The sequence below is a fragment of the Crocodylus porosus genome, unplaced genomic scaffold (genome assembly GCF_001723895.1).
Source record: "Crocodylus porosus isolate Cpor-Errol unplaced genomic scaffold, CroPor_comp1, whole genome shotgun sequence".
NCBI lineage: Eukaryota > Metazoa > Chordata > Crocodylia > Crocodylidae > Crocodylus > Crocodylus porosus.
The window spans coordinates 35,580,432-35,644,429 of NW_017728906.1; the positions used below are offsets into that span (position 1 = coordinate 35,580,432).

Sequence of the window (63,998 nt, forward strand, 5' to 3'; positions counted from 1 at the left end):
AGTGTGTGTGTGTGTGTGTAGGCACGGGGCAGTGTGTGTGTGTGTGTGTATCTGCAGGCACAGGGGCAGCATATGTGTCTGCAGGCACAGGGGCAGAGTGTGTGTATGTGTTCATAGGATGAGTCCCACATGCACACCCCTCCATACACATGCACCTATGCCTCCCCATGCACTGCCATACACAAACCCCAGCCACTGTCCCCCCCATGCCCACATATCCACTGCCCCCACAAACCTATATCCACCCCCCAACAATATACAAGAATAAGTCTTCATTATAAGCTATCGTGCAGTCACCACTGTGTACACTACTCAAAGACATGTAAATCAGGACAAAAATATTTTTTGAAATCAAATTAGTGAATGTTGTAGATGATCACTTTATAGAATTTAATTTGGTATTTTTCTGGTTCTTAGATGGCAAAACCCCTTGCTGAAAGGAGTACTGGGGGCAAAGTTCAGAGGTTAGAGGGTGGGATTTCTGGTCACAAGATACCAGCCAGGGGGCAGGGCACCTGTCAAGGGGCAGGGCTACCCATGTGGCCCTTGACAGCTTGCCAAAGCTCAGTAAGTGGTCCTCCACCTAAAATAATTGCCCGCCCTGGTGTAGGCTCACTCTAGAACAGGGGCAGGCAATTATTTTGGGCTGAGGGCCATTTACCCAGATTTGGCAGGCTGTTGAGGGTTGCATGGGTAGCCCCGCCTCTTGACTCCCTGATCAGCATCTTGGGACCAATATCCCAATGTCTCAGGGCCAGCACTGGTGGGGCCCATAGTGGGGCACAGGCTGGCAGGGGTCTGTGGAGCCAGGTTGGACTCCACCAGCAGGGAGAGGGGGGAGCTGGTCTGGCTCCATAGAGCCCCTGCCAGCTGGGACCTGTACTCCTGCTGCTCTGCTCTGGGCCCTGCTGGCGCTGGCCCTGGGACACCAGTGTGGGCCCCGTGCACCCACTCACTCGCAGTGCCCCCCAGCCCCGCAGTACAAGCAGGGGGCAGCTTGCACCTCTGACAACCTGCTCCCTCCCTGGCAGGGAGTGAGCTGGTGCTGAGCATGGGGAAAAAGCAGCCCCTCCCCTCCCTTGGCTGGTGCTCCCTGCTGCAGCTGCTCACAGCCTGTGCAGGGCTGTCCTGAGCAGGTACAAGCAGCCCCAGACAGACTGCGAGTGGCTGCAATGCAGGGCACTGGCCACAGGGCAGGCAAGGGGCTGCTTTTCCCTGCGCTCAGCACCAGCTTGTAACCCACCCCCACAGCCAGCCTGGGCTTTGCACTGGTTTTGGGCTCACTCATCAGGGCTGCACCGTGGCGGCAGCAGCTGCGGCCCCCCCCCACTTCCTGCGGCAGGCAGTGTTTGCCACCACCGCCTCCAGGCTGCCCAGTGCGTGAACTCCAGACGGGCAGCAGCAGCAAACGCTGCTCGGCTTAGGCTGTGAGTGGCTGCAGCAGGGAGCACTGGCCACGGGGTGGGGGAGGGGCCACTTTTCCCTAGGCCCCTTCCCTGCCTGTGGTCCTCCCTAGCCCTTCCCCCACTCCCTTACCTGAGTTTCCAGTGCGGTGCAGCCACATGGTCTGAGGCCAGAAGCCCTGGCAGAGGCTTCCGGCTGGGGAGCGGGGCCAGGCGGGTCCTGCTGTTGTAGGAGCCCGCTGGGCTTCCCGTGGGTCCTACTGGGTCCATTTTTGACTGGAACCAAAGACAGATAAATATTAATTGTCTAAATTTTTTAGGGGCCCCGGGGGCCAGTTAAAATGGCCTCGTGGGCTGTATCTTGCCCACCCATGCTCCAGGAAGTAAGAGCCTTCTGACTTGATTCAAAGAAAAACTTCAAAATTGAGACTTTTTCCATTTGGGAATAAAATACTTTATTTCCTCATGCACCAAAGGTGTTGTAAATATGACAGATGAAGGTTAGGAATATCCTTTACTCAGTAATGAGAATGAAATTTTGAAAGCTGTATATTCAAAACTGAATTATCAAGTATTGAAGAATTTATGTTCTTGTCTCTTGCAGGTATAACACCAGTGTGGATGGTTGTTGCTATTCTTCTGATATCCATGTTGGTTGTTCTAGTATCTGTTCCTGCTTGTTTCTTTTCCTCTTTATGTATATATCGACAGACCAGATACATCTTCTATCCTTCCTATTCTTTCCCGCAACATTTGAAAGAGGTTTGTCCATTGTCATTCTATATAAAATACTAAATATAAAAAATGAGCTTTTCAAGAGTCTTTTGCCTGTCAAAGACCCCAGAAACCTTTGCAGGTTTTCTACTTAACTTAATGAACTTTCTCACTCTTACTCATGTACCTGGACTAAGTGTTAAGCCTAATGAATGATATTGGCATATGTGATCCTGGAAATTATTAGGCACACAAGCTAAAAAAATATAAGTCTATTATATATGTTGCAAAATAATAGGTGACTCTTAGCTGTTGTGTCAGTCAGCTTTAGCTCACTTGTGATAAACTGCTTGTGGGCATGGTTGCCACTCCACAACAGCAAACATTTACAGTAATGATGAGTGTATTCTGCTGCTAAAGACTAAATAGAACAGCAATTTAATTGGTTTGTGTAGTGATTCAGTTGGATGTAAATGGTCAGTTCAGTCTTCTTTATCTAGTATGTCCTGAGCAAACTGCTGTATGAATCATCCAGGTGTTTGGTAGTTTATTAGGCCTTGGGCATGTTACATGTGTAGCACTATGAGTGTTACAAAAAGTGAGTGTCCACACCTGCAAACCACCTGTAGCACCACAGAAATAGTGGATCCACCACAAATTTTCCTCTTTCAAAACAGATCTTCTCTATAGTGCCATGTTTTGTAGCATTACATGGAACATGTGGACAGGTGCATGTAGTGCTATGGTCTCCCAGACCACCTGCACCCAAAGGGGAGGGAAGGAGAATGACTGCCTCCCTGACACTCGCCCAGCCACAGCAAGTTGTCACAGAACCCTGCTGGGACCCTGCTGCCACCACCATAAGAAGAGTGCTTGACCACCAATGCCCTGAGAGTAGGTGGTAGGGCCTGTGCGCCAGGAGAGCAGCTTTTCTCATGACCCCAGAGGTGACTGGTGGCGGGGGGAGATGGTAAGGGAAGTTGTTGTCCTTGCCCTGCTCACTTCCACCTCTGCTCACTTCCACCTCTGCACCATCCAAGCAGGTGGCAGGGCAGGGGGAAGGAGGGCTGTCTTTGGCAGATGCTGTTCTAGGTGGCAGTTACTAACTGATCACTGATAGGCAGCAGGGGAGATGGCAGGATGCCAGTGATCCAGCTCACTGATAGCTGCCCAGGGCCAAGGGGAGAAAAGGAATAACTTCCTCTCCCTTCCCCCATTTTTTCCTGTCTAGAGAGTGTGCCTTTGAGTCCAATATAATGCTCTAACTAGGGGACTGTGCATGTTCACATGCTCCAACTGTGCTTTGTTTTTTCTAGTGTTACAAAGTGTCTCTGTACTTTGTAGCCCTGCAAATGGACGTGTATTCAAAGCCTTTGCACACGCAGCTATGGTTTAACACGTAAAACAAATTTTATCTGTTTGGCTTAGAAAGTGGATGTTTTTGTTTTGTGTTCTGCCCACTGCTAATGAAATTAAAGTGAAGACTGTTAAACAGAGTACAAAATAGAAGCCATGTCTGACATTTAAATTTTATCCTGAATATGTCCTTTAGTGGTTAGTTTGGTATTATAGCCAAGGAAAAATCAAAGTCTCTCCATACTAGAACAGAAAAATATGTACAATTAATACTTAACTAAGACTGGTTTAAAAGAGTTTGTGATCGTATGTTGTCTTTATTTTCTGCTCAGGAAAAACTTATTTACCCCTTTTTGGACCTGTGTTTCAAAAGCAGATTCCCCTGGCATATGTTTTTCAGTGTGAAGGCAGGGTTCCATCCCTTGGCAGATTGAAAATGCTCATGCTCAGTGCAATCACTGTGTATAGAACCTATATAAATACTTAGAAGAAATACCTGAATCCCATTTTAGGTGATCTTTTCTCTCCTCAATACATATACAATGTCCTGTAAAATCAAAGGAAGTTACATAAACATTCTATGGAGAGAAGATGCATTAGATGTTTAATATTCTTTCCTACAGAATTCCAGCATAACAGAAAGCATTCTAAAACTGGGAGAATGCAGGGTGGTATCACACAACCCCATTTTAAAAAAAATTGTTCCCAGTTCGGGGAGCAAATAATGCTGCTACCCCTCCCCTGCCACCAAAGTTCTGGACCTGTAGGGTGTCATGTGGGCTGAATGACATGGCTCTATGGGCCAAACGCAGCCCACAAGTTGGAGGTATGAGTAGTGGTGCTCAAGAAGGTATTTATTCTAAAAAGCTGATCAAGCAACAATTGGAGAGGCCAATAAAGCAAGATAAGTAAAAGTCAGGTGAACTTATGCTTGAAAATCCAGCAACGCTTCTTATAGGGACAAAAAGCTTTTGTTTTCTTAACCTTCAGTGTCATTTTTTAGTTCTCCCAAATGTAAAAAACAGCACAAAGGAAACTCTTTCATAGAATTCCTTACTAATTCTAATACAGTAAAAGCTCTGTTATCTGACATGCCCCAGGAATGGGGGATGCTGGTTAATCAAATATTCCAGTTAATCAAATGTGCACTGTCTGGTGCACTCCCCAACATCAGTGTGCCAGGGGACGGGGAGGGGGGCCCTGCGCAGACTGCTTTTTCCCGCACAGGCTGCTTTGCCCTGGGCTGTGGGCCAAAAACATGGCAAAGAGAAACTCAGCTCGCAGCAGCAAAACAGGAAGTCCCCAGAAGTGGTACTTCCAGTTTCACTTTTGCCGCATCGCTCGGAAGCCAATTAATAGAGTCTTCTGCCTAATGAAGTGCCAGTTAACACAGCTTTTACTGTAATTTAGAATAACTATTTCTTTTACAAATGATTTCCTTTGCAAAAGAATTTAGAACTAGGTCATCTTACAAGCAGTAATAATTATTTTATACTTGTTAATATTGAAATACTATTTTGTAAATGCATTAGACTTTCCATGGTTTCTAGGGTGAGCATTTTTGAGTACAAATCACAAGATTAAAAAAGGTCTGATTAGGCTATGTTGAAGGCCTGATTGTTTGATATGTGTTGAATAACATATTAAAGTAAATGTGTTCAAACTACATCTAAAGTAGTTGCAGGGAGTCACCAACCTGTGATCTTTCAAACCATAGTAGGCACCTGTCTGCCTCACAAGACAATAGATTTATCATAGAGTTCAAGAAAACCAATTGATGCTTGGAACGTGTAGGAGGGATAGGTATAGCTTGGTTCTTATTTCTTGCTTCTTCTTTTTGCTGCAGTTTTTGAGCAAGCCTTCCTACAGTTCACAGTTCTGTGCACCACAACTTCCAGAAGAGGATCACTCTTACGACAAGTTAACTGTCATTTCAGAAGAATCTGAGAACTACAGTGGAGAGACTGAGAATCAGTCTAGCAACACAACAGAGCAGGGTCAGAGCTCCCAGCAAGAGATTTCTGATTCAGAAGTTCCAGCTTTGAAAGAGGATCAAGTACAAACCTCATACCTCATTCAGGCAATTAAATAAATAAACTATTGGTCCCTTCAGACCCTAGAAACTATGAAACTAAATAAGTATGCAGCAATAAGCACTCAGTGAAATTTCATATTTAAAATTTATGAAGAGCCTTTTATCAGAATTGTACTTATTGTTCAATTTTTAGAACCTGGATTATAATAAAGGTGCATAATTTTTAGCCACTAATTTTAATGGCTTATTTTAAAAATGTAGCATTCATTATATAGCACCATAATATGGTATTGCTTACAAAGCAACATTAATCATCTGCTTAATATCAGTTATTTTAATTTTGATGTACTATTTATTTTTAAAGTTAAGCTGGATTGTGAACTGTAAATGATTATTTTTTTAAAAAGTTTCTTTTTTCAAGAATACTTTCATATTTTACTGTTTTTTATATGAGAACTTCTGTATTTTCTTTCAGTGTTTGCTTAAAATCATATTTGTAGCAAATAGATTAATATTGTTATTTTCTTCAATATGACACTAATTTATTAAATTATGTTTGACTGCTTACATACAGCGTTAATAAAACATTAAAAACTTGATCTGTTCTTGTATGGGAGAAGAATGTTATGTTATATACAGCTGTACAGATTTTTTGACTTCCTGATTCAGATCCTTTTCTTTGACTTTTTTTCTTCAATAGGGTGATGGCAATTTACACCCATTGATCTGGGATTAAATATTAGAATCACATCATAAATATGCTGGACCTTATCAATTAATATTCAGTTCAAAACTGATTAGAAGCTAGATGAGATGAACGACCAGAAAAAAAAAGATAGTGGGTTTGCAAAGATTATATGGGGCATATAATGTGATCTTAGTATAGTGTAGCTCAGTGCTGTCTGCCTGGCAGCCCATGGGCTACATGTGGCCCCTGGCCTCCTGATCCAGGCACTATCCCCGCTCCATCCCTCACATTGCTTTCCTACTGCTGCTGCCAGAGCCTTCCTCCTCCAGCTTCTGCTGCCTGCCTCCACCCCTTGGGAGTAAGGAAGCATGGCCTGGGGGACTGAGGGATGCTGTAGCTGAGGAGATCCCCAGCACTGACAGCAGGACAATGCAGCAGGATGATGCCCACATGGGTTGGTCCCTCAAGAGGTCCACAGAGGGTAATCATCTCCTTTAAAGGCATGGAGGGGAAGCCCAGCTTGTTATTAGATGCGAGTCAGGCTCACTGTACTACACTACAATGAGCTGACACCTACAGACAAGTTTGCAGTTGCCTCCACTACTAATGCAATGCTCAACCCTTCATGACCTGAAAAGTTCCCCTACTGCCCCAGCTTCCTGAGAAGAGTACTGCCACATGCTGCCCTTGGCTTTCTGTCGCCAGCCTTTGCTTTGAATAGACTTGAAGGATGTGGGGGTCGGTGTGGTGGTTGTTTTACTTTCAAAGGTTGGGGTGAGGGGACCTGCTGGCCAGGACTGGGATGGAGCTGCAAGTGCAGGAGGGGGGTGGGAGTTGCTTTGATGGGTTGGTACAGTGACTGCCTGCATTATGAGACTCTTAAGTTACCTGTCTCCACCAGATTTTCCCCTGGAATTGGATCGGATGGTGGGGGGGGAAGAGGGGTGGAATGCCCTAGTGCCACCTGCAAGCATCCACAGATGTACAACTCAGAAGTCACCCTGGCAGCACAACCAGATCAGCTGTGATTATACTTCCCACGCGGGACTCCTGCCATCACATCAGTGCCTTTCCTGGGTAGAGAGGGAAGCTGTTTGGCTAAGGGAAATTTGTTTCTCCTGCCGTACTGCAACTCCAGCAGCTGGTATACAAGACAGCTGTGTGTTTTCTCATAGCCCTGACCTCACTGCTCTATCTGCCATCCAGGCCCATGACTCTGCCAAGCAAGGCAAGCTGCAGAGCTCTGACTCTTGTTCCTGTTCTTTACATTTTGCCTGCAGAGCTCAATAAATGCTTTCAGGGTTTTTCCATGACTCCAAGGCAGGGGGGAGTGCTGGTTCCACACCAGTGCTCAAGGTGGCTGAGAGGTGGTCAGCCCCTCCCAATAGCTGAGCATGGCCCAGAGAGATAAGGAGGGTGGTATGAGAGAGTTCCGGCAGTCTGGGAGATGGTCTAAGTGCCCAAGGCCAAGGTGGGGCTTTGTGTCTCAGCTCTGCTCTGGAGGAAGAAGGAAGGGAGGAGAGTGGGGGAATGGTCTTCCCAGTACTGAAAGAAAGAATCCCCTCAAGCAATTAGCAGCCTAGGGCCCCATGTTTTGAGCGGTCAGGGCAGGGATGTTTCACCAGCCCCCCACTCCTCTCTATCCATACACCAAGACCCACTTCTGAGATTCCCTGTCACAACAGCTTGGTAGCAGGTTATATGACCATGGGGATGGCTTGTTGAGACCACTAGTCCCCTGGGGGTGGGGCGTTGTGGGCAAGAAGCTGGTTAGATCTGGGGCCTGCCTTCTGGAAACAGGCTTGCACAGTGGGTGTTGGTCTAGTAGGGTGTCATCATCCTGCTACCTCCCTGCTCTGCTGGCCATGGGCATGGCCCACCCAGTTCCATCAACCCTTCCCCCATAAGGGCTTTGTATTTCCCCCAGCACCTGGGTCCCTGTCACAGCTGCATGCAGCAAGGTAGAGCCATACCTGCCAAGGCAGCAGGCTGGGATCACTTGTTGCCACACAGAATTGATGGGAGGGCTGGGCATGGGTGCTGTGGCAGCTGCCACTATGCTGGAAGTTAGGGGACTGGGGGGGTGCTTTGGACATCTGGGCTGGGAGAACAGAAGAGATGTCAGAGGAGTGGGAGTGGAACACCTGTGGGACCGACATTGGATACAGTGACCCTGGAGCCACGTGTTTAGCCGTGGTCAGTGGAGTTGAGGACTGGTAGGGGGCTGAGCACCCACAAGGTGGAGGGTGTAGGATCAGGGTCCAGGTCCTGGATCATGAAAACTGTGCTATCAGAGCAGTCCCCCAGGTCCATATCCTCAACTGTGACCAAGAAGCAGTCAAAGGAGCTAAAGTCCAGCTCCAGGTGCACTTATAGCCCTAGTTCCTCCAGCATACTAGCAACTTTGACGTACATTAACGGCATGTGGCCCCAGCGGCTGGGGGGGGCACAGCTGCAGGGGGAGTGCAGTGGTGGCAAGCAGGGAACTCCTGCAGGTGCTATCGGCACTGACGGTGGCGGTGGGAGGGAGGGGTGGCAAGTGCTGACCAGGGGTCGGCAACCACCCACAGGTGCTCCCGCCAGTGGTGGTGGTGGCCAGGGGTGCTCATGGACCACCCTCAGGCGCTGCTGACAGTGTTGACAGCACCTTTTTGCAGAAGGTGCACCACTATGCACAGGGGGTGCACGTGCACCCCCTACGCATCACCTCTCCTGATGTAGGGTCCTTAAGGACCACCAACAGCACATCTTGTGCCCCACATCTGCTGGGAACTTGCTCCAAGTTATTTCTTTTCCTGGGCACTTCCTGCAGGGGTGCTCTGCTGCTGACTCCTCCCCCCCACCCAACACCATGGTCCTATAGGTGTAGGGGGTGGTGATGGCCCTGTTGCTGGCGAGGAAGTGAAACAGCTCCTTGTAGAAGGGCTTGCTTCCTTCTCACAGGCTTCTTTTTAGCATCCCAGATGCGTCCGTACTGTACTTTCATCCACTTGGTAGTAGTATATAGGCTCACTGCCCTTCAATGCAAATGTGACAGGTAGGCAGGACCGGAAGCAAGCAGGGGTAGATATGGATTCTTTCACAATGCTGTAGGCCCTCTCATCACAACCCCAAGACAGCCACATAGAAAGCATTACCATAGAAATAGTTTTGAGGAAGAGGAGGTCAGGCCCCTAGCCCAAAGACTCTTTAAGACTCCTGACCCTGAATAAACAGGTGAATGGAGGAGGCCCAGGCCCCCAAAGCAGACACTGAGAATTTGGAAGATGGTATCTTTGTGTCAGAACCTGCATGCGAAGTAGAGTTCACTGCAGAAGAGAGGTCAGTAAGAGACTTGGAGCATAGTTGTGGGGCAGGGTTGGGGGGGCACTTAGATTTTGATGGTAGTGATGTGGGTTCACTTCATAGCGCATGTGTGTTTGGAAGTAGCTAAGGACTGATTAAACAGCAGCTAACTAAGGCATTTATTTGAACTCCTTTGCAGTTAGATGAAGGCTTTTTAATGCCTCCAGAAAGCGTACTCACCAGTATACCTGTACAGATGACACCAGAAGGAAGCGTATGCTTCTGCAGAGAACAGAGACCAGATGAGGCTGAAGAGTTCAGAAGACAATTAGGCATTGAATCATTAGGGTCTGTTTCACACTGCCAGGGGCACAGGATTGGGAAGAGGGAGAGCCTCGTCCAGAGGCAAAACCCCAACCAGGGAAAAGAAAGAAAGTAATAACCTACCTGTTCCAGGAGCCAGGAGGAGCGAGGAAGCTCAGGGCGGGAAACCACCCGAGCGGTTTGTGAGTCACGCCCATATACAGCTGAGGCCGGGTGACATCATGAGGAGACGTCACCTGGCGGAGATTAGAGGGAGCTGTGAAAGCGCAGGAAGTCTGTGGAGGGCTGGGGAATTGGGAGGGATCCACCAGCCAGGAGGGGACCAGCCACAGCAGACAGCTATGGCTACGGCCACCGTGACCACAGCCGCTATGCAAGTGGCAGGGAATCCCCAATCCGGGAGAGACCGGTGGGGGCTAAGGACGCCAGCGGAGAGGCCAGCAGAGGCAGCAGCAGTGGCTACCACAGCAGGAGCAGTGTGAGCGGTGGGAGATCCCCAAGCTGAGGATCAGTGGTGACTAAAAAAGCCGGCAAGGAAGCCAGCAGGAAAACTGGCTGTGGTAGCTGCAATGGCAGTGGCAGCAGGGAACCCCAAGCCGGAGAAGTCTGGCGAAACCAGAGGAGCCGGCAGAGGAGCCCCTGATGACCCTGGGGAGAACTGGCAGACAAGCTTAATTATAGGCAACAGGGGCCATAGTCCCATGTGGGGGTGGGGCCCATAGAAGGAGGGAGGGACCCCAGCTGGGACAAAGGCATGGAGCCCAACCCTTAGGGTGCCCAGTGCTTGGGGCATGGAGGGTGCTAAGGAGCATGGAGCCTGCAGTGAGGCTTGAAGCTAGTTGGAGTTCAGTTGCAGCCTTGGCTTTCCTGGTTTGCTCCCTGCAGGACTGGACCAGCGCAGAATAATCAGTTGAGAAAAATAGGGAGAGCCTCTAGTAATGGTGCTTTAGAAGGCCCCTCAAACGCTTCCCCTCCTCCCAGGCCTGACCCTCCACCAGGACCCACGAAGCCAGAGAGAGGGGGTGGAGAATATGATTCAGGAAGCCCTTTAGAGGGCCCCTCAAACACTCCCCATCCTCCCAGGCCTGACCCACCACCAAGACCTGAAGAGTCAGAGAGTTGGGATAGCAAATCTGGTGTAGAAGGCACTTTAGAGGACCCCTCAAGCGCCCCCCATAATATCTCCCGAGTCAGCAGAGGATGTTTTACCAGACGTACGTACATATGGTGCAGGTGAGAAGGCAAGAGTGGTCTGTAGCCAGGTTTGGGGGCATGAGGTACATATAGGAGTTCCATTTTGTGAATCTGGAGTGTGTGCCATTACACAAGGCATACGAAGCTATAAGCAGAAGGGCAGAAGAAATTGTAGCAGAACCAGAGATTCACAGGCAATGACTATGCCCAGTTACGTTCAGGCTATTCATGCAGATAGCACAGTAAACTCTTTAAACACTTAATCTATTAATTAATCCAAATGACCCCAGAGCTGTTTTTAGAGTGGATAAGTAACCTGTTACAAAGCCAGAGTGAAATAGTTTCATAGTTTCATAGATGTTAGGGTTGGAAGGGACCTGAGCAGATCATCAAATCTGACCCCCTGCCATGGGCAGGAAAGGATGCTGGGGTCAAATGATTGCTTGATTCAACGTTTTGGCTGGTGGTGGTCATTGTGAGAGGCATTATAAGCTCTATCCCCTATTCCCAGATCATTGCTAAAAAGAGGAAGTATTTCAACTTGAATACCTATGATACTAACCTGTGCTTTGCAGGCAGTCTATTGGCTGTTACAAAACAGAGGGGCCAGAGATACCAAACTGCTAGATGGTGCCAAAGAACTGCACAGGAAATTAGGCATGTCTATATATCAAAAGGTTATGCTCCATCAAGTACCTTTGTTTGAAGACCTTGAACAAGTTAACATTCTCACAGTGACGCATAAGGAAGAAAATGGGTGGAGTTTATTTAAAACACAGAACACACCCAGATACTCTGGCACCTGTTTTCTTCTGCTGCATGATGAACATTATTATGGTATTTTGGATGTGAAAAAGGTGTTTGGCATGAGAAGATATTGCAGTATTTGTCAGATGTTGTACAGCCATAGCCACGCATGCAGATTTCAATGTTGTCTTTGCCTGAGCCCCAACTGTGCTGACAACGTGGGCAAGACACAGAGGTGCCCTAATTGTAAGCTGTTCTGTTGTTCCAAAGAGTGCTTAGAAAGGCACATGGCCCTGGACTCTGAAAAACAGATCAAACATCTGACTAAAACTCTGTGTGGTGAGTGTAAATCTTACTTGACGAAAAATCACGAGTGCAAAGGGAAGCAGTGCATACAGTGTTATGGGAAAATCACAGACATAAGTAAGCACTAGTGCTTTATGCACCAGATTAAAGAGCCGGAAGAAGGCGAGGAGTACATTTTTTATGATTTTGAATGTGTACAGGAGATGGGGGATGCATGTGCCCAACTATATTTTTGCAATGGAGCTAAAGACAGGGGGGGGGAAAACCTCCAAAAGCTGCAGGCAAAAATCCCAAAAAGTCTTGTAAACTAAGCCCAAAAAAACAGAAAGCACTCGGGAGTTTAAGGGTGAAGAGTGTCTGTCTGATTTTATTAAGGTCTTTATAGATAAAAAGTTCAAGGACTACACCTTCATAGCTCACAACACCAAAGGCTATGATGGTTACTTCATTGTTAGCCAGTTATTGGAGGAAAAAATGGGCATGAAATTAATCACCTAGGGTGGTAAACTCATGTGCATTGAAGTGACCAGGCTAGGCATCCGTTTCATGGATTCTTTAAATTTTTTGCCACCGAAACTTAGCAGGCTTCCACAGGTGATGGGGTTTGAAGGATGCAAAGGTTATTTTCCTCATTTTTTTAACACGGCAGAAAATCAAAATTATGTGAGGCCTCTCCCACGCTCAGTGTGGGAGGCCTCACACTCTACAGCATTGAAAATATGATGTTCAGTGAGAAAGAACAGTTTTTAAAATGGTATCAGGATAACCATGATAAAACCTTTGACATGCAGAAGGAGCTGACCTATTATCGTCAGCAGCACGTCAAAATTTTGAAAGAGGCCGGCTGCCTCTACAGGGATGAGATTATGAAAATGACATGGCGGGTAGACCAAGTGAAAATAGATGGTGAACTCCAAAACGTAGAATGCTGCATAGATCCTTTCCAATACATCACACTGGCCTCCATCTGCATGGCCACGTACAAGTTTATGTTTTTGGAACTGCAAACCATAGCGCTTCTCCACCCAGACAACTATCACAGACAGAAGAAGAGGTTTTCAACCCCATCTATCCTGTGGCTAATGTACATTTCGCAGAAAGAAAATATTAACATTCCTTACAGGGTGGGGAATTTCAGGTAGGCCCCTACTTTTTAGACGGCTATGCCAACATTGATGGGGAACCTATGGCGTTTGAATTTAACGGATGTTTTTTCCACAGTTGTGTCACTTGCTACAATGAGAAAGACCAGAACCCATTGATGGGGACCACCTACAGTTTTCTGAATTACCAGGCATTGCACAAGACCTATTTATCTCAAGAGAGAGGGGTTTACAGTTAGGACCACTTGAAAGCACAAGTGGAAGGCTCTGTTAGAAATGGATGGGGAGCTGGTAGATTTTTTAAGCAGAACCCCGCTGCCTTCTCCACTGGTGCCTGGAGATGCTCTTTTTGGAGGGAGATCTAATACCATCTGTCTATATTACCAAACTAAACAAATATACTATTACGATTTTACCAGTCTTTAACCCTTCATAAACAAAATGAAGGAATACCCAGTCAGACACCCTGAAATCATTCATGACAATTTCCAACCCCCATTGAGCTATTTTGGAACAGCCAGGGTGAAACTACCCACCGCAAAACCTTGGTACATAAAAATGTACATAAAAATACACCTCCGACAGAAGCAGGAAGCCTCAGGCTACCCCACCTCGTGTACCAACCAAGAAAAACAAGAAAGTTTACGTGGCCAATTTCTTCCAGAAAGAAGGCACGACCTTATGTCCAGAGCATAGCAAACCCAACCCTGCAAAGTGCCAAATACCAAAATTGTTTCTAAGTTCTTTGTGGCGTAAATTTAGTCACAGAAACAACTTGTCCAACACCAGCACCGTGAGAGACCCCGAAGAACTCTTTGGCTACCTCTTTTCTCCTGCTTATGAAATTTCTTCTTGCAACTTTATTGATGATGAGCCTGCATGTCTTGGAAGCACGCCAAAGAGTGTTACATGCTCTCAGGTAACACAAACATCTTTATGGCCTGTTTCACCACTGCTTATGCACACTTAGAGTTGTACAAGCTGTTAGACAGCTTGCAAGACCAGGCTTTGTACCACAACACAGATTCCGTGGTATTTGTGAGCCACGAGGGAGACTGAAACTCCCCGTTAGGTGATTATTTAGGTGAGCTCACCAGTAAAATCCCACCAGATGAACACATAACAGAGTTTGTGTTGGCTGGTCTGAAAACCTACGGGTACAAGTTGTCCAAGGGAAAGGTTTGCTTGAAGGTCAAAGGAATTACCCTGAATGTGGCCAACTGTGAAAACGTCAACTTTGAAACCTTGAGAAATCTTGTTCTAGATTAGGGGACACCCCTAAAACAATCGTGATACAACAGCACTCTATCGTCAGGAACAAAAGCAAGTGGACGATAGAAACCAAAGCCTTGAGAAAAACGCAGAAAGTTGTTGATGACAGAAAACTTTAACAGTCTCCCCTATGGTTTTTAAACATGGATACGTGCTGGAAGCACCCCATTTCTGTGATTTTGGCAGGCCCTGGCAACTGTGGTAAAAGTTACTTTATAAAAAACCTTTGGGATCAGGCTGATAGAATGTTGTCTGTTATGCCTGAGAATATCGTGTGGTGCTATAGTGTTGGCAGCCTTTGTATAAAGAAGTGTTTTGTAAATATCCTTTTATCAAGTTTGTGGAGGGTCTCCCAGACAAGCTCAATGCCAACTGTTTATTTCCTCCTAATAAAATAAATATGGTTGTGGTAGATGATTTGATGGACTCTGCTTATGACAGCAGCAAAATCGAGAAAGCCTTTCCCAAGTATGTGTATCATTGGAATATTAGCATTATGTATATAGTTGAAAATGTTTTCTGGCAAGGGAAAAGGAGCTGCACCATTACCCTTAATACAAAATACATGGTTTTGTTTAAAAACCCCAGGGATAAGCTACAAATAGTGTCCCTGGTGCAGCAAATGTACCCGGGTAAGGCCCAATTCTTTCTAGAAGCTTTTGAAGATGCCTCTAAAACACTTTACGGGTATCTGGTGGTTGATTTAAATGCTTCTACCCCGGACACTTTTAGATTAAGAACAGGGCTTTTTCCACCTGACCAACCTGCTGCTTACACTTTTAAAAAAACAGCGGGTGGGAATAAAAAGAGATGATGTAGCAGCAGCCCCTTTTTAGCTCTCAAGATGGTGGAAGGAGAAGATTCCTAACCATGTAAAAAAAAATTGGCTGTCTTAAAACTGCTGCTTAAATCCTCCCCACAGCAGAGAAAAGCTATACTTGTTCGGCCTCTGACGATTTAGTAGCGGCCATTTCAGAAATTGCTCTGAACACCTTAAAAAGAAACATCCCTCTGACACTGCTTCAAATTCACGTGCTGAAAAAGAGATGTGGGATCATAAAAAACCTAAGTAACAAAAGATTGCCTCTTAAAAAAAAGAAACAGCTGGTGAAAGTCTGGGGGATTTATTGGCCCTCTGTTAAGTTTTGATGTCCCTCTGATTACGGGGCTTTTGACTAGCCAGTGATGGCGCACACAGAAAAAATGTACCTGGTGCCCAAACATGAGCTGGAAAAATTAAGGGCTCCCCCACCACCTCAGGAAAATATTAGAACCAAGGCAACCCACTTCTTGGATGCTGAAATGAAGGATATTCTCCAAAGGCCGGGTTTAGCAGAATATAATAAAGCTAAACTGTATGCCACTGTGCTTCAGAAATACCTGACCTACGTAAAACAGGGTGATCTGGACACAGGGAAATTAACCCTGTTTCTGCCAGAACAGACCCCCCCTAGAAGCCAGAAACCCCCTAGAAACCCCAGTGAACCCTGACCCTGTCGTTCAGGAAGCATTGGATAATGTGCATGCCCAATACAGGAAAAATGCTAAAGTGTTGCTCACTAAGCTGAGCCAGCACAAGGATATTTCTTCTTGGGATGATCAAGGGGGTTTTGTTGACAAAGGAACGCTCGTCAAGGGTTCTAACGTGCTTGACTTGGTCTGGGGAACCCTTCAGACTCACGCTGGGTCTAGTAAATGTCTGCCTAAAGCACGGGCAGGCAATTATTTTGGGCGGAGGGCCGCTTGATGAGTTTTGGCGAGCTGTCAAGGGCCCCACCCCTTCAGTTGCTCCACCTCCTGGTCACCCTCTTGGGACCAGAAGTCCTGCTCCATAACCCCTGACTTTTGCCACTGGACGTCCCTCCCCTTACCCCTGAAAGTACTCCTTTTGGAGAGGTGGCCTTGGAACCTGACCCCTCCCACAAGCAAGGACCCAGCCCACCCCATCAGGCCCCAGGCATCAAAAGCTGGCCAACCCCCCCAACCATCACTGGTGCCAGCATGACCTGGTCTTGACCCAGCCCAGCCTGCCCCCCACCCTTCCCCTGCAGCACAGCAGAAGCCAGCCCAGGCCCAGGTCTCCTTACCAGCACAGAACACTCCAGTGCTGTGGGACCCCTCCCATCCCGAGCTACAGGGGGCTCAGCCACAGCTTTCCCTCCCCGATGGCTTCCCCACATGCTGCTGCACTTTCCCCCTACCTGTATCAGCTGGTCCCAAAAGGGAGGCGGCTCCACCGCCACTTCTGCTGGCCACTGCTGACCCAGACGGGCATTCCCAGCAGCAGTGGAAAGCCAGCTTCGGCCACATGCTGCTTTGGATGGGACAGGCCCAGCTGGGTCAGCACTGGCCAGAAAAATTGGCATGCAGCTGAAGCCAGCTTCCCATGTGCTACTGGGGACAGGAGGAGCCTAGCTGGGTCAGCACCGGCCAGCAGAAGCAGCGGTGGAACTGTGTGCTGCTCAGGACTGAGTGGTGCAAGTAGGGGGAAAATAGAGCTGAACCTCTGCCAGGCTCGTCCCATCCCAAGCGGCACACGGCTCTGTCACTGCTTCTGCTGGCCCATGCCAACGTGGCCAGGCTCCTCTCATCCCCAGCAGCATGTGGGAAACCAGCTTCAGCTGCATGTCATTTTTCCTGGCTGGTGCCAACCCGGCTGGGTTCATCCCATCTGGAGTAGCCTGTGGCTGAAGTCGGCTTCCCACGTGCTGCTGGGGACGCGGTGAGCCTAGCCGGGTCTGCACTGGCCAGCAGAAGCAGCAGCGGAGCTGTGCGCCACTTGGGATGGGACAAGCCCAGCTAGAGCAGCAGGAGATCAGCTGTATTTTCTCCCTACCTGCACCGACCGGCTCTGCCGCCACCTCTTCTTTCTGGTGCTGACTGGGCCAGAGCTGCGGCCCAGCTGCTGCTTCCCCTCCCCAGTGCAGGCCCAGCCTGACCCCACACAGCCCAAGCGGCACGGCATGACATGGGGAAAGCCTGCCCAGCAGCCGCTTTCCTGGGCTTACCTGCAGGCCAGGGCCCTTTCCAGTCCAGCAGAGCAAAGCAGAAACTGGCCCAGACACTCTTTCCCCTCACCAGCGCCACAGGTTCTGGCCCAGCACCCCCCCTGCCCCTCTCAAGCTGCAAACAGCCCTGAGCCAGGGGTTAGGTGAGGCCAGCTGGGTCAGGCTGAGATCAGCGTTGGTTGCCTTACAACCAGAATCCAAGGAAACAGCCTGAGGTGCTACAGCTGGCAGCTGGTGCCACTGGCTGCCGCTGGAGGCTTTTAGAGAGGCAGCCACCATTTACCTGGGTTTTGAAGGGGCTCTGCAGGCTGGAGGGAAGTGCTTGGCAGGCCAGATCTGGCCTGCAGGCTGTATTTTGCCCACCTCTAGCCTAAAGGCTGGGACATCTTTATGAAAGCCATGGCCAAGCCAAATGTACCATCTTTTGTTATGGGCAACACCATGAATAGTGATCATCTGGAATGCCTGAAAGCATCTGCCTCAGACAAGAAACACCAACAGCGCCACCTAGGAAGTGAAAAGCTGTCCCTAAAAGCCATTGGCTCTTCACGCAAAGTTTTATGCTTTGAATTACACTGTTCTATACTGCTATAAAGTTTTTGTCTACAGAGGATTTTTTTAAATGAAAGCGCACACACATTTAAACAGCAATAGCTTTATTTACACAGCATCAGCTGAGTGTTTTATTTAGACAAAGTGTTTGGGAAAAGTCATAGCAAGAAACACATGTCTGGGCATGTTGAAACATGTTTTGAGCAGACTGAGGAGAACATTGAACTCTAATTGCCCACAGCCTGGCCCAATGTTTTAAGCATGGGCCTACTGTATAAAAGAGGGAAAGTAGCACTACCACCAGTCATATTTGCAAATGAGCTACAACCACTATTCTGTGTGAACTATATACTCCACTGGATGCATGCTAGAGAAAACACCTACCAGAAAAATCCCCTGCCAGGAAATAGCCAGGGGAACTCAATTCAGTGATTCTAAATGTGCCAAGCTGATCAACTGTGCCAAGGCATCATCAAAGCTGGCTAGGCACAGCAGCAGAGATTCAGGCACCTCAGGAACTTTACTGATAAAGACTTAGGCACCTAAGGGGCTGGGCAGGGGTTTTGAAGGTGTGCCCTCTTCCATGTGAGCACCTCTATACCACATAGATCTTTAAGACTGGAACAGGTTACTCAGAGAGGTGGTGGAAGCTCCATCCTTGGAGGTTTTCAAAACCTGGCTCGACAAAGCTTTAGCTGGGATGATCTAGTTGGGGATGGCCCTGCTTTGAGCAGGGGATTGGACTAAATGTAACCTCCTGACGTCCCTTCCAACCCTCATTTTCGAGGATTCTATTATTCTAAGACCTTTGTAAATTAGCCTGCCAGGCTCACTCATGTAGGAGGGTGTTTTTCAAAAGAATTCAGCAGCAGCTTCCAGCTGAGGACCATGATTCAGCCAGCTGCTTTTGATATCTCTGGCTGGAAACCCCATGCCAAGCAAAGAGGAATGCCTCCCAGTCATGCTAGCCTGCTCAGGGTAGGCAGCATTCCTTGATGTTTTGTACCATGTGCTCCTAGCAAGTTGAATACCATGACCACTAAGGTGGTTTTCCTAGATGCAGGGGAAAACCACTTTCTTGGCAGGGGCCAGTACTCTGACTGAGGTAATTACAGTTAGCCTCCCTTTCACTTCCAGTGGATAGATCTTGGCTATACCCTGACTCTATGGAATTGGGAGACTTCTCCCTTGCTTGCTCCCATGGCCATGTGGTTAAAAGGAAGCAAAACTTGGGGGCATCCAAACCCCAAGTCTCCCCATTTGGGCCTGCACATAGGATGCCTGCCAAATGATTTGGAAGCATCTGAAGCCCCAGGCCAGGCAGGGCCACATATGGTTCTTGAATGACTCATAGATTTGGAATTGATTTGGCTGATTTGACCTAAAAAAATCCTTTAACCCCCCTCAAAAAAACTTTCAAGTTGAAGCCCAACTCTCCCCTCCCCAGTACTAACAGTCACGAAGGATGTACACAGGCCTAGAAAGAGGCTCAGAAAGGGCATGGGCATGGGGCTGCTAGGGGCTCCAATGCCCAGAGCCTCCAGGGTAACCCAGGCATCCTGGTTCTCTCATTTTTTTAAAAAAATCCCCCATTTTGGGTTTAAAAAAGTACCCCAAATCCACGTTTTTTCCATGATTAAAATGAAACACCACTATATATCTGTGTATTGTGGTGTTTCATTTAAATCACGGGAAAATGCGGATTCAGGGTTACTTTTTTTTTAACCCAAAATTCGGGATCTTTTTAGAGAGAAATCCAGGATTCCTGGCCTCTCCCGGAAAACCACGCAGAAGGCTCCTGAGCCCCACTACCCCAGGCCATGCCTGGCACCCTGGGCTCGCGCTCTGCGCAGCCTCCCCTCACAGAACCGCACAACCCCACCCCCTGCGTCGCGAGTACGGTAGCGGGGAATTACTAACGGTCGCTTCCCCGAAGCAGCGACGGTTAAGCAGGGCCAAGCCGCTCATGAGCAGAGGTATTCCCCCAGTTAGGCCCCGCCCGCTGCGTCACGAGCGCGATAAGTGATGGGGGGAACTAGTGATCGCTTCCCCGAAGCGGCGGAGGTTGGGCGGGGTCGGGCATACGCAGAGCTAGCCCCTAGTTAGGCTCCGCCCCTTGCGCCGCTGATCGTTTCCCCGAAGCTGCGGCGGTTGGGGGGGGGCCGGGTTGGGTTATGCATGCGCAGAGCGTGAGGCCGGCGGGGGCGGGTTGTTCGGTGGGATGGCGGCTGCTGGGTTTCTGCGCGGCGACTGTGCGCTGGCGCTGGTGGCGTTGAGCCTCCTGGCGGCACTGGGCTCCGGTCGCTGCGCAGGTGAGCGGGGCTGGAGCTGAGGGCACGCGTGGGCACTGCAGCCGTGGCCTGAGGGCGGAGGGGGGCTGGGCTTGTATTGCCTGGGGGGGCCACCAGGTCCTTTGGGCGTGCAGTGGGTGAGTGCAGGCTCCCGACTGATTTCCACACCCCACCCCCCCACCTGCCTGGTCCCCGCTACTCGCAGCATAAACGGAGAGCGGCTGCCCCTGCAAAGTGGTTGCCACCAGATCAGGACTAGACAGCTCTCATGAGAGCCATAAAGCTCAGGGCTGGAGGACGTGTGGCTCCGGAAAACATGGGACGGCTGCGGAGCCAATGGATCTGGGTTGGACGGCGTGTCGTGGGGGGCAGCACCACTCCCCGAAGTGAGGATCCGGGCTGGTTGAGACCTGCTGCTCGTCCCGGGTCTCGCTCCCTCTCTGCGGCCACTCTTGGCTACCGTGCGAGGCAGGGCAGTTTGATTCATGTGGGGAACGTGGGGTGAGCCTAGGGAGAAATTCATCCTCTTCACTTGCCTCTTCTTTTAACCCTTGTCTTCCCACTGGAAGTCTGTCTTGATCTCTTTACATCTACTACTTACCTTCCTGTTTTGTTTAGCAGCTGTCTCACAGCAGTGTCGTGTGAGGTTTTCTGTTGAACAGGGTGATATGATTTAAGTCACTGATGTTAAACATTAGTTGGTAAACATTCAAACATGTTTATAAATATAGTCTTTATACTCATTTTGAAACTCCTTGGCGCACAGTCCGGATACCATCTAATCTTTTTATGTTTACATAAACAGTTATGTCCTGTGGCATATATTCAGTTAGGTTCTTCTTTATTACATTTTTTTATTTCATTAAAATGGTGATCTATACCTCTTTTAGTACATGATAAATTAGTTTTGTATGACTTGTGTCAAGTTCTGCTTTAGACGGAAACTTGGAATTCAGTTAAAAAGCTATTCTCATGCATTTTTAAAATATTTTAACTAGTTAAATACAATTATTTTAATGTAATATAAAATGTAATTAAGAAAAAAGTGTAAGTTTTTATCTTAACATACTTTGCATTTAACATTAATGTATTGATCTAGTAACCAAAGACTTATCTGTTGTGAGGCAATAGAACTAAAACTCTCTGGTTACCATATCCTGTAGCATGTTTAGGACCAGCAATTGGGGTAAGAGGTCAGGCAGCAGTTTCTGTAATGTTACATCTTTAAAGCCTGATTTTAAAAGAAAAATAAAAGCTTCCTGTGGTGTAGTACCATATCACATCTGAAAATTATTCTTCCTATTTCTGTTTCATTTTTTTCCTCCCCAAACATAAGGCCTGCAAGCCAGATCCAACCTGCCAGAAATTGAGCAGTGAGGCAAGTTATGGAAGGGTTAATGCCCATGATTACCAGAGCTGCTCCCTAAGTGGGCCAGTGCCCAGAGGGTTAAGCTGCTACCTGCTTACTGCTGGAAGTCAGGCTTCTGACCTGCAAGAAACCGCAGGGTCCAGATCTTGCCCCTGGAGCTAAATGAGTTTGATGCTCTTGCTTTAAATGTTTCGATGTAAGTTCATTTGAAGTAATTTATGTGCTTAAAGCTAAGTCTAAGTGTTTGAATGATTGAGTCCTTGATTGTTCCCTTAGCCAAATTAATCCTTTTTTCTTCTCTCTTTTTAACACTTAAATAAACTGTGATGTGATCTTTCTAAAAAAAAAAAAAAAAAAATCAGTTGTTGTTGACGTGCTCTTTAAAGTAATCATTTAAAAATGCAAGATGACAGTGTTCCATTAAAATCATATGGGTTATTAAACCTAAAACTTAAAGCATTTTTTTTTAAGTTTTCATCCTTCATTTTATCATGAGAAGACAGAAAGTTCTTTAAAATAAGAAAAACCTTCCCAGTAATAGAAAATGAGCACTGATTTTTAAAAAAGTCCAAATTCGGAGGAGTTCCAACCAAATCCGCAGCAGCTCTCATGGTTCTGTTGTCCAGCCCTGAAAATTTTTACTTACTCTGAAAGTATTCTCTTTTTTTTCCACCATTACTTGTCCTTGTAAGTTGGCCTGTAGCTGAACTCTATCTGTCATGTTCGCAGACATTTTATCTAACAAGCTACTTCCTCTTATTTCTTTTCTGGTGATCTAACAGCAGAATTTAAAGTTCTAGTAGAACCCATTCTGTTAACTAAAGAATTTTGCTCAACTTGTGTGGCTTACTACCCTCTCTATCCTGTCTTTTGACAGAGATACTCTTTTCATCACCTGATTAGATAAAGAAATTTCTTAAAATGGGGGCTGACATGAAAAATAAGCACCAAATATTCCTTTTGGTGGAAAAAAACTGCTCGTGATTGTCTGAAGCTGTTTTCCATGATGTTGTAACTATGTTCTCATAACTTACTGGGAAGCTATCAATTTATGATGGATGTGTCCTATTATAGTTGACAAATGTGTTTGCTAACGTAAAACTTTGCTAGGAAGAATACAGTTGTGAAGTGGGAAATAAGGAGCATATAAATAGACTTCCAAGTTAAAAGGGTACAATCTGGATATTTGTGGTTTGCTTTTGTTTATTAAAGTTAAGTTTTTACTAATAACAAATGTAGTTTTAGTTTTAAGAATGACTTTGTATAGAGAAATTCCTAATTTTTACTGTTTCAGCGACTTTCCAGCTCAGATTTGCTCAGTTTTCAGATATTTTACTACTTAAACTTTGGCACCATATGCCTCTTTCCGTTGCATCTATGCAACAGCCTGATGAAATAATGAAGTTGCATCTCTACTACAATAATTTTTCAGTTGGGGTTGAATAACTTAAAGATAAGGTGTTGCAGAGATTGTCAAACATATTCCATTTACATGGCAATCTAAGTGCAATAGTCAAAAAACATTTTTTATTATTTCAGAGCAATTTTAGTTTTGCCTAGCAGGCGTTAGTAAAAAGTAGGAAATTATTCTACTTCATCACAGGATTCTGCATAAACAAAGAAGACATTTGGTGAGCAAAAGGGGAGCCTTTTTATCCCCTTAGTTTTGAAATTATCACCACTTTAAAGGTGAAGTCTCACTTCAATTCAGAGCTTGTCTTTATAGTACAATTTTTAATCTGTCACTTTTGAAATGAAGACAGCTTTACTGGAAAAGGTTTACTTCCTGTGTTTAGTAGTGTAGGGGCAATATACTTACTTGTGCTGTGTTCTACAAAGTACAACTAGAAAGCAGTCTTTCTGTTTGTTTTCTAAAGGACTATCCAGATTCGGACTGTTATTGTTTCTGGAGAATGATAGTGTTTAAGAAAGTTATTGAAGTTCCTTTTTGTCTCCTTTTTTCCCCCCCTGCACTTCTGGCTGCACACCCTCTTGCCTGCCATCACTTTTTTTTGTTCCAAATTAGCAAGTATTTGTTTTAAACCACAGTCTACTTCCTTACTCTTAATCTCCTGAAATAAGATGCAGAGCACTACTAGTCCAGGAAAAACTTGGGGTATTACTGCATAGCAAAGGCAACCTAATGACAGATGATGAGGAAAAGGCTGAAGTACTCGATGCCTTTTTTTACCTCAGTCTTCACAGGCAAGGTCAGCTGCCAGACTACTGCACCTGGCAGCTCAGTTTGGGGAGGAGGTGAGCAAACGACAGTGGTGGATGAACAGGCTAGGCCTATTTAGAAAAGCTGGATGTGTATGAGTCCATGGGGCTGGAAGTGCTGAGGGAGTTAGCTGATGTGATTGCAGAGCCACTGGCCATTCTCTTTGAAAACTAGTGGTGATTGGGAGAGGTCCCGAACCATTAGAGAAGGACAAATATAGTGGCCATCTTTAAGAAAGGCAAGAAGGAGGATCCAGGAAACTACAGATTGGTCAGCCTCACCTTAGTCCCTGAAAAAATCAGAGCAGGATCTCAAGGAATTCATTTCTAAGTACCTGGAGGATAAGAAGGTGGTGAATCCCTGATGGCTGTTCCTAATCAAGGGCAAGTCATGCCTGACTAATCTGATTGCCTTCTGACAAAGTGACGTACTCTACGGATGTGGGGACAGCAGTGGATGTGGTATGCCTCGATGTTAGCAAGGCTTTTGGTGCAGTCTTGCACAATATTCTTGCAGGCAAGCTAAGGGAGTACAGGTTGGATGAATAGACTGTAAGGTAGATAGAAGACTGACTGGATCATCAAGCTCAATGGGTAGTAAACAGTGGCTCAATGTCTAGTGGGCAGCTGGTCTCAAGTGGAGTGCCCCAGGGGTCGGTCCTAGAGCCAGTTTTGTTCAGTATCTTCATCAGCAGTTTGGAAGATGGGGTGGAGTGCACTCTCAGCAAGTTTGCAGCTGACACCAAGCTGGGTGGAGATGAGTAGTGGATATGCTGAAGGGTAGAGCTAGGATTCAGAGAGACCTAGACAAATTGGAGGATTGGAACAAAAGGAATCTCATGAAGTTCAGTAAGGACAAGTGAAAATCCTGCACTTAGGATGGAACAGTCCCATGCACTGACAGACTGGGACTGACTGGCTAAGCCATAGCTCTGCAGAAAAGGACCTGAGGGTTGCAGTGGACAGTAAGCTGAATATGAGCCAGCAGTGTTCCCCTGTTACGAAGAAAGCTAACGACATACTGGGGCTGCATTCATAGAAGCATTACCAGCAGATTGAGGGAAGGGTTTATTCCCTTCTATTCGACACTGGTGAGGCCACAACTGGAATTTTGGGCCCCGCCCTGCAGGAAGGATGTGGACAAATTGGAGAGAGTCCAGCAGAGGGTAACAAAAATGGTTAGGGGGCTGGGGCACATGACTTCTGAGGAGAGGCTGGGGGAGCTGGGCTTATTTAGTCTGCAGAAGACTGAAAGGGGATTTAATAGCAGCCTTCAGTTAGCTGAAGTGGGGTTTGAAAGAAGATGGAGCTGGGCAGTTCTTAGTGGTGGCAGATGCTAGAACAAGGAACTATAGTGGTCTCAAGTTGCAGCAAGGGAAGTTTAGGTTGCATATTAGGAAAAGCTTTCTCAAGAGGAGGGAAGTAAAGCACTGGAACAGGTTACCCACAGAGGTTGTAAAATCTCCATCTGTGGAGGTTTTTAAGACCCGAGTAGACAAATCCTTGCCTGGACTGATCTAGTTGGGGATGGTCCTGCATTGAGCAGGGGGTTGAACTATATAACCTCCAAAGGTACCTTCCACGCTGACTTATCTATGATTCTGAGCCCTTTTGGAGAAGACATACACAGTGTATCCTAGTCTTAGACTGTATTGCGGCCCCATGGAGTGGATGACAGGGAGAAAGTTTACTAGGGGTACCACCATTCCTTTGAAGGGTGCAGCAAGGTATGAAGAGATAGAAACAGGGTCAGACTTGTCTCTGTCTGGCTGATCCCCCACCCAGACTGCCTGGCTCCTCTGCAAGGAGGTAAGCACTGTAAAATATATATATTTGTTTTTGAAATTGGGTACCACTCTCTTCATAAAAGTTATGGAGGGTGCCTTGAGTCCAGTGAAGGGTGCCTTGAGTCCAGAAAAGATTGAAAGCCACTGCCTTATCTTCTTCCCACCTTCCCAATTTTTTTTTTAATTGTAGGCCAGATGAATTTAATGATCCCTCAGAATGTTCAAGTCCATATTATAAACACAAACATCACGCTAAAATGGGACTGGAATAGTTGGAACAACTTCAGTGTGACATTCTCACCTCAATATCAGTGGTAAGTTCACTACTTTACTGTGGACCTAAAATTGTTTGATATCTGTTTCTATAAAGATGGGAGGGGAGTTTTATTTTTGTATTGTCTTAATGCAATTTAAAAAAACAACTTGTTGAAACAAGAACAGGAACACATTGGTAATCCGAGAAAGTGTGGTGCTTTACAAACAGTACGTAGCTATCATTTTATTGCTTTGTGTAGTTTGAACATATTTTCCAAATGAAAATAAAAGCTAATGTACCTAGAATAGTTTGAATTTTTTAAAAAGTTAATTGTCATTGTGGTAGTAACCTTTTATTATTCAAGTCACTTTGGGAATTTTGGGCTTTCTAGCATTGCGCTTTGAGACAAATCCAAAAAGTGAACAGCCAGTTCTAGGAATCTATATGTTCTTCAGGGAAGTGACAATGATTGTCCCTTTAACCTACTAAAAATGTAAATTACTTAACAAGTACAGTAAATTTGTGCTACTAGTTATACTATAGTTCTGGTGATGTAAGTGGATAATTTTGGTGTGGTTTTATTTGTGGAGTAGACAGGACCAAACTCAGATTTTTGTGATGTGGTGGATTTTATACAATCATACCACAAATTATGAAGCCACCAGGAAGCCTTACTGACTCTTTTTGAAATTGAATGAATGGCCTGCATATTTTTTAATATGGGTGAATAGAACTTGGAGTTTGTTTAGCTATAGATGAAAACCAATTTTGTATGTTACTGACAACAAGATTTACTTAGCATCCACTTCTAGAAACAACATGTAGAATATTTTGGGCAAGTGGACATAAGGTATGTATAGATTAGACATATGGATAGCATCATTGCTTTGTGTCCAAAGTGTATTAATGTTGTGCCAGAATAAATGTAGTAAATAAATAAGGCAGTAATGATCTTTATTTAGATTTCTGTCATAATGGAGTTCCTACATGTTGACAGGGTCCCTTTTGGTAAAGTATAAAGGAGCAAACATTTAATTTTCTCAAAGGATGCCTGATCAAAACATGTATTTGTGTGGGTTTAATTATAAAAAAAAAAATATCAAAATATATTCTTTCCCAAATGGGTAAGGGGCAGATTAGGATAACTCAAAAGAAGAACTGCAGGGTTTTTTTTCTGATGATTGGATTTGGTTCATGTAGGATAACTACTTTATGGGAAGTATCAAAACCTAGTTTATGTCACTTGAGCTAGTCACTCTGAAACTGATTTAAATTATAAGCCTTTGCATAGGATATAGCTATACTTCTGTCTTGTAAGAAAACAGCACTGAGAAACTTCTGAATGCAGCAAGAGAAGAAAGCACAGAATTCTCATAATCCTGTGCTGAATTTAGGTCTCTCAAGATGCAATGTATAGCAAAAGCTGTGTTATCTGACACTTTACCAACCGGAAAGCTCCACTAACCAGCATCTGTCAATACAAATCTTCCTTCCGAGGGACGCAGCAAAAGCGAAACCCGAAGTCCCACTTCTGGTTTCGCTGCTGCAAGCTGAGTTCTTCACTTCTTCCTTGTGGACCACAGCGCAGGACAAAGCAGCCTGCTCAGAGCTCCCCTCCCTGTCCCCCAGCACACTGATGCCAAGGAGTGAAAGCCTGGTGCACTGGATGCAGCATATTTGATTAACTGGTATCCCTCATTCCCAAGGGATGCCGGATAACAGAGCGTTTACTGTAATTGTCTAAACTAAGATTATGTATGTATATGTGAAGGGTTCCCTACTCTCCATTTGATCAGGATATTTGTTTCTTTCATATGGTGCCACTTCATGCAGTCAGCTGTAGTTGTCAGGTTGAGAAGGGCTATTTCTAGTAGGATAAAACAACTCAGTTCTTTTTCTGTGTTGTATCATATTGTTTTATCTCTTCCCCCTCCTTTATTTCTGATACCTTGTGCTGTTTCTTCCTTTTCTCTCTTTCCTCACATTTTTTTTCTTCCTCACCTTTTTTGTTTCTTTATTTTTACGCCTCCCTGATCTGCCGCTATTGTTTTCATTACAGTCCCATGCACCAGTACAGGCTGGGGGCTGAGTGGCTGGGCAGCAGCTCTGCAGTAAAGGACCTGGGGGTTACAGTGGACAATAAGAGGAATATGAGCCAGCAGTGTGCCCTTGTTGCCAAGAAGGCTAACGGCATACTGGGCTGCATTAGGAGGAGTGTTGCCAGTAGGTCAAGGGAAGTCATTATTCCTCTCTTCAGCACTGATGAGGCTCCATCTGGTGTATTGTGTTCAGTTTTGGGTCCCCCACTACAGAAAGGATGTGGACAAATCGGAGAGAGTCCAGGGGAGAGCAACAACAGTGGTTCGGGGGCTGGGGCACATGACTTATAAGGAAAGACTGAGGGACCTGGACTTATTTAGTCTAGAGAAGAAAAAGACTAAGGGGGGATTTAATAGCAGCTTTCAACTACCTGAAGTGGCGTTTGAAAGAGGATGGAGCTAGACTTCTCAGTGGTGGCAGATGACAGAAAACGGAGCAATGTTTACCTAAAGAGGTGGTAGAAACTCCATCCTTGGAGGTTTTCAGAACCCAGCTAGATAAAGTTTTGGCTGGGATGTTCTAGTTGGGGATGGTCCTGAGGTCCTTTCCAACCCTAACTTTGTGATTCTATGATTAGTTTTCCTCCTTTCATTATTGCACGTTCTGGCTTTCTTCCCAGATCCTGAAATGTTCCTTCTATTTTTTTCATGCTGTTAGGAGTAGACTAGCAAGGAAATTCCATCCAGAATTTGCTGAATTCTATTTGCATGTCCTTATTTAATATAATTTGATATAATTTAGTTTAAATAGACTATCTCTTGTAATCTAGAATAGTTGATAGAAGGCGTTCAATAAACTAAATGAACTTTGGCATGTTGGTTTTGTCACCAGAAGAAATCTAACTGTACTCTGCCTTTGCAAAAGGTTGGAGGATTATGAGGAAGATGGAACAAATTGGACAGAGTTACCTGGGTGTGAAAATATCACTGTCACCAAATGTGACATTTCCTCAGCAGTGACGGATTATTTGTGCAACTATTCTGTGCGTGTAAGAGCTGAAAGAGGAGAAGAAAAATCTCCATGGTCGGAACCTTTCATATTTGTTCCAAATATAATAGGTATGGATTACATGTACTGTGTTACTTTTTTGCAACTGTATTTCAACTTACATAACAGTACAACATAAAATATATAGTATACATTTATATTCCATAGTGTGTGGTCTTGCATAAATCAGTTGCCAATTGCCTTTTATTAAACTATTTTTGTGCCATTTATTTAGGCTTATGAAATGATTTAGTAAATAGTTGAACAGTAACTTTTCTGAGACCTTGTGCAGCAGGTAAAACAGTCCAATACTACCTTCCTCTCAGTGGCACAGTTATCACAGCATAAATGGCTTATCCCAATATAGAATTGTATGGAAAGTGGAAGAACTTAATAGTGGTGTAAATCACATTTATACTGTTGTGAATACGTAACACATAACAGAGTTATTCTGCTTAAACTATCCCAATGGGAAATGCCCCCCATCAAAATAGCTAACTCACTATGAAAATTATTTAGGCTGGGCTTAATTCTTGCTAATATCTCTTCCCCTGCTTTCAGTGGCATTGAGCTTTTCCTATCTGACTTCCCCTGTTCCCAAAGTATTTTAAACATCTTTGGTTGGGGTGAAAAGAACTTTGATACAATCTGTTGGATTGGGTTTGAATACAAAATAAGAGACTTTTGAAGGCACAAATGGAATATGCAATCTAAATGTCATTTGTGCTTTTGAAAATCTCACCTGTTATGATTTTCCAACCTTATTGCCTTAGCGTGATATATATAATGTAGATTTATAGTATCAAATAATAAACTATTTACATTTAATCTAACTGCTAATAAAGTTTTCTTTTTGAGAAACTTAAATGACTCATAAATTTGAATAGACAAAGATTGGATTAGTACAGCTTTAATGTAGCTATTATATAACCAGACATAGGTAATTGCAGTAGAAAACGTGTGATTGCCTATCACTCACAAATAGTGTGTCCTAACTGGTTGTCCTCACTTTGGAGTGAGATATGGCTCATTGTTCATGTCATGGAGTGCTGTGGTGGCTTTCTCCACCTTGCATCCAGTCTATTGCATTTGCATTTCTCACATTTGAAAACACTGGAGTGGTTGGGGGCCAGAGGGAGGGGGGGGACGCAGCCGGCTGCCTGACAACCATTGCCATCCAGGGAAGTTGGCATGCAGCCCTTTCTCCATTGCTACTAGATGCCAATAGGGACAGGACAGCTGTGGCAGCAACAGAGGCTGACTAGTGGGGTTTCTGCAGCTTGGTAGCAACAGGAACAGGGCTGTTGCAGCAGCAGCAGGGGCCAAGTGGAGGCAAAGCCTTCCAACCGAGCACTGTGTGACCTTGTCACCCCCAGATGTCTTACAAACAGCCCTGGTCTTGGAGTGCCAATGTACCCTTTAAAGTCCTGGGGGCAGATGGAGCCAAGGAGCAGTTCCCCTGTCGCCCCCTGCCTGAATAGCCTGCTTTTGTCATTCTCCAGCCAGGGGGATGCTTTTAACACATAGCTGTCCATCGCTCTTTTTTGCAGTGCTACAAATCTAGGGATAAATCTTGTAGCACTAAAAAAATAATGTCTAGACAGAGCCTGAGTGGCATATCTTGCATATGTCACCATGTTCCTGCCAGTGAAGCAAAATACACGGTCAGGGTTAACAGTAGCTTCACAAAGAGTTTAGAGCATGCATTGTATAGGATGGTTTGGATAGGGATAATTCTACCTCATGCAGGGGGTTGGACTAGATCACTTCACTTCTCAAGGTCCCTTCCAGCCCTTCTTCTCTGTGATTTCTGTCTATAGGCGATTCAAGGTCTTTTGACTTTAATCATGAACTGGAACCTACATACCGGTAGACTCTTCCCTTAATATTGAATTAGCTCTTTTGGACTGAGCTGCTGTCTATATTCATTTCTGGAAGTACATTGCATAAATTACATAACTTTTCAGAGTCTTAGAATCAGTAAAATTCTGTGCTGCTTCTAAAGGATATTATGACAGCTTTTTTCAGTCTTGAATAAACCTTGGAGTTTGCTTATTTAATTTTCACCTAAGAAGAATTTTGACTTGCATACTTTAGGTATCTTCTTTGTAGTTTATTTGTTAAAGCATATTGTTTTGTCTCTTCAAAATTATTATACTCACGGGTTTGTTTGTTTTTTTGTTTTTATTCTACAGCTGAAATTGGTCCTCCAGGAGTGCAGCTGGAATCTGTAAATGGAATGGTGAAAGTCAACATTTCCCCTCCAGAGGCAAATTCCAAGGAAAAAATGTGGACACAGCACAGTTTTAGCTATAATGCTATTATCTGGAAAAAGTCATCAAATGCAGAGGTGTTTGACTTTCAGTCAATAACACAATAACTATTCTTGGAATTTTACTTAAGGCAGTGACTCCCTAAAACTAAATATTGGGGTTTTTAAAATTTTTATTTATGAATTATCTGAATTTCTTACCTGCATCTTGCTATATGAATTTAACAAACATAATTTGAAATGATCACATAAGATTTTTAGTATATGTCAAATATATTGATAGTAAATATAAATGCTACAGTCCCTGGTAATGCAGGAAAAAAAAAAATGTTTATTCCTGACAAGGTTAGCATTGACAAAGTATGAATATTTCCAGTCATGTAAAAGTAGCTCAGGGATCTTCTCCTTATTTCTCAATCTCTGGCATTCTACAAAGCATCACAACTCCTTGTGAGGCATTTAGAATGGAAATTGTAGGCTGGTTTACTAACGTTCACTAGATTGTTTGTGTTTCCTAAACATCCAGTGTAGGAAATACCTGTCTCCCACTTCATACAGTAGTGTTAGTATAAATGCCAAACGAGTGGGGATACACATGGTGAGAAATTCGGTTTTGTAAGCCATTTTTAAAGGAAAAAAATTCTAAGAACCTACCAAGCATATTCTGAATTTATATTAAAAAAATAAAAGTGTGAAAAAACTTGGATTACATTTATTTAGTTTGGCCGTTTTAAATCAACTTTTATAGATTTCAGAAGATATTAATGAGCTTGAGTATACATAAAAACTTGGGTGTGTTGTGGCTTAAACTAGAGGAAAATCAGTCTCTACAAATTAATGTTCAAAATATGTTAAGAATGTCAATCATGCATTATAATGCAGTGCTCCCTGAATGTACCTGAACATGTCTGATGTGCTGGGTCAGGGGTTTTCAGTGTTTTTTAGTCTGTGTACCCCTGGTGGCATGCAGCAGTGGAAAATAAAAGCGCCAGCAGCACACGACATGTGGCGGCACAAGCAGTGCAAAGTGCTGGCGGCCCTGCCCCCTGCTTCTCTGCACTGCTGCCATGTATCCCCTGTGGCTTTCCCAAGTACCCTCAGGGGTACATGTACCCCTGGTTGACAACCCCTGTGCTAGGTGATTCTTTAGAATGGTCACACTTCTTGTTAAAGATTGAATTGATTTAGGAAGGAACAGTTCCTTTAATATGATGTTTTGTAATTGTCTCTTACAGCCAAAAAATAGAGCTATTTATCCTAGAGATATAATTCATGATCTTGAACCAGAGACTACTTACTGTCTGAAAGTTCAAGCACGCCTTAACTCTGAAGCAAAAAGAGGTTATTTCAGCCCAGAACAATGCATAAACACAACTAGAGGTAAGGAGCTAAATCCTTTAAATTTAAGCAATTAGCCTTAGAATTAGCAAACAGGTTTGTAAATACATTACTCCAAAGTACTTGAACTGTACAAAATAATCAAGTTTCCCACAAGTTTCAATGAAAATTGGATTCAGGGTGAATTTTCATGTTCTGTTCCTGAAAGGGTGTGTATGGTGGGAATTAAGGGAAAATATATCCTTCTGGTAAAATCAAGAATCTGTATGGGCTTGAACCAAGTTAGAACAAAACCAAACTATTTCTAAGCCTAACCATGCCTTCTTTTAATCGTCATAAGCTGCTCAGTGTGGTCTTGAGGGTGTTTGCTTGAAGTATGTGAATTACATAGCACATTTTTTTGCAGTCTCATCTTATGTTCCAATATCTTTTCAATAGATGTTGGAAAGACTTTGGACTTTATTCCTAGGTACATGGATATATAGAAATTGTAGTACTGGATCAGATAAGTAGTACAAGTCCTGTGTCTTGTCACTGTGGCTGTCCTTCTGCATGTAAGGCAGTGCTGTTCTGAGACGTGCAGTGCCTATTCAGTCCCGTAGCTTCTGAATTGGAAATAGTATAGCCATATTTGTACAGTGCTGTTTGCATATCAATATGATCTGTGACGCAGTAACACGCTAACATTTTCACATTACTTCTGGTTCAAGATGTAGCAGCACTAGGTGTCTTGGTAATACCCTAATAGCAATCTGATACTTCAGAGCAGCTATAAGAAACCCCTTAGAGTACTTATGAAACTGTGTGAGAAACAGGAAAAAAAAAATCAAAAAGTGCCATGAAGCATCTCAGGAGTTACTAATGTTTTTCTGTAAAACCTATAGTGAGAGAGTTACTTACCCCAAGTTTAAAGTAATGTGCATTTACTCCTAAAACACCAGCTTAAGAAGATTTTAATGTTCTCCTCAAACAGCTCTTTTAAATTTACTGTACCCATTCCTTAATATGAAAAAAATATTGTCCATACTTGTTGATGACTGTTGGTGGGTATTTTTTTTCCTTTTGTATTTAAGCATCGAATGGGCTTCCTTGTCCAACAAATGTCACAGTTCATGCTTTGAACATGAAATTTCTTCTCAGTTGGGATAATCACTACAATAACAGTGTGAGCTTCAACGTACAATATCTCAGGTAAGTTTTAATTACTCTTAAATTCAGTTAATCTTATCCAAATCTGTGCTGCACATACAAGACTTGTATCTTACCATTTAAATTGTCCTGGATTAGACATTGGAAGCTCAGCATTTATAGAAACTCTGAAAAGTGCCTACAGGCCGTTTTTGAGGCAAATAACCCTTCATTTAGTTGCCTGTTTGGTTGTTAAAAGAATTACAAAAATGTCTTGATTCTTAGGAATTCAAAGCACTTAGTTTCTCTATACACTGCTAAGGAATAAGTTCCCAAATATGACTAAAAATGTTAATATATTATGGTATACCTACATTAAGAAAAACTATGAAATATAAGGAAACCAGCTGAGTTGATGTTGAGAGTATAAACTTGAAAGTAAAGGCAAATGTCAAGGGCTTCAGATATTAATATTTCTACATTATACATGTTCTAAGCTTTTCAGCAATTTGATATTAAGACACAGGCTTAGATGCCTAACCATTTATACATGCAGTATGAGCACACAAATTGCTGTCAGTCTCAAATATTTTAATTTCTTAATTGGTATTTAGATTTTCAGTGAAAGGTTACACTATGCACATCCCTCATCTTTTATTAAAAAGAATGACCATACCATAGAAAGATGGCATTTTCCTGAAGTTGTTTGAGCATATCAACAAACAAACAAAAAAAACTGCTGAGAACTGAAGAAAATCCTTATTTGGACTTCCAAGAAGTATTTTGAATAAATGTAACAAATGTACATTTTTTGCCTGAGAAATAATAAAAATATAAAGCAAAATGGGGAATAGATGTAGGCTTTAGTGTTTCAACTGTAAATGGAAGCTGTTGTCATCTTGATTTAACGTAAGAGCTTCATACTCATGTAGAATGTTTCTTCTAGTGGTTTTTATAAGCAATTTAATGAAGATTACTCAAATAAGTGGTATGTTGTACCTGGATGTGAAAACATCTCTCATACACAATGCGACTTCTCTGACATCGGTGCTAGTGGAAATTACTACATCCGTGTAAATGCTACGAATGGATATAATAGATCATGTTCCTCAAAAGAAATAAAAGTGGATCCTTGTGTAGTAAGTAAGTAGATGTATATTTTTTATCTATATTTTTTCACTTGTTTTTACTTTGTTTGTATTCATTTTTCACCTCTCTGTTTCAATCTTTTCATATCGTATCTCTATTCTGATATTTGTCTTGGACAGGGGGCTTTGTTCTGATGTGACTGAGAAACAGGAAAATTGGAAAATCAGTCAATTGTGAAATGCTGTAATTGGGGCAGAACAGACTTCCTACTCTCTCATGTACACATACAACCTAGTTTATACACTGAAGCAGGGGTTTTCAACCTTTTTGGATCAGTGTACTCCTGGCAGCCAGACACAGCAGGTTTGAGAGTGGCATGTGGCTGCATGTGGAGCAGCGGCAGCTGCTGCATGCAAGCTTCCCCGACCCCTCACATCCGGCTGGGACGGCAGCGTCAGCACAGGAGGGTGTATGGCGGTGCTCTGTCCCTGCTCACCTGTGTGTACCCCAGTAAGGCCTTCTCAAGTACCCCTGAGGGTACACATACTTCTGGTTGACAACCCCTGCACTAAAGCATTATTTCTCAATTAGTGGGCTGTAACTCTAAGACAAGGTTCATGTGAGGAACTGAAAGCTTATTACAGATTAGAACAAACCCTTGCTTCTCCTTATTCTTCAAGAAAGTGGTGTCAGTCTCATGAAATACAGATTCTGTAATCTCTTTTTCGTCCATTCCATTTTATTTTACTGTCATAGTAAATGTGTGGAGTTATAAAAGATGAGAGGTCCCAAGCTGTAGAAGTTGAAAAACCATTAAGAATGGTGTACTTTACTGAATCAATACTTACTCCACATTTCAGACTCTTCTTTGTCAGTATGTAAATCTAATAAATGGAGTCCACTGTAGTTCAGTGGTAGTAGAATTATTGTCTGCTACACAGGGGACCCAGGTTTGTTTCCTGGAAGCTTATACAGCTACAGCTGTATACAGCACCAAATGTCTGGACTAGACTCAGTCTGGCCTTTGAATTGTGCCTCAGTGGCTTAAAGGGGGGATGGAAGGTCTGGACAGCCTCCACCCCTCCAGACTCCTCTAGGCATATGCATTGAAGGTCTGGTTGATCTTCGACACATAATCCGAAAGGGTTGATACTTCTCAGGGGAAAAAAATCTAATAAATAATTTCTTTTGGAAATTGGGCATTGCTTTGCTAGAATATACAAACAGTTGTCTAGGCTGGTTGTTATGGATGGAAGCAAAAAATTAATAATGCTTCTGACCATTTAGAAGTATAAATACCATTGTAGCCTTTGTTATTGTACATCTGCTGAACTAATAGCAGATATTGATGGATTTCAGGTTGGCTTCCTATTAGAGAAGAAATGTATTACATGGATGGGTGTTTTGTGGTTTGTTTGGGTTTTTGACTCAGATATGCCGCTTCTTGAACACAGATGGTCACAGATGTAGGTAATCCCTTCTTTCAGCCCAAAAGCCAATTGTTAGGTGGTCTACCAAAGTCAAGGCAGCTACCAGCCAATTTTGCAGGCAAACTACAGGCCAGGCAGCCATTTTTACAGGCAGGGTGCAGTGGGTCTCCCATGCCTCTAATTAGCCCCAGTGGCCCCACCTCTCACTGCTGATTGTCTGCAAGGGCTGTTCATCATATGACCCCCATCACTCACTGCTGATTGGCTGCAAAGATAGTCTGTCATGCAGCCCTGCCCCTCACTGCTCATTTGGTGGTGAGGGGTGGCCCCATATAATGTACAGCCCTCATAGCCAATCAGCAGGGGCGAGGGCAGTCATCTTGCTGTGCTGGCAACCCCCTTTCCTCCCCCTACCGGTGGGCTGCACAGTTGGCCACAGGAACCTGCTGGGAGCTAGCATTTTATTTTTGGTGAGGTGGTTGTTGTTTTTTGTTTTTGTTTTGTTGTTTTTCAGGGAGCACACCAAAAGTGTGGACCCTGTGCTTTTTCGCAGTCTGCCCAAAATTGTGGTTTCTGCAAAAAATGTGAAATAACAATTTTGGTAGGTTCTTACCAATCGTCTGTTCCTATGAAGCAGTTCTACTAAGAATTGACTCTAGTTAGAGAAAGTAAGGCAGACAGCATGCACTTTTGCTGTTGTAGCGGTTCCTGAAAAATGAAATTGCATCCCAGAAGCAACAATATTATTTGGGGTCCCCTTCCCCCATAAGAATAGACCAGGCTTACAGACTTACAAGGCTATATATCTGACAGCACCCTTAGGTGACTCTCTTAGCAACACGTATCTAGCTAGTAAAAATGAAGATGTTCTGTTTCTTGTTTTCATACTAGTTTTCCATATTCAACTAGATTATTGACCAAATACACATTTTTTAAATGTAGTAGCTCTGTTTTATGACTAGAACTCTATCATAACTTTAATATATTACTTAGTGTTACTAACCAATTAAAAATAATGAATCATTACTTTTAAATATTTATAATTTTACTGCTTTTCCATGTTCCCATTTTGTAAAAGTAAAAGTCAGATTTTGGCTATTTCAAATAAAATTTTTGCTGTTACAGGGTCACATAGCCTTTGTCTAACTGTTTTGTTTTAAACTCTTCTCTACAATGCTTTAAGATGAAATTGGCCCTCCCAGCGTAAAAGTGAACTCCGGTCCCAAATTACTCCGTATCCAGATCACTTGTCCAGGAGAGGAAAATAAGTCCATGAGTGAATGTTATGAATTGTCTTACAGAATTCAGTACTGGGAAAATTCATCAAAACCTGAGGTGGGAAAACCTTTTTCAAAATCCTTTTTAAAAGTATGGGCAACCCCTGCTTAACGCTCTTAATTGGTTCTGGGAAAACAAACATTAAGCAGAACCATGCTAAGCAAAACCCATTTCCCCATAGGCATTAATGTAAATAGAAATATTTGGGTACTGCCGCTTCTTGCTGTAGCTTCTCACCATCACTGCTGCCTCTCCCCACCCCTCTGCCGGTCTGCTGGCCACTCCAGCCCCACGTGCTCCTACTGGCTCTGGCACCACGGGGCCCTGCACTCACTGCTTCTCACTGCCACCACTTCTCCCCACTCCCCTGTCTGCTTCAGCACCATGTGCCAGCCTGGGCCTCTGGCTCCTGCTGGCCCTGGCCCAGCAGCACCAGTATCAGTTACTGCCAAGACCTGATAACAAGCTAGCAGGAGGAATAAAATGTGTTGCAGGCCAGATAGGACAAAAATGGTTTGTAGGAATTTGGAGTTGTTTAGTTGGTGTGTCTCTGTACAGGATGAAATGTAATTTTTTTAAATTGTTAAGCAAGACAAAATACAAGAAAGCACACGTTTGTGCAGGGCAGCATATGAGTAGGATTAAAACTGGAGTCCCATGCAAAACTGTAGACTAGATGGATGATTTTGGCGTATATCAGTGGTGTCAAAGATAACACCTGTTGGCCAGATACAGCCTGTGGGGCCCTATCATCCAGCCTGTGGTGCTACCTAGGGGTCTCAGAGTTGCCATATGGCCCCACATGTGGCACCTGCTCCAGTTCGCATCCTGGAGTGGCTATAGCAGCCCCAGACCAGCCCCATAACATCCTGCCAGGCCAGGTCATGTGGCAGCCATGCTGTACTTGGTGCCCAGTCTGGCTTCTCCAGGACATGTGCTAGATCTGGAATGTAAAGCTGGTCCATAGATCTGTCTAGCCCATAAACTAAGTTCTGTGCTGCTCATCTAGCCAGCAAAACTAAATGAGTTTGACATCTGTGACCTTATATGAAGTGTCTTGCACATTTTAGTTGTCATTTTGATTTGACTTTAGTAGTTAAAAATTCTTTTTTTTTTTTTTTTACAAAAATACAATATCTAGGTGATGTGGCTGTCTTTATACAATAACTAAATATGTGAAACGTGCAAAAAAACTCGTTACATGCGCAGCACAGAAAAGGAATATTGCCAACACCTTTTCAAAATGGTAAAAATTGTTTGTGCTTGCCGACTAGCACTTGCTGAAGTAGTTTTGCAAAGTTTTTACTTGAAAATGTGCAAAATGCTGTCAAACTAAATTTCCATAAACAAATGTATAATTTAGCAGTGCCCAAAATTTTAATCCATTTGAATAACTCTTATAATAACCAGCATCTTTTCTTTTTGCAGGTATCAAATGACGTGGCACAAAAGTCATTCCACACAATCTCAAACTTGATGCCCTCAAGAGCATACTGCTTGAAAATACAAGCATTTGCACAAGTATATAATAAGAGTGGTCAATTCAGCAATGTGATATGCACTGAAACACTTAGTGGTATGAAAAGTTTATAATGTCTGGTATATACTATCCCTGTTTCATGCAGCAGTTGTTATAACAACTCTTCAGCATTTTTTGTAACCTACTCTAAAGTACAGTGTTGCCACTGTAAAGACATGCTCCATATGCTATAAATGTGAACTAGTTACTAAACTTGGCAATTTATAGTGATATTTTTAAAAATGAGCAAAATTTTTAATGCACGTTTGTTACATGGGCTATTACATAGATAGAATATACTAAATGTAAGTCGAGATTAAATTTGAGCATGAAATACATGACATGTATTTCCACATTTTCAAGATAGGAAGGTAATGAACAGGGTGGGAGCATCCTTACACTTCCTGTTTAAGTTGTGTCCCAGTACAAAACATAAGACTCATGAAGCCAGAAAGAGAACAAAAAGGAAGGAGCATGACTGCATCCTCCACTCGGTTGTACATTTTACAGTGTTTAGATCTTTTGGGGGGGGTTTTTGGGGGGGGGGGGTAGTTTAAAATAAAAAAACATTTTGAAAATGGTTCAAGCATGTCCTAGGGTTTATTTTTAAAGAGTATATATGTTCTTCTAAATCTAGAAAGTGTAGTTTATCAAACAACTTTTATCTAAACCAATGATCTTTCATTTATTTTTAGATCACATGTCACCTCTAGTAGTTTTGACAACCTTTTTAATTGCTGTGGTAGTTGTCCTTGTTTTGGCAGTGGTCATCATCTTGGCTATATATCTTTCATATAAAAAGATCAAATATGTATTCTTTCCATCATGCAAGCCTCCTTCTAACATAGAGGTAAGGTCATTTTTTTTATCTTTAAAAAATGTAATTGTTCAAAGATAAAAGATGTAACCATTGCTATATGTATATCTTATCCATCCTTATGAAGGACTAGCAAATTGCCCATAAAGAATGACAGGGGGCAGGAGGGGACAAAGCTCCATGCATCGTGTGTGTCCACCTGGCCCATGTCCGCCTCCCTCCCTCCCTGCCTGCTGTTCTGGAGGGCATCAGGGCCAGGCGTCATGGGGGAGCTGCCACCACTGTGATTCCTCACCCCCACCCCCTCTTCACCCTCAGGTAGGGAGGCATGGGAAAGCCACACCGCTTGGCAGCCAGGGCATATTTGCCATCGCCACAAACTTCCCCCAGCAGTGGCTCAAACCTGGGCCCGCACACCATGGGCTGCACAGCTAGTCTCTGCCCACCCTCTTGAGGGCACGCGCGCAATTGCCCAAAAGTGTTATGGACATACAGACAAAGCCTTTTATTATATTATATATATCGGGCTAGCATCTTTTGATACTTACCATTTTTTATAAAATCTGATAAGCAGATAGTCTAATTGGTATGTAGGAAATGGGTGAGAAATGTGAAAACTATTACAAACTTTTACTTTCCTCCTTGTCAAACTCATTTGAAGATGAGTCATAGAAATTAAGGGTTTTAAGGGACCTCGAAAGATCATTGAGTCCAACCCCTCTGCTCCGGACAGGAATACTGCTGAGATCAAATGATCCCAGCAAGGTGTCTGCCTAGTCTCCTCTTGAAGACTTCCAAGGTTGGGGACTGCACCACCTCTTGAGAAGTCTGTTCCAGATTCTAGTCACCCTTACCATAAAGAAGTTCTTCCTTGCATCCAACCTGAAACTGTCCTGAAACACCTTATGGCCATTGCTCTTTGCCCTCCCCTGGAGTGCCCTAGTGAACAGTTTTTCTCCCAATTCCTGATATTCACCCCTTACATACTTATAGACAGCTACCAAGTCCCCCCTCAGTCTTCTCTTCCTCAGGCTGAACAGTCCCAGATCCCTTTAGTCTTTCCTCATAAGGTTTGTCCTTCAGGCCCTTGATCATTCTTGTGGCCTTTCTCTGAACCCTTTCAAAATTCTCCACATCTCTTTTGAAGTGTGGCATCCAGAACTGGACACAGTACTCCAGCTGGGGTCTCACCAGCACCGAGTAGAGAGGAAGTATCACTTCCTTAGCCCTGCTCACAACACATCAGCTAACACATCTCACTATGCCATTAGCTCTATTGACTGCAGCGTAGCACTGGTGGTTCGTGTTCGTCCTGTGGTCAACCATAACCCTGAGGTCCTTTCAGCCATTGTGCTGGCCAGACTATCTCCTAACCTGTACTCATGTCACTGGTTACTTCTCCCCAGATGAAGCACTCTGTGTTTATCCTTACTGAACTGCATCTGGTTCTACTCCACCCACCTTTCCAGCTTATCCAGGTCTCCTTAGATCAGCATCCTCTCACCTAGTGTGACCACTTTTCTCCAGAACTTAGTATTGTCTGCAGACTTGGCCAGCATGCTCTCCACATCCTCATTTAAATTGTTGATAAAGGTGTTGAACAGCACGGGTCCAAGAACCGAACCATGTGGAACACCCTTGGCTGCCACCTGCCAAGACTATACAGGTCCATCCACTAACACTCTGAGTTCGACCTCTTAGCCGGTTCCTAACCCACCTGACCATGGACTCTGCCAGCCAACAATCCCCCAGGTTTTTTAAAAGCTTCGTGGAAGGATATATTGAAGGCCTTTTTAAAATCCAAGTATATGATGGGGGGGAAAAAGCTACTGTCAAATTTTCCTTTCAAATAAAGTGAAATAATTGCTGTATTTACTCAGATACAAGATGAGGTCCCACCCCGCCTGCTCCCTTGATCAGCATGGGTTTGCGGGGGAGGCCTCTTGTTTCTTATTTGCGTACAGGAAAACCTTATTAAATACATTGTCTCTCATTAAACTTCTGCCAGAAACAGCATGTACCCAGTCATGGAAACTAACTATGAAATTGATTGACTGCAGCCCACTCTGAACACGCATGTAAAACTCATGGTCTATATTGGGCAAACATACTGATGGGAACCTACCAAGGCTAGATTAATACAGGCCATCTGAATAAGATACAGTGCCTACTGGATTCAGTCCTCCTCTGCCAGCTTTTTTTGAAGTCATAGTCAGCCAATGCACTGAATACATTTTGTGTTCCTCTTCACTCCTACAGCCGAGCAGCACCTTTTCTTTCCTGTTTCCAATGATTCCCTTTTTTTCACCAGCCTTAAATGTCTGGCAAACCATTATCAAATATCTATGTAGATGAAAGGCTCTATTGCCCCTCTCTCAGCCCATTGCATGTGACCAGTGTTGCCCCCGCTCCATAGGGTGGCACCTGACCAGGCAACCCCGCGCATCATCTCCATACACATTTTGGAGGGTTCCAAGACATGTGAAAAGAACACCCAGTTCCAGTTGCAAGTGGGAGACTAATTACCATGTAGATCCTTTGTGGGGGGGTATCTGAAGTACACGCACATACTGAGCAGTGCTGAGTTCACACTGTTGACTCCGCTGGATCCCAGCCCTATGAGTTATATGGTAAATCATGAGCCTTTTGGCTTTGGACTAATATCATGCATAGTTTGTACTGTGTATAAGTCCATACAAAAAGTGCTTCTCAGAACTGTGTTTATGGAGTAAATTTATGCTGAAACTTGCAAGAAGGTAAAATGTGTCAATTCTGATGAGCTAAATCTGAGTGTACCTATAGTAATTTGCATATATGCAAATTGAAGTGGGCATTTTTTTGGTCTCTTGCATTTCAAATTAACTGTTTTCCTGTACAAAGCAAAAGTGGGGGTAAGAGGCTGCTGTGGCTTTGACTCTGGCCCTGAGTCTGGGTTAGATGCAAAGCAGCCCTTGCCCCTCACTTGCAGCTTCTGCCCCTCCCCGCCACCCCCTTGCTGTCACACACAGCTCACTTCCATGTGCCGTGCTCAGGGAGGAAAGGGAACTCAAGCAATGTCGGAAAGTAAGGTAGGGAGGAAGAGGCAGTGACTGCAGGGACGGAAGGGGCATGGAGCGGGGGATGCTGGTGGCAGGAGGGCAGGAAGACTATGAGGAGAAGAAGTAGAGGAGGAAGAAGACAAGGGGGCTACCTGACACCAACTTCCCCCCCAGCCACTATTTTCTCTGTAGCAGTGGGAGGGGGACAAATTCAAGATAAACCTCCAATAATTAGATTCTATACCTTTATAAATTTGTAATAATGTAAATGTGAAAATTATAGAATTAATTATTGGGTGGGTCATCTTAAATTCAGGGTCATCTTAGATTTGAATAAATATAGTAAAACAGATCTTCATGTTTTCCTTAAACTATTTCTGTAAGACATTAATTAATTGATGCTTTTGGGTAACAAGTTTTAATGGAGTAAATAAGAATCAAGAAAGTTCTTTTAAACTAACTTGCATCTTCTTCCATAGCTTTCAGGATGCATATATTTTTTGATAGAAGATAGAGAAGTGGCTTAGTTTAATAGCTCTGGTAGAGATCTCTATTTTCCATATTCAGCTCTTTATTCAATATAGGTCAGTTCATTAGCTCAACTCTTGTGTTTTCTTCAACTTCTGGTTACTTTTTTTTTTTTTTTTTAAAAAGGTAAAAATTAACTTCTTGAAGGAGTTTGTTTTCCCCTACTTAGCAACAGCTGTTCCATTTAAGATGAGCCTCATTTTATGTTCACCCCCAGTCCAGCAACTTTAAACATTACCTCCAAAAGTAGTGTAAGACTAGCTCTGTCTCTTCACCTTTCACTAAAGGTACCATTTTCCACTTTCTCCCACTTGAACAAAAAACCTGCAGTTATTGAAACTGCGGTAGCTGAAACCAGGGCAGGTCAGGCTTAAGACTGTAAATGCCTAATGGATAGGGATATGAGGGATTAAGATAAATTCCGTCTTAGTCTCTGAGTTGCTCTGACCATTATAAAGTAGGGTCTTGTAAATTATCTTCAGTCTGTACATATTCAGATAATGATTTTTGTGGTAAATACTACTTGAAATTTATTTTGTTTGAGCAACAATACTTGAGTTTAAATTATACCTATTTCTGCTGCTTGTTCTCTTTTCTTCACAGAAGGGCTTTTATTATCTGGTTCCCACAACTCCAGTGTCACAATCAGCAATGGTTAACCAACCGCAGGTTGAAATAATACAGCTTGGGTCTGAGGCAGACTGGTGCTTCCAATTTAGCTTTTGCTGCTACTTTTATGTGCTGTGCAGCTGTCACGTGGGTAAAGCCTCCTGCTGCCAGAATTCTGCTAGAGCACTCAGTATTGTAAACTAGATCCAGCCTGCAGGCTGTAGTGTACAAGGACAGTCTGAGACTGGCACCAATAATAAAGAAGCTGAACAGCTACAGTGGATGTCATAGCTGGTGATATGGCTATGACCCTGTTCTATCAGATCTGAGCCACACTGAGTAAAAAGCAGGATACTAGCTTAAGAGGAACTTGAATCAATATTCACAGTGTTCTCTGAAAACATTATGCTGTAGGCAGCATGTAAATTGATCAGAGTTTAACATAAAAAAAATAGTTTTAGTTGAATCATAATTTTAAAGAGAATACCACAGTTAACATCAAAGTGTCATCAATAATCTAAGTTATAAGGCAAAATTCAGGGTTTTTGGGTTCAGTAGAAGGCTAGCAACACATTTCATGTAATCTTTCATCTTTTTTTTCCAAATGATATTTTTTGGGGGGGTTCTTAAATAAATGATCCCTGCAAAAGATTGGATGTTAAATGTATCCAGAATTCAGTTAAGTACTGGAGCTTCTTAAACCTGGAGAGCTCCCTATACTACCAATCAAATACTTTTACTTCTTATCCCAGTACACTCAGTGCTTCTCTGTGTAGTTTCTTTTTTGTATAATTCTTCAGCACTTCTTTGATCACCTCCGTACAAAGAGTATAAATGGTGCCTGTCGATTAAAAAGTAGGCTTTGATATTTTTACCACCACTTTCCTGCTCTTTGAAAATATTCTGAATTGGAATCTTCCTCCACGCCTTTGTGCTCATGTGATGATGTATCAGCTCTCGGTTCAGTAGGTTAGGTGTCTCTGTACAGTGCTTGGGATGTTGTAAGTTCCTAAATACTAACGCAGTAAGTGGTTAGGGAAACAGGTTAAGACTCATATCTATATTTTGTGTAAATACATATTATTTATATATAGTATACACACACACGTATGCATGTGCGTATATGTCTGTATATAAAAAGTATAGTTCTTTCCCACGGTTGCACACCAGTGTTTATAGCTAATGTATACTTTATAACTTATTCTTTTGAGAAGGTAGTATTTTAGGTGGAGAATATGATTATGATGTGTAGAATACAATGAAAATGTGATTGTAAGCAGCTTTATTAGCTAGCATCATTTAAGAGTTTCTTTGTTCGCTAGTTTTAAGATGAATAATCTTTGCTTTCCTTCCTTATTTTTTCCTATTTACCCCCTTACCTGTAGCCCTTTGGCGGACAACTCTTCAGTAATCTATATATATCGACTTCAGAGGAACCAGCAGAAAAGTGTTGTATAATTGAGAATACCATTCAAGAAGACGCAAACCCAACTAACTTTAAAAACTACAGTAACTCTAAACAAAGCAGTCGAGATTCAGGAAATTACTCCAATGATGATGATACCTCAGGAAGTAAAGTGTCAGAAGAAACCCTGGAACTAAGAAAGCATCTCAAACATGACTGGGAACATAACTAGCACTTTTGGTGTAGAACAAAGACTTCACCTAGTGAAGAAAGGCTGACTTTGGGCGGCTGTTTAAGTTTTTTTTTGTTTTGTATTTTTCCACATAAAAGGAAAAAGAAAATATGGAGAACCAGTATTATAACACTGTTCCTTTGCTAGAAATACCCTAAGGAACTGTTTGGTTTTGGGTACCTTGTACCATGTTGATTAGTACTTTGTTCTCATCTGTTTACAGTAAAAATATTTGTTCATCTGAACACGCACAGGCTGATCAGGACACCATGGAGATCTTGCCAACATCATTTAAAGGTGCACTAATACAGGGGTAGACAACTTCCCGGCACAGGTGCCAGAGCATGGCACATGAAGGCATTTTGCTTGGCATGTGTTCCTCAGGGCAGACAGTGGGGAAGGGACCAAAGCAGCACTGCCACAACAAGGATCAGGCCCCTTGTGGCACCCCCGCCATCCACCCCTGGTATGCCAACATGCATTTCAAGGTTGCAGGTGTTTTAGGCAGTCGGCAACATTTTTGGGCAGACCCACGTACTAATATATTCAAGGAAAGATAATACTGGCTTGTCTGTTGCTTGTGGTAGGTGTTGGTATGTTTACTGTAGTGTGAAGAACTCCATTAAGCATTTCATCTTCCATTGTTTTCCAGAGGCAGAAGAGAACTGATGTTCTGATTAAAAAGTTCAGTCCAAAACATTGGCTGGGATCAACATACAAACAGCCTGAAATGGTAGAATATAGTTTTGTTGATTCACATAGCTGTGGGATGCAAGACAGCAGAACACTCTTTCAGTGATGGTTGAAGTAGATGCCAAAGGGGGAATAAAGCCAAGTGAACGTTACCTGGAGCAGTTAAGGGAAAGTAGCAGAAACTGGTTTTAAAGACAGCTCTGAACACCTTGTCTTCATCACTGTGCCCAACTGAGTACTGTCAGCAGAATAATAATAATAAAAAAAGAACTTCCAAATCAGATGCAAGTAAAAAGCAAAATCCCCATCTTGCACAAGCAGAGTATGTTCTATTCATTTTAATACAAACCCAAATTAGGGACCTTCTACTTCAGGGGCGGGCAGTTATTTCAGGCGGAGGACTGCTTACTGAGTTTTGACAAGCCATTGAGGGCCGCATGACAGGCAGCCAGGGGCAGATAAATACAAACTTTCTAAATTTTTTAGGGGCCCCACAGGCTGGATAGAATGGCCTGGTGGGCTGCATCTGGCCCACAGGCTGCATTTTGCCCACCCCTGTTCTACTTTGATTGCTGTTACCTGGCTATGAAGTAGACTAAAATGCTAACTTGCAATTGTATTGCAGTCAGATACCTGAAATTCCGCCTACCTTTGAAAAGAACAAAAATCAAATTTTATTCCTAAGTATTAGTAGAACTATATCCCAACCGACTAGTCTAATTGAAGGCAGAAGCAAATGTTAAAACACCATAACGATCAACCCTGTAAAATAGGATTGTCTAATTTGTTTCGCTATAGACCAAAAACATTACTACAACTGTGATAACTAAACTTGAATTCTGGTTTCTTATAATATTGTAAGGTATAGCTCTAGATGCTGGTATTATTGTAACATTTTTTTATTTTTTTTTTACTTAAATTGGGGCATCAAAGATGCAGTCTTGGGGCTGGATCTGGCTTTTGGAGCCCCATTATCCATCCCCCAGTGCTGCCCCTGTGTCCAGTGTTGATCCATATGACATGTGCTAGACTGGCCTCTTGCACAGGGCCTGGGCTGTATGCCATACTTGGCCTGTTCTGGTTGGCTCAGGACCCACATTTCAGGTAGTACCTAGCTCAGCCAGTTCAGAGTGTGCTCTTCATGTGGCACCACCTTCCTCTTCCCTCATCAGCTGCTCCAGGGCGAGTACTGCTTGCAGTCTGGGTCCCACAGTGGACCCATATTGCACGCAGGTGTCATTTGTGGCGCACACCCCGGAGTGTGCATTGCAGGCACTGGATTTAGAATGGGAAGGGTTGTGGGGAGCGTCTGTGGACCTCATCTGGCCTACAGGGCTGGCAGTACCATTCATCCAGCCCATGGACTGGTCTTACACTACTCGACTACCCACAGGTCCAAAGGAGTTTGACATCCCTGATTTAAATAATTCCTCCAGTGTGCTATAATTATTTTCCTGAATTACCAGGGTAAGTATTCTGAGACATCCCACTGGGAAGAATTACTAGTTTGATTTTATAATGTCTCTTGATATGATGGCAAGAATATTCATTTAATAGCTTCTCCAGCTCATTTTTTATCTTCTCAATAGATCATCTTCATACAAAATATGAAGCTATGTGCTACACCAATAGGTTTCCAATTTTATTTCTCATGAATAATTTTTCCTCATACTCACCTGTAACTTTAAACATCACTTTCCTTTTTCACAGAAAAACTGTCAGAGAACTCTTTCAGGCTTTTTGTAGGCATTTATTGCTGTCAGAAGGAATTGTTGGTTTCTGTCAGTATTTTAAAAATATTTTAATCTCCAAGACATGGAAAATTTCTCCCAACACTTTATATCCTGACTGCTTATTGAACAGGGTAGTTGGCTTTTTATGCCAGTTCATTCCCTTGCACCCCCCCCCCCACACACACACAGTTTTTCCTAATCTTGCAATAGTGATTTATAGAATTTTTATTCTGTTTGAAAAGTCCAGATACCCAGCAAGTTTTACAATGGCTTAGTTTATTAAGATGATGTTCTTAATGCAGTACTCTGTGGGGTATACTATTGCTTTTTTTTCTACCAGGCAATAAGAGAAGGGAGGCATCTTAGAAAGTAACTGGTTCAGAAAGGTATGAGTTCTGAGAGAATTAATTAACCATTCCTCTTAGTACTTTATACAGTAGTTGTGTGCTTTGAGGGCTGTATTTGATTTCTGAACAGCTGCTTTGAAATTAGCAAGGGTGTTTGAGTTTCATTGTTGCATGCTTTTTCCATGACTGAAAAACTTCCTGTGGAACTTGGTCTATAGTGTCAGGTTATACTTGAAGTCATAGCGTATAGCAGAACTGTCCAAATGGTGGCCCATGAGCAGTTGACATGCAGCCTATGGACCAAGGCAGCCTCTTTTAGAGTCTGGGGTCTGTGCAGTGAGGTTCTGGGTACTTTGTATACACAGTCCACACAGTGAGGGGCTGGATCAGGCCTGTACACTGATAATGCTGCAACCTGCACAGCAAGGGGAGCTATATACAGGCTACAAGTACCACATACAATCCTGAGCTGTGCTAAAGTTGGGTATCCCTGACCTAAAGTATAGAGTACCAAGCTGGGGCTAAGGAGACCTGGGTCTAATCCAAGTTCTGCCACTGGCCTTCTAGGTGAGCTTTGGTAAGATTATTTCCCTTTTTCGTGTCAGTTTCCCCACGTGCAAAATGGGAATAACGATATTTTGTAAACTGTTTTGAGATCTACTGAGGAAAACTGCTATATAAGAGTACAACAAGACCAATGTCTAGTAGCACTGTAGCGCCCACTGGTGGGCATGTGGTTCCTGTCCCACTCTGGTTCTTTGGAGTGCCCTTTTCTATTGCTCACCTGCCATGCCTTAAGGACCCAAAAGGGGTTGCAGGGCTGTCCCAGAGAGTTCAGAATGAGTCTACTCCACTGTTGACCTGCTGTCAATCAAGCCTCTGTGGCCCTTTGGTGCCCTAAAACACCTGGTGCTTTAAGGGCTATAATTGGGGCCTCTATCTGCCTCATAACCATGCCCATGCTTCTCAGATATTGCCAGTTATAACAAGGCAATGTTTTTGCAATGTTTTTGACCGGAGTGCTGAATAAACTACAATGACTACCTTGTAAGGCGCTAGTACGTGGCATGCTAGAAAAACAAAACCGGGGTGGGGGGTATGTGGCAGAACACACTGCATATTAATATGGTTAATAATCATGTCGGTGGTATTTTGTGTTTTTGTTTTTTTAAATACAGTAAATACCAGGTTTTCTGAAAATTCTAAACCTGGTGACAATAAATAAAACTTCATATACCACCTTTGTTGTTGTGTATTCTTTTTTGTTAAGCATGTTGTGTTGAGATAAAGGGAAGAGAGACAACGAAAGGAGAGAGAGAAGGAAAGAAAAAAGGGAGTGGAAAAATAAAGAAATAGGAAAAAAGGGGAGAAAAGAGAAGAGAGAAGCACTAACCACCTGGTGATAGTGGGACAGGGGGCAGAGTTGGGCCCTTGGTCACAGGGTTCTACCTCCCCTACTCCAGTCTCCTCTTAATTCACTCACCACACCTTGACCTTTATAAATGGTAGGTAGAATAGAGAGAGACGGGTTGGCATCTGATTGTCCTTAACCTTTACAGCGAGGCTTGGAAGATCACATCTTGGGTCTTTGCGTGGCTCCTCCACCCATACACCACATCCACACTTTTCCGAAGAGCTGTTATCATGGAAGATGTTGGTTGTTTAATTCCTTAAAATAGATGCTCTGTCTTCATTGCCATAAATGAGTAAAAAAGATGTCTAGGCCCTGCTTCTGACAGCTGAGTTTTTAGCGGTTAGGCTGGTAGCTGGTTGTCATCAGTTGCAAACAAAATCCAAATTGTCAGTTGTCAGATGGTTTCTCATAAGACTGAATGTAACAGGGCAAGGAACATCCCAGTTCCTTCGGTGCTACAAAGTTGTGAGTGTGGGGGAGAGTCAGGTCAGAGACGGGGCAAGGATAATTACTTAGTAGGCACAGTTGCGGAGAGGGATTGCACAAGGGGTGAATGTTGCTTGATTAAGAGCCAGCAGCTATTAAGGTCCATGGCAGGGCACAGTGTCCCTGGGGCACAGTGTGAGGAGAGTCAGTAGAAAAAGCCAGGAATGGCAAACCCAGCACTGGAATGGATCACTGATAAGACTGGCTGGCCTGGTGAAGGTAATGGCTACTGGTGAAGCAAAGAGGTGAGAGAGAGAGAGAGAGAGAGAGGGGATACTTACCAGATTGGGACTTTCTCTCCCCCTGAGGATCACAGAGGAAGAATCCGCTGACATCTATGAGAGAAGGAAAGAGAGTGAGCCTGGAGGCAATCTGACAGGCTCAGGGGAGTGGGTTGCACGGTAGTGGAGGGTGAAGGAAGACTGTATGCTATGAGAACAGCAGGGGTTATCCACAGCCTGCTGGGAATTCACTAATAAACCAATTTATTTTTATCCTGCTTCTGGGGTGATTTACTACACCCTGTCTCATTGGGGAATTAACTTATTAGTCTTCCATCACATCAAGGCATGGCAAGCAAGCCCCAGGGAGAGAGATTTTGTTAGTTACCCCCAGATGGCCACACTGAGTAATTTGTGAAAACGTGTTCACAGTGATAAGTAGATCCAAAGACAGACAACAAGGCAAAAGCTACTTTTTTCATGCACACATACTTTTCAGGAAGGGAAGACCAATATGCTGTAATCTTGAGTTACCAGTCCCTTTCATTCACAAGTTCACCTCATACTGATTTGAACTTCAACACCCAGATGCATGAGCTTTGAAAGTCAATTGGTTCCGATTCAAATCCTTCAATGTTCATCCACTGACAGTGATGCAGTATTATATCGCTTTTCCTAGTACTGTCAGGGCTCACACAAAACAAAAACATGGGTCCTCTGTTGCAAAAATCTTGGGATTGTCTTGTGAACTCATCTTCCATCTGTTCTATGTAGTTACATAGATCCCTATTGTTCAATTGATGCATTTTCAGACTGGGGAAGTAACAGAAGACAGACATTTCGATATCTCAGCTGGAAAGAGAAAACTTATTACAGAAAGCTTTCCAGTCTTCGTACAGCTTGCAGGATGGTTTTCTGTGTTCCTTGCAATCTAGTATTTAAATTGTTTAAATGTGAGGAGATAGCTGTCAAAAATATCAGTTTTGTTAGCTATCTCATCAGTAAGGTCTGTAGATTGCTGACCACTTTCCTCAAGAAACAACTCGATGGAATTGAGACAAGCAACAAATCACTTGAGCATGTTATCTCGACTCAACGAGCATACATTACTGTGCAGCACTGAATCTCTATATGCAGAATCCATACCATTTAAAAGTTCACAGAATCTCTTGTGTGTCAAAGAGGAGTGGGCAATCAAAAAGTTGACAATTTTCACAACCATTGTCATGATTTCCTTTACATTAGAAGATGAGATCTTAGTGACAAATTTTAGGAAGGCCTTCGTCACAGTTTCGCATCCTATTCTCATAGGGAAGCTAGCAGGCTGTGGAGTGGATGCCTACACAATCAGGTGGGTGGCAGTCTGGCTTAGGGATCACACCCAGAGAGTGGTGGTGGATGGGTTGTTCTCAGCCTGGAAGGAGGTGGGCAGTGGAGTCCCGCAGGGTTCGGTCCTTGGACAGGTATTATTTAATATCTTCATCAGTGATTTGAATGAGGGTGTGGAAAGCACCCTCTTCAAGTTCACAGATGATACCAAGTTATGGGGCAAAGTTAACACATCGGAGGGCAAGGAGCAGATACAGGCTAACCTAAACAGGTTGGATCAATGGGTGGAACGAAATAGGATGCAATTCAACAAAGATAACTGCAAGGTACTCCACCTACGAAGGAGGAATCCCCAGCACACCTATAGGTTGGGGGATGACTCCTTAGCAGCTCAGAGGCTGAGAGAGATCTTGGAGTCATAGTTGACTCCAAGATGAATGTGACCTGGCAGTGTAATGAGGCCATCAACAAGGCCAACTGCACCTTGTCGTGTATTAGCAGATGCATAACCAACAGATCAAGGGAGGTAATACTTCCCCTCTATGCGGCACTGGTCAGGCCACAGCTGGAGTACTGCGTCCAGTTCTGGGCACCGCACTTCAAGAGGGACACGGAGAATCTGGAGACGCTTCAGAGGAGGGCCACTCGCATGATTAGTGGCCTCCATGAAAGATCCTACAAGGGGACCTTGAGGGATCTGGATCTCTTCAGCCTTCACAAGAGACATCTGAAGGGAGACATTGTAGCTGCCTATAAGTTTATCAAGGGAGGGCGACAGGGAATTGGTGATGCGCTATTTACCTGAGCACCCCAGGAAGTAACTAGGAATAATGGGTGCAAACTAGTGGAGAGTAGATTTAGGTTAGACTTTAGGAAGAAGTTGTTTACAGTAAAGGTAGCCAGAATCTGGAATGGGCTTCCAAGAGAGGTACTATCACCTAACTTGGAGGTCTTTAAGAGGAGGCTTGATAGTCACCTGGCTGGGGTCATCTGACCTCGGCCCTCTTTCCTACCAGGGGCAGGGAGTCAGACACAATGATCCATTGTGGTACGTTCTGACTCTACAATCTATGAATCTAACTTGTCCCTAATGCAGTGTTTGGTCTATCGGGTCTCAAAGCCTTCATTGGGACTTTCACCTTTCCAGCTTTGGCCCCTTTTCTCTAGCTGGGCCCCTTAGCCCAAGGTCCACTGTCCTGCACTCCAGCTTCTGGGCCCCAGCCCTGGTCTCTTCCCAGGCTCTTGCCCTCAAGGCCTCAGGCCATCTCTGCGTTGCTTTCCTCTCCTGGTCCAGGCTTTTGCCTTCTTGGCTTCCACCTGTTTGTCTTGTGCCTGGCCCCTGGCAGGACTCAAAGCTTCCTGTAGCTTTTCTTCAACCCTTTTAGCCACACCTGGTTCACTGGCATAAGAACATGAAGACAAACAACTGCTTTATCAAAAACTTTCCTCCTCCTGAGTAAACAAATGAGCATCACTTATCTGGGGTTCTCACTTCTGCTTTCAGGATGCTTTAGCACCTCCCAAGGGGTTCTGGTGCAGCTGCTCTTCTTGGAGAGCTTGGCTCCATGCAAGGCACAGTCCTCCCTCTTTCCCACTCCCCAGATGTTCAGTCTATCTACCCTGGAGCACTGCCTTATCAGAGTCGGGTGGTTCACTAGCCTGCACAAGTGATCCCCTTTAGGTCTAATAAGCAGCTTGCTCTTCTCTTGCAGCTTAGGTTTGCTGTGTGCTGCCCCGCCTCAGCTGCCTGCCTGCCTACACAGCAGCCTAGCCTGCTGTCTTTTTCCCATCTTTAGTAACAGGAGCCTTTGGTTCCTATTACAAAGAGAAAAGTGTTGCTATTATTATTACTGGCCATTTGGTAGTGCATTCATTGCATTACTGACTTTGTCCACAGTTGTTTTGGTCAGAATCTGTTTGTTGGTTGATGCATGCTTGCTTTATCATTTTCAAGTTGAAACTGGAGAGTTATGCTATTTCCTATTGGTGAAAGAAATAGAAAGGCAGTATCTTCAGAGAACTGTCATTCTAGGGAATTTATCCGGGAGCATGAGGCAGAATTGCACTCTTTAGGTGATTTGCAATGGCATTCATGCAGTCTCTGAGGGTTCTGTGTTTAAGTGGGTTTTTTCTTTCTTTCTTGGGTCATAGCTCAATTGTAGCAAAATACTTATCCTTCTTACATGGATGGCCTATATTCCTTGATACTAGCATTGGCTTCAGCCCTGGTAATGTGCTGGTGTGCAAAGATAAGCTGGTATTTTCTAAGCTTAGTAAGCATAAGTGTATTTTTAATTGCATTTGGTCTTTCAGTAGTCCTGAAGTTCTGCCATCACTTAACTCTTTCTCCCAGGATTCACCTATAACATTTTGAAACTAAAAGGCTGATTTTTCTTGGCACCCTGTGAACCATATGGATTTCCTCTGGCTTCTGAGCTGGTTATCTGTATTTGCCTGAAGTCAAGCAAGCAAATAAAGCAGGGAGGCTTCTTAGAAAGTAGCTGGTTCAGAGAGAGGCATGATACTTTAATGTTATCTGATGAGGTAGGGTGTTGCCTATCCTAGCTCACACCTCTCTGAACTAGTTACTTTCTAAGGTACCACCCTGCCCTACTTTCTGCCCGCCTTCATTCTGCATTGATATTTCCTTGAACATTTGTGGACTATTTTGCATTTGCATTTATGGCTTTGTCATCCTTTTCTAATATTAGTTCATAATAGATTACTATTTTTCTTCTTTTTTTGCGGGGGGAGGGGTGCATTGTGCAGATTTAAAAGAAAAAAGTCCAGGTTCATGAAACCATTATTTCTTTATTTCTGGACAAAATGGCAGTGCTTTCACTTAATGTAGACTTTTCAAATTGAATTACAATATGTCAGCATTTTAGGGAATGATGTTCACAGTCTTCTTGGAAAATGGTTTTCCTGGCTCAGTTTTGACTTTGAAAATTAAAGTAATCCAATCCAGTTTACTTGAGACCACCAAAAATGAAATGGCTTGTTTTTGTTGCTAAAATATTTTAAAATCCCCAAATGCAATGAAGCTAACTACACTGCCTACACTGTAGTATTTTTAGTGTTCAGAAAATATCTCTGTGTGAAAAGAGCTGTGGGGAAAGAGTGCATGCAAGCTGAAGGGCAGCAAGTGGGGAAATTTCCTGTCATGGGAGTCATTAGTTGAAAGGGAACTAAATTCTAGCTATGATCTAGCTGTAGCCCAGATCATATGATCTGTAACATTCCCAGGGGTTCTGATATTTGTTTGCTATTCATTTCAGTATCTCGTGTCTGATGCTGAAACCTGCATGAACATGTAGCTTGACCTAAAGAATTCAGTTAATAACTAAAGTCTTTCTACAATGCTGAAGACTTCTTTTTAATTATATTTTTTTCTAATTGGTATTCTCCCAGGTGGTGTCATTAAGACTTAATTCTTTTCCTGGTAACTAAAGAGCCTCATGTTTATGATGGGTTATTTACACTAAAGGTTCCCTTAAAACTAAAAACAAAGAGAGAGACTGCAGCACTGCAAACTTATTTTCACTTTCACTCTTTATTATGAGCTGCTTGGACATCCCAGAAGTGGGGAATGACATTAGATGGCTTCTTCTCTACCTTGTTCATTCACATCATGTGCTCATTGCAATGGAAGCAGTATACTTTTTGAGTGCCTGCAGAGCTGTGTATTTAGATGTCTTTTTTTAATAATGTCAGTGATCTGAAGAACCTACTCTCTTCTTTTGTTGAATGTTCCAGTTGAAGAAACTTAAGATAACAAACTGAGCCTGTAATTACACAGAGGCAGCAAGCCATGGTGCTCTGCATTTGTTCGACCCTCGCCCACCTGTTTCTACCTCTTATTCAGGGCTGATATTAGTGGTGTGATTTTGTGAAATTTCCAAACAGAGCCAGGCTGTAATTGTAGATGAGGGCTCTTTGGTTTCTTGGAAGTTGTTACACTTAAGATGGGATTGACCTGTTAATCTCACTTTAAATAGTAATCTGGCTACATGCTGAAGTCAGTTTATGGTGTGATAATACAGTAAATGGGTCACAGTTATTCCACACATAAAATGTAACATCTCTGGGGCTCATTTGTATCTTGCCTTAAGTTGAATGTGTGGCAGGTTGGGGCTGACCCATGACACGTCCTGATGCTCATCTGAATGTCAGGATTCAGCATGGGACAGTCCTGTGGCCTGGGGCACAGCCTTCCCCTACCCACTTGAGCTGGGGACACAACTAGTTCCTGGACCTGGTGTACTCCCATATCTATCCCCAAAGGCAGCTGGGGGAGTGCCTTGAGCCTAACAACAGGGAGCATCTCTCCCATGTGACGGCCAGAACCAGAGAGATTAATAAGCAATACATATGTGCTTCTTAGAGGCATTTGGTATTTTGCCTAAAGAGGTAATATTAGTTAATATAAAGCTTGTAAGTTTGTAAACTGCAAATGTAACTTGTCTGTCATAAGTTTAACCAAAATGATAAAATTAACTGTTCATGGAACTGACTGGGTCCCATAGGCAAAGCTGTAGCTGTAAGATTAGGAGACCTAACAGGTTTTTGCTCTGGGTTCAGCCTTGATGATAAAACTGGATCTAACCGCCTGGCACACCCAACACATTCCAGGAAAGCACATCCCAAGAAAGCATATTCAAAGAAAACCTAAAAGGGTTTGGGGCTTAGGCGGAGCAATGTCAATTTCAAACCTAAAGGTGCTGCATTGTAATTTGCTTATTGGATAAACCCGAGTCTAGGTAGTAACATTTTATGATAATTTTTAACACTTTTCAATCCCATAGGGTAACACCTATAGGACAAGATCATGAGTAGCTCTAAAGCCAACAGATTAGCATAAGACTAGATATAAAAGGCACGTGCATCAGGTGACCAGCAGGAAGGAGGGAACAGAATGGTCATTTCTGTTCCACGCTTGGACCCTGGACTCCCGGTGTGAGTGAGGATCAGATCCTTATCAAGGGACCTTCCCCAGTAATCCCTCTAACAGCGTTGATCAGGTATGCCTGACTTCACTGGAATCACTTAACGTGTACCTGGCATCGAGGGACTATCGATAGGTTGCCAACCCATGTCTGTCTATCTGTTGTTTTGAACAGCCCAGTGGCTAATACCTTCACAGTGCCCAGTTGGCCTGTGACAGAATTGACATATCTATCTGTTGTTATTATCTGTTATTATTATTTACTATTAGCTCTTTAATACTGCATTATCTGCTTATCGCGTTTATCTTTCTGTTAACTGTTGTGTGTGTGTAAGCTTTAAAAAATTTGCCTTTACTTCACTCCCAACTTTGCCTCCTCGATTCAAAACTGAACCTAACAGCCCAGTTGGCCTGTGATAGAATTGATACACTCACAGTGCCCAGCTGGCCTGTGACACCCCCGTCTGACGCTTTAAAAAGCCTCAAGACCTTTAAAAGCTGCACTAGTGGTTTTTAAAGGTCCCAGTTGAATGGGACCCTGGGATCAGGGAAAGGTTCCTTGATCCCAGTACCCTGGTCTGCTGAGACATGTAAAAACTCTGTGCATAGTGGGGCTGCAGACAAGGTTTTTCCCCATCATAGTGTATAGAGACCTTGGGATCAAGGAGCCTCTCCCCAATACCAAGGTACTATGGGATTTGACGTTCCCAGGAGGGGATATTGTTCGGCTGTCCCCCAGGAGCCTCTGATCCACTGCACCTGGCAAACAGAATGGAGCTGGAAAGCATGGCATTTTGACAGCGAGCCAGCTGTCAGCCCAGTGGGGACTGCATAGGGGCTGGGTTGAGACCTTGGTGTGGCCCCCGGAACCAGCTGACAATCAGCTGATTGTTGGCCTGGCGGGGATTACACTAAGACCAGTTCAAGACCCTGATGTAGTCTCTGAACCCAGCAAAGAACCAGCTGCTTTTTGTCCTGGCAGGGACCATACTGGGGCCAGTTCTGGGCCCTGGTGTAAACCCCAACCCAGTCTGACAATCACCTTCTTATTAAGCACTTGGCTTTCGAATTGCTGGTGCAAGGGAAGCCCAGGATTACATCTCCCTGAACTGGCTGGTAGAACATGATTGGAAATGGATCCCAAAACTGTACCATCTGCTGTGCATGATTAGCATGGCAGGAGGCATGATCGTTGGGACTGGGGATTAGATTCCATCACATCTTCAAATGAATGCCTGTGAGAGGCTTCTTATTTATCTTTACAATTGGCAAAGTAATTGTCTCTAAGCTAAAGGAAAAACAGACAGGGCATAGTCTTGCTAACAAAATCGGTTAGCAAAAGTGGTTGCTGATACACTTGCTCAGGAGTTGTGGGGGTTAATTAGAGCAGTGCCCGGAGAGCCACTCTAATTAAAACACGACAGCATCACATGTATTAAGCCCCTTCATGTTTAAAAATGGCTGCAGGATGCTTTAATGTTCATTCAATTAAAGCGCCCCAGTGGCCATTTTTAAACCCACAGGAGCTTACACATGTGACACTGCAGCTATGCTAGAGCATTCTAATTAGAACCCATTGTCGCATGTGTATAAGCACTCTCAAAGTTCCATGTGGGCTTAACACTGTTCCACTGGACAGCTCCCATCTGATAAATCAGTAGCAAGATGCCTTGAGACATCTATAGTTAACCTGGAGAATATGAATGGAGATGATATTTAAGTGCCAGCCACCTGATAATTGTCAAAATAAAAACAAATTCTATTACCAACCCACATCATAGTTGCACTTTTTTTTCAACCCCAAAAATACCGTCTCCCAGCAAGGAATTTGGAGAGCAATGGTAGGTTTTAACAACTACCAAATGTCAGAAGTGCCTCTGTTTTGACCAACGGAGAGTGCAAATATACGTAACTATGGTATTCTATTAAATTATACTTGGTGTAAAAAGGTCTAGTTTAACTACTATGGCTCTCTGCTGCTTTAGCAATGTGGCTATGTGCTGCTGTAGCAGTATAAATGCAGCAAGGCTATTGTTACTTTAACTGTGTTTCATACAGGGTTGAAATTCCAGTAGTTTGGTTCACTTAACTGTTGTCTGTCTGCTTCTTTAATAGTATATGTTGGATCAGCAAATATGAGCCCTGGAGCAAGAAGTCTTGCTCCATTTAAAATGGTTTAAAGTTGCATCACTGCACAGCTTGATTTGGCTGTGTTCGTAAAGGGTCACAGAAAGTATTTTAGGTTACTGTTTACTGTTTCTAGGTCTTGCTTTTTTATTATTCAGACAAATTCCTAAATGAGAGGCGCAGTAAGTATCAACAAGCCAGTCTCATAGTTATTTCAGCACAAAGTAGAGTTATGATGTGTAAAGTGACCTTTTCCTGTTGCCAATTTCCCCTTTGACCTGTGGCTGTCTGGATTTTAGTGTGGTAGGTACAATATGCCTAGACATAAAGTAAATCAATAAAACTGTATTAACTCACATAGATATATCTTCCTCTTTAAAACTGTCCTTAAAATAAATAAACTTTTTCAGCTTGAACTTAGTCAAAAATAAGAAATTATAGAAAATTTTATAAAATCAATACAGTCAGTTTTGAATACAGCCTCTGCGGATACAAAACTTTATACCAAACTGAAATTATATTATGAAAAAGTGCTTTGATTTCAGGGAAAAAAACCCCACACAAACCCTACATCAACATATGGTGAACAGTTAGCTTTCCTGTTGCATGTACGTGGGAGAAAGTAAGTACAATGATATCCTGGGTGTTCTTCCTGGATGGATACAGTTTTTCAACAGCATAACTGAGTATGGTTAAGTGACACGATGATGAATTGTAATTGGATGAATTGCTTAGTTCTTTGGAATAGTTTTAATAGTGAAAGCTATCTAATCACGTATATCCCTAGATTTGACCTAATTCAATATGATAGGGAATCATACAAGGCCCCAAAGGATTTTGTCTCTGTCGCTTGCTGGAAGTAGTCATCAAGGCTTCATTCATATAACTAAAATGCTATTTTTATATGCAACTTGCCTCTTTCCTTCTACATGGTCTCCAACATTCCTAGTTTAAATATAGCTAACAGTGATCTGTACTCCTCGATTATGACATCTGTGGATTTGTTTTGCTACCTCACCTATGTACAAAGTACCTTCTAGAAAGAAGAGAGAGATTCTAGCGGCAGTGGTAGCTTTTCTTGCCTTTTATTTGCCATTTGACCTTTTCTTTATCAGTGCTCAGTCACTCTAGTTCTATCAATGTCCATCGCTCACACATCTGTAAGTGCTCTCCTGCCACACTGGTATCCTGTTCTCACCCAGTAATCCGTCAGTGTTCTGACCCCCCTTGGAAGCTACAAGGTCACTAATAGGAGCAATGCCACAAGTTCAATACTCACCATCAGCCACAGCAAGGAATCTGCCAGTCTTATAATACCAAAGTATTTGGGACACATTGGGGAAAAAAACAGAAATGTAAGGTTAAATCCATATTACCCTCACAGGATGATTAGTGTGTGTTTCCTTTGTGGGCAAGGGAGGGTCAAAGATGATGGTTTATCCCACTCGCTTTTTCAGGGACCAACAACAAGCCTAGTTTGTTGACCTCCTTTGCTGACATTACAGTAGGAAAAAAACATATGTATACACATCCAAAGTCCAAAATTATGATGGAGAGGGCAGGTCCAAATGGCATGGCAAAAGGAAACACTTCTATTTCAGAGCCATTAAATAAACTCAGTTTAAACAGGGAAACAAAATGCTTAGGGAAGTTTTGTTAACCCTAAAAAGGATTGAAAGTTCAAATCAAAATACCTAAACCTAACATTCAGATGACCTATGTCATCTTTTTTCACTCTGCATAGCTAAATTCTGTTGTATGTTTGCTTACACTTGTATCTTGCTCACGTATGTAAAGTGTGTATCATACCATTCTATAATAGTGACTTTGAAAAAATAAGGTTCTTTACATTAATATTTAATCTTAAAATTTCCTTGGAGAGGCAAATTCACAAACCACAACCTGAAACAGGGTAGACATGTTAACAAATAAGGCAAATGTGTATACACAATGCATGAGCTGTGTTTGCATATAACACTTAAGTAACTAATCACGTTCCCCCAACCCTTAAAAAAAACCGAAAAAAACCCCTCTATAATTTACTGCTTTTTAATTTGTTCATAATACCAGTTGCTCCTGGGAGGCTACTTGGAAGGTAATGCCAGTTGCTCCTGGGAGGTTATGTAATCTTCAAGGAAAGCCCAACAACTGTTGCTGATTCTGCATATTAAAACTGTTACTGTTTCTGACTTAATTGCAACCTCAACTAAGGGCACTCTTGAAATCATGCCACTTAAGTTTCAGACCTCTTGCCTGAACTTTTCTTGAGACTGAGTCCTGCAATCTACTCCCTACAACACTGGATCTTATAACACAGGGCACAGACAGAAGTTATTTGTTGCATGATCAGCCCCCTAAAAGTACTCGACATGTACAAGGCTGCAGAATGTTTTAAACATGACCAAACACGCAACAATTTAACCCTTATCTAATGAGGGATCAGATGAAGGTGCTCTACTTTGGAGAATTTATGTTCCCTAGGGTCAATCTGTCAGCGTGATAGGGGTTGGGGTGATGCAGACCAGCCGCACCCTCAGTGCTATCTGCAGAAATGGAGGGGGAGTTGCAAGCTGGAGTTTGCCCAACCTGGGCTGGAGAGGGGATCAGGTGAATTGGAGCCCACCCCCAGCCTTGCGACCACCTCTTCTCCTTCCTTTAGTCCAGGATGGGCAAACCCCAGCCCACAGCTCCCTCTCCTCCATCCCCCCTCCCTTCCTGCAGTCCTGATTATGAGATAGGCAATCAGGCTCAATTCCCCTCCCCACTTCAACACAACAGGCAAACACCTGTTGTGTCGGGGGAGGAGTCCTTTTAACTCACGGTGCTTTATGTAAAGTGCCATGAGTTAAAGCGGGGAACTTCATGTCTGTCAGCACCCACAGACTAATAGTCCTGTTCTCTCAGGGGCAGTAACAAAGTTATCCAATGACCAGCCCGCTCTCTTAAAGCAAGGTATTATCCAATCATAACAAACATATTTTGGTTAAAATACATCTTAACAAATAAACAGCTTTTATTTGTGTATATAATGTGCATATGTGTGTGCATACACACATATAGACAGATGCTTATTTTAGCAGGTGGTTACTGATCTTCTACCTAGTGTTCCTAGCAAGCCTTAAAGTACTACAAGTGACTGCGGCCCCTTTATTCCTCTCTTGGCCCCAGTTGCCTGTCTGTCAGTTTCCAGAAAACATGTCAGTTTCCTGGCTTAGGGCTGGGTTTTTCCCTTATGTTTTCAAGTTGTCTATATTTGACTTTTTAATCAGATCAAAATTATCTATGGGGTTCTTCGCTAGAGGACAAAATAAAAAACAAAGCTTCAGTAATGAGGATTTGCACTACTTTACTCCAATTGGCTTTAACCTCTGCAGAATTTTTCCATATTTTAAACACTGATGCAGGAATTGCAGTCTCTGGCAAGGCCATAATAGTAGTCATCTGTCTGTCTCATGGGACAATAGCATTATCCCAGTGAGACATCAGCTTGCTGAAAGTAATCCTTGCTTGAAAGATAAAGCAAAGGTGGAGTGACCTCTCCAGGGTGCAAAAGCCTGGGCAGTGTATAAGGAGACACTGAGTTACCCACACACTAGTGTCCTTCTCTAAGGCTTGCTGGTTTAATTCAAAGGAAAGGCAGGTGTCGGTACATTTGCAACCAGTGTGGCCTCAGGAGCTGCTGGAGCAAAGGAGATCATCCTTTGTCCATCTAACAGGGCTCCACTCTTAGACTAACTGCCGACCAGGGCTAAAGAACCTAGTCCAAACTATCATAGACAAATAAAAGGATTTCTTTATTAAGCAAGTTCAAGATCCTATATGTTTGAATTAAACAGAGCACATACAATACTGGAAAAGGCAGAGATGTACAATAGTTATTAACATTCAAAGGTACAAATACTGTAATTGGTTAAAACTTAAAGAACTGTTATGCTGTGTATGTCACAAATCCATTGCTTTTAATCATTTATCCAATTAACTAATGAGTTTAATAAAAATAAATAAAAATGTAGACTATCTTGTTTTCTAACCAGTCAGAATCTCATTAACAGCTCAATTGAAATTCTACATGTGCTCTCAAAACTCTCTTTTGTACACCTGGCATAATTCACCACTGCTGTATTTGTTAACAAATTTTAATCCTTAAACAAAATAGTTTATTCAAAATATCTTGCAATGGTATTTTAATGTATAAAACAGTCTCGTTACAACGCTAAATAAAACTGAGGTCTCCAAGAAAGGCAACAGAAATATTTAGATAACATTTTACAGGATAAAACCACAAAAAGGTACTTCTTTTTAATAAAGTGTATTGTTTCTATTAATTTAACTCTGAAACTCTTAGAAATATATTAAGATGCACATTCAGTGTCTCATCATTATGGACCCTTTTAATTACAATTCTAATTAACATTGCCTTGCTGAAGACCTACATTTTTATGCTTTTAAGAGAAGCCTTAACGCTAAAAGTGGGTTCCTGTAATAATTCAGAGACTTTAAATAACTTTTTCAAGCTATGAAGTTCTTGCCAGTACAGGAACATATTCAGAACTGGACTATAACAGTATATATAAGCATTAATACAACTGGTTCTGAATATTTCATAATATCTCTTACAGAAACTTAACAAAATACCAGACTGACTGTGTATCCCACAATAATTATTGAGCCTACAAGCACCTTCCATTTGGAATCAACATAATCCTCCTTTAGGACATACGCAAATAAGTGTTAGATGGCTGTCTGTGCATAGGTGCAATCCTATGGATCGTCCCTAAGTCCAAATACATTCAATATGTATATGCTAACACATCTTCCAAGGTTCCTATTTTATATATTGGCATGTATACCTCATAAGAAATATGTTTGTCTACCTCCCAACTATTGAACTGAGAAATATGTACAGATTTTGTGATTTCAGTAAAAAAAAAAAAATTCTTAAACCAGTGCCAGGCCACACTTATTGGTGTTTTTGTGTTTCCATATTCTCTCTCTCTCTCTCTCTCTCTCTCTCTCTCTCTCT

The 63,998-nt window shown here is 43.2% G+C and overlaps 2 protein-coding genes across 3 annotated transcripts in view; both read left to right on the plus strand.

Moving 5' to 3' along the window:
- LOC109305775 (interleukin-10 receptor subunit beta-like) overlaps window positions 1-5,765 on the plus strand; it is a 22,277-nt gene extending 16,512 nt beyond the window's left edge. Inside the window, exons 6-7 of the mRNA XM_019528835.1 lie at window positions 2,008-2,165; window positions 5,320-5,765. Of these exons, the coding sequence (XP_019384380.1) occupies window positions 2,008-2,165; window positions 5,320-5,565 (404 nt within the window). The 3' untranslated portion in view covers window positions 5,566-5,765. The remainder of the gene's footprint in view (window positions 1-2,007; window positions 2,166-5,319) is intronic.
- Window positions 5,766-20,186: 14,421 nt separating this feature from the next.
- Window positions 20,187-45,922, plus strand: IFNAR1 (interferon alpha and beta receptor subunit 1). 2 transcript variants are annotated; one of them, XR_002099708.1, is made up of 11 exons: window positions 20,187-20,299; window positions 25,845-25,968; window positions 28,875-29,068; window positions 31,193-31,347; window positions 32,505-32,649; window positions 33,681-33,798; window positions 34,682-34,878; window positions 37,438-37,589; window positions 38,961-39,108; window positions 39,752-39,901; window positions 45,429-45,519. XR_002099708.1 is itself a non-coding variant. In XM_019528836.1 (11 exons), exons 1-11 carry the CDS (start codon window positions 20,209-20,211, stop codon window positions 45,678-45,680), a joined length of 1,731 nt encoding a protein of 576 aa, XP_019384381.1. In that variant the 5' UTR covers window positions 20,187-20,208; the 3' UTR covers window positions 45,681-45,922. The 2 variants fall into 2 exon arrangements, 1 of the variants encoding a protein (XP_019384381.1); XM_019528836.1 differs by having other exon boundaries at window positions 39,747-39,901; window positions 45,429-45,922.
- The last annotated feature ends 18,076 nt before the right edge of the window (window positions 45,923-63,998 follow it).

Coding starts and splice junctions, on each gene's coding strand:
- IFNAR1 (XM_019528836.1), top strand. CDS start 20,209: ATGGCGGCTGCTGGGTTTCTGCGCGGCGACTGTGCGCTGGCGCTGGTG. Junction 31,348..32,504: donor AAAAGTCATCAAATGCAGAG/GTGTTTGACTTT, acceptor TGTCTCTTACAG/CCAAAAAATAGAGCTATTTA. Junction 34,879..37,437: donor AGTGGATCCTTGTGTAGTAA/GTAAGTAGATGT, acceptor CAATGCTTTAAG/ATGAAATTGGCCCTCCCAGC.